This window comes from Oryx dammah, unplaced genomic scaffold, assembly GCF_014754425.2.
Source record: "Oryx dammah isolate SB20612 unplaced genomic scaffold, SCBI_Odam_1.1 HiC_scaffold_2, whole genome shotgun sequence".
Lineage (NCBI taxonomy): Eukaryota > Metazoa > Chordata > Mammalia > Artiodactyla > Bovidae > Oryx > Oryx dammah.
The window spans coordinates 173,273,718-173,345,806 of NW_024070186.1; positions in this window are offsets into that span (position 1 = coordinate 173,273,718).

Below are 72,089 nucleotides of genomic sequence, written 5' to 3' on the forward strand. Positions count from 1 at the left end.
AAGAGCTATCACTTCACCCATCTTTCCCTAAGAGTTGGTTTCAAGATATAACAAAGCCATTCATTTCTGTATTTGGTAACACAAACATAAAAGCTGTAACTCTTACCTTCAGCGTTTCTCACAGACAAGTGGAAATTGAGCATGTTAGAAAATGTACTAAAATAGGAGTGAAAAGACCTAAGGTTCTTACCTATCTGGACCACTTATCTATTTAAACACAAGCATGTCACTCGCCCTTTTTAATTCCCAGTTTTCATATATGAAACGAATCGCCAGTCCAAGTTCGATGCACGATACTGGATTCGTGGGGCTGGTGCACTGGGACGACCCAGAGGGATGGTATGGGGAGGGAGGTGGGAGGGGGGCTCGGGATGGGGAACATGTGTATACCTGTGGCGGATTCATATTGATGTATGGCAAAACCAGTACAATATTGTAAAGTAATTAACCTCCAATTAAAATAAATATATTAATATAAAATAAATAAAAGATGCAGATAACAGTAAATCTACACCTATACCAATGGCCATTAGGAAGTTCAAACTACCTAAAGCACGTAGAATTGTGTATTTCACAGTAATCCATAAATTCAGTATGATTCTCACATTCATGATGATTACCATACATTTCTCGAGCATCGATTATTCACAGGCTCATGCTGAAGACTTAAGATTTGAATTCACTACAGTGTTTTCAACTTCAAATAAAGAGATTCCCATTTGTTTTGCTCTGCCAAGGCCATATAACAAAATACCACAGGCTAGATGGCTTGAACAACAGAAATTTATTTTCTCACCATTCTGGAGCCTGGAAGTTCAAGATTCAGGTTGGTTTCCAGTGAGACCGCTCTGCTTGGCTTGTAGATGACGTCTTCTTGCTGTGTCCTCCCATGGCCTTTTCTCTGTGCGCAAGCAAGCTTGGTGTCTCTTCCTCATTACAAGGACAACAGTCTATTAGGCAAGCCCCCTGACCACCACAACCTTATGATCTTTCAACTTTAATTGCCTCTTCCAAGGCCCCATCTCCAAAAACAGAGAGGGACAATTCAGTGCATAGCACTCTTCAAACTGACTAAATCAATCGGGGTGTTACTTTTCATGACATAAGAGCAAATGAACAAGAGAAGGGACTGTCAAGGTTCGCTGATGCAGGAGGGCAACTCTGACATTAGGAACCCAGACCTTCTCTGAACACTGTATCCCTGTCCCATTCCACCACGTGAGCTCATCCGCAGCGTGGCTTCCCTCACTGAGCGGGTTGCCTGCAGAAACTGGGCGCTGGGCTTCTTATTCAAGTAAGCTGGAGGAGGAAAATGGGCTTTCCTTTCCCAGAAGCCCTCAGAAAGCCCCTCCTAGCATCTCATTGGCCCAGATTGGCATGGACCCGCCCATCCTCAAGTCAAACTCTGGGAAGCGAAATAGACTCACGGTGGTTGGATAAACCACTAAGTGTGGGGTCCACTACAGTGCTCGCTGTGTTTCTTGTCTTTAAGGAGTATGTATTCTAAAGATGAAAAAACAAAGATACCTTTGAAAAGGGGATGCTGGGAGGGTAGGTTTTTCTTTTTTCTTTTTCCCCTTTTCCTCATGTATATATACTCTTTGTAGCCATCTGGTTCAGTTCAGTCACTCAGTCATGTCTGACTCTTTGTAACCCCATGGACTGCAGGGCACCAGGCTTCCCTGTCCATCAACAACTCCCAGAGCTAGCTCAAACTTATGTCCATCGAGTTGGTGATGCCATCCAACTACCTCATCCTCTGTCACCTCCTACTCCTCCTGCCTTCAATCTTTCCCAGCATCAGGGTCTTTTCCAATGAGTCAGCTCTTCGCATCAGGTGGCCAAAGGATTGGAGTTTCAGCTTCAGCATCAATCCTTCCAATGAATATTCAGGACTGATTTCCTTTAGAAGGGACTGGTTTGATCTACTTGCAGTCCAAGCCACTCTCAAGAGTCTTCTCCAACACCACAGCTCAAAAGCATCAATTCTTTGGAGCTCAGCCTTCTTTATAGTCCAACTCTCACATCCATACATGACTTTACTAGAAAAACCATAGCATTCACTAGACAGACTTTTGTTGGCAAAGTAATGTATCTGGTTTTTAACATGCTGTCTAGGTTGGTCATAACTTTTCTTCCAAGGAGCAAGCATCTTCTAATTTCATGGCTGCAGTCACCATCTGCAGTGATTTAGAGCCCCCCAAAATAAAGTCTGTCACTGTTTCCATTGTTTCCCCATTTATTTGCCAAGAAGTGATGGGGCTGGATACATGATCTTCATTTTCTGAATGTTGAGTTTTAAGCCAACTTTTTCACTCTCCTTTTTCACTTTCATCAAGAGGCTCTTTAGTTCTTTTCTCTCTGCCATAAGAGTGGTGTCATCTGTGTATCTGAGGTTATTGATAATTCTCTCAGCAATTTTAATTCCAGCTTGTGCTTCATCAAGGCATTTTGCATGATATACTCTGCATATAAGTTAAATAAGCAGGGTGACAATATACAGCCTTGACATACTCCTTTCTCTATTTGGAACCAGTCTGTTGTTCCATGTCCAATTCTAACTGTTGCTTCCTGACCTGCATAAAGATTTCTCAGGAAGCAGGTCAGGTGGTCTGGTATTTCCATCTCTTGAAGAATTTTCCACAGTTTGTTGTGATCCACACAGTCAAAGGCTTTGGCATAGTCAATAAAGCAAAAGTAGACATTTTTCTGGAACTCTTGCCTTTTTGATGATCCAATGGATGTTGGCAATTTGATTTCTGGTTCCTCTGGCTTTCCTAAATCCAGCTTGAATGTCTGGAAGCTCACAGTTCATGTACTGTTGAAGACTGGCTTGGAGAATTTTGAGAATTACTTGGACAGTGTGTGAGATGAGTGCAACTGTGCAGTTGTTTGAACATTCTTTGGCATTGCCTTTCTTTGGGATTGGAATAAAAACTGACCTTTTCCAGTCCTGTGGCCACTGCTGAGTTTTCCAAATTTACTGACATATTGAGTACAGCACTTTCACAGCATCATCTTTCAGGATTTGAAATAGTTCAATTGGAGTTCTATCACCTCTACTAGCTTTGTTCATAGTAATGCTTCCTAAGGCCCACTTGACTTCACATTCCAGGATGTCTGACTCTAGGTGAGTGATCACACCATCGTGGTTATCTGGGTCATGAAGATCTTTTTCGTATAGTTCTTCTGTGTATTCTTGCCACCTCTTCTTAATATCTTCTGCTTCTGTTAGGTCCATTCCATTTCTGTCCTTTATTGTGCCCATCTTTGCATAAAATATTCCCTTGGTGTCTCTAATTTTCTTGAAGTGATCTTTAGTCTTTCCCATTCTATTGTTTTCTTCTATTTCTTTGCATTGATCACTGAGGAAGGCTTTCTTATCTCTCCTTGCTATTCTTTAGAACTCTGCATTCAGATGGATATGTCTTTCCTTTTCTGCTTTGCCTTTAGCTTCTCTTCTTTTCTCAGCTATTTGTAAGGCCTCCTCAGGCAACTGTTTTGCCTTTTTGCATTTCTTTTTCTTGAGGATGGTCTTGATCAATGCCTCCTGTACAATGTCATGAACCTCTTCCATAGTTCTTCAGGCACTCTATCAGATCTAATCCCTTGAATCTATTTTTCACTTTCACTGTATAATCGCCAGGGATTTTATTTAGGTCATACCTGAATGGTCTAGTGGTTTTCCCTACTTTCTTCAATTTAATTCTGAATCTGGCAATAAGAAGTTCATGATCTGAGCCACAGTCAGCTCCCGGTCTTGTTTTTGCTGACTGTATAGAGCTTCTCCATCTTTGGCTGCGAAGAATATAATTAATCTGATTTTGGTATTGACCATCTGGTGATGTCCATGTGTAGAAGAGGGTGTTTTCTGTGACCAGTATGTCCCCTTGGCAAAACTCTGTTAGCTTTTGCCGTGCTTCATCTTGTAGGTTAGAAAAGACAAAGTCTGGAAGTTGACTTCAGATGAAGAAAAGACATTTTTTGATGGGAAAATGGTACAGCTGTGACAAAGTTTTTATCACTTCCCTAGAGAAGAAAAAGAACCCTTTTCTGGGCTTTCATGTTCCAGTAGCTGTGTCTGTAGTTTGCAATCTCATTTTATCCTCACACTCTCCTGAGGATATTGGTAAGGTGCACGTTATTCCCACTGTAGAAGAAACAGAGACCCAGAGGGTCAAGAAGTGTGTTCAAGGTCACGCAGCCCCAGTATGTCTGACTCCACATCCATATTATTTCCATCACATCTTGATGATTCCTAAAGACAGTTGGAGACCTTCCCTTCTCAACTCCCCACCCGCCCACCCCCCATTTTATAATAGCTACCGCAATAAATACAATTTGTTGAGCACTCACCATGTTCCAGGTAATGTACAGAATATTTGAAACATGATAGCAACCAAAAATATAATTTGTGAATCTTAGTAAACAGAAACCTCATTTTTAAATGGTGTCAGGGGACCTGAAGGGGGAGCTCTCACACCCTGCAACCAACATCAATCGGCCACCCAATAGGAAGAGACAAACCCGACATCTCCAGTATGAAAAGGTTTCCACGTTACTACCTGGCAGAGGGAAGGCAGACTTTCTCCTTGCCCGGTAACAGTCCAGCCAATGAGAGACTGTCACAATGCAGCTAATGAAAAGTCCCTTTATGGGGCTTCCCTGGTGGCTCAGTGATAAAGAATCTGCCTGCCAATACAGGAGACGAGGATTCAGCCCCTGAGGCGGGAAGATCCCACATACCATCGGGAAAACGAAGCCTGAGCGCTACAGCTGCTGAAACCCACAAGCCCTAGAGCCCCTGCTCCGCAGCAAGAGAAGCCACACGATGAGAAGCCCGTGCGCTGCAACGAGAGAAAAACCTGCACAGCCACGAAGATCCAGCACAGCCAAAATAAATAAATAAAATTACATTTAAAAAGAAAGAAAAGCCCCCATAACTCAAACTCCCAGTTTCTTTCGATGGACTCTGTTTCCAACAGCCCCTCCCAGCTACCCCTTCTACTGTATGAAAGAATGGTCTCTCCTTGCTCTCAGGGCTTGCCTGTAGTAGTCATGCTTTGCATGCATTAAATTACAGTTCTTTGCTATTCTTCAACAAACCAGTTTTCCTGATAAAACAGCTGGCTATTTTATTGTTTTAGGTCAACACGTGTATTTAATCCCTCTAGCCCCCCAAAATGAATGCACTTTATTTTGCATTCTAGGGCTTCATAGAAAAAAGTAAAATGCTTATAAAGACCACTAAAAAGAAACCTGAATGATGTAGGATGAATAACATGTTTGTGAATATGATATCAAATAATAATTTAATATTGTAAGGATATTAATTTTTCCCCAACATTAATCCTGGATTTAACGCTGTTCTAATGAAAATTCCAGCAGAAGTTTTTGAGGAATCTGAAAAGCTGATTCTAAAGTATATGTGGAAATGTAAAAGGCATGAATATCTAAGGTAATTTTAGAAAATGAGAGTAAAGATTTATTTTACTAAATATTAAGGCATATTACTAAATCACAGTAATTTTTAAAGTGTGGTAGAGATTCCAGAAACATTCCTATATATATAAGAGATTTGGTCTCATAGCCCAATTAGGAAAGAATGAATGATTTGGTAGATTTTAGTGGGAAAATTGGTTCACTGTATGAAAAAAATAAAATTGGACCTTCACATCTGAAAGTGAAAGATAAATTATAAAAGTTATCAAAGAAAATGGAGGAAATATCTTTGTGACTTTAGAAGTGGGAGGTTGCTAAGCAACTTCTAAAAAGGGTCATCCATAAGGGGAAAACATAAAGTGTTTGCCTACATCAAAATTAAGGTTTCTGCTCAGAAAAGGACATCACCCACAGATCTCACAGCTTGTAGACTGTGAAAAGATATTTAAAACTGGACTGACATTGATATCTAGTGAAACTCTTATTCCAAAAAAAAAGGCAAGAAACTTTTAGGAAACTCAATAGAAAAATGGGCAATGTCTATGAAAAGAATATTAACAGAAGAGGAAACACTAATGGATAATAAGTATATGAAGAGATACTCAACCTTGTTAGTAATCAGAGAGAAGCATATTAAATCAACAATGATATACCACTTTACACCCAATCAGATCAGCAAAAATTACAAAGTTGGAGAACATCAAGTGCCAGGGAGAAGTATAAACTAAGCAACTATTCCAAATAGCAACCTCTCAGTACTCAGTGCAATTAACTATTCATCTGCCCAACAATCCCCTGCCTGGGCAAGTGCCCCAGAGAAATGCCCACAAAACTATAAAAATGCAGGCATAAGGCTGTTCACTGTAGATTTCTTCGTGACAGCAAAGACTTTGATGTCCCTTATCTTCTTCTCTAGATGTATGCACTGTGGGCTGTGCATAAGTTGACTCCCAGGCAACACTCAGAATTTAATGAATTAGCTTTACATCTTTGGAAGGACTGATGCTAAAGCTGAAACTCCAGTACTTTGGCCACCTCATGCGAAGAGTTGACTCATTGGAAAAGACTTTGATGCTGGGAGGGATTGGGGGCAGGAGGAGAAGGGGACGACAGAGGATGAGATAGGTGGATGGCATCACTGACTCGATGGACACGAGTCTGAGTGAACTCCGGGAGTTGGTGATAGATGGGGAGGCCTGGCATGCTGCGATTCATGGGGTCGCAAAGAGTCAGACACGACTGAGCAACTGAAATGAACTGAACTGAACTGAACTGAGAACAAATGAAGAGATATCAAAAATATAGAGTTGAGTGGAAAAGAGTGAAGTTTAGAACCCTAAACCATTTATGTAAACTAACCAAAACATACAAAGACAACTCTATATATTTTATCAGTTATGTACATATATCTATTATACAGTAACATAAAAATGTGGAACTGGGAAAGTAGGTATTCTGGATACCAGAATTAGTGCCTGTGGCTTGGGAGGGGAGTTTAAGGAGACTTGGAGGTTGAGGAGAACATGTAATAGAAGGAAATAAGAACTTGAGGGACTTGCTCTGAACCAGTAAATGTGAATAAATCTACTCCATGCCCCTGCAACACCAGCGCTGCTCACCAAGATGGTGGGGAAACTGCTTGGTGTGCATTACTTCATTTAACCCTCACCAAAAATGCTAGGAGGTAAGTATCACTGTTTGTCCCATTTGTGTTTTGAAAAATAAGCCTCAAAAAAAAAAAAAAAGAAAGAAAGAAAAGAAAGAAAAATAAGTCTCAGTGAGATTAAGGAGTTTGCCCAAAGCCAGGGAGCAAGTAAATGGTAGGAGATGGGTCTGAAATAGGGCTGCGAGCCTCCAGATCCCGCACTCTTAGCATCACATTCTACCACCTGTGTTCAGAAACGCCCTCTGCTAGAGTTCAGCATAGTAGAACATAATAAAATGCAAGTGTGCTGAATTATTTCACTTACATCTGAATCTAAGACATTCCCTGACACAGGCTTATTTTTACTGGACTAGCAACACCCAACCAAGCCAGACAACAACTTGAGCTCAACAACTTCACAGATTCTAATGAAAAAGCCTAAGGAAAAACTGGTTCTTGTGGCCCATCTTTTTGCATGATGCAGAAACTTGTACCAGAGACCATCATTTCCCAAATAAGTTGCATAAGATTTTCAATACCACATGCACAGTTATATAAGAGTCAAAACCTGCATGAACTCAGTACAATATTTTGCTTCACTTTAATGGAAACTCCAAGAGCAAATTTACCTTGCAAAATTATAGCATAGCAGAAAAAGGAAATCTTGAAACTCCCTGAGAACCAAGTATTAATAGCCTTAGATGATACGTGTCACATTGTCTATGCTTGATGAATGTTGAGTAGTGGGTAAAACAAGTGGCTAGATGGGTGGAAGATGGCTGGCTGGCTGGCTGGCTGGCTGGCTGGGTGGGTGGGTGGATGGATGGATGGATGGTTGGGTGGATGATGAATGGATGGAGGGTGAGTGAGTGAGTGAGTGAGTGAGTAAATTATATGCATCTTGACTCCATGGCTGGAAATTTTAACTAATGACAGAACCTAGATGCATTCATGAGTACATCACAGTGATTACAGTATTTCACTCTTCTGAAATTTAAAAAAAAAAATGTCCTTGAAAATCTTAGTGCTATTTTAAGCTGGTATTTTCTCTTAACTTTCAGAAAACTCATTAATCTGCCAATGACTACTCCAAAAATACAAGCAGCCTGGAGGATGACAGCAGTGTGACTTAGTTCAAAAACCATCCTAGGGACCCTGAAGACTTTAGAAATTGCTTCTTGTTTTTTCTTCGCTTGCATTTCTGCCTAGTCTTAGTGTAGGGGGAAAAGATGAAGAGGAAACTCATCATTAGCTTAACAGAATGGCAGAGCTTTCAAACAGAGAGAGCTGCATCAGACCCTGGGCTCAGGTCTTGTGTTCTTAAACGCCCTGGGAGATGTCTTTTCCTTGAGCTGTCCTTCAGAGCTGTTGGTTCCATCTAAAAAGAGTCCCAGCTTCTGCTGCTATATACCAAACTCGTGCTTCCCTCCACACTCTGAGCTTGAGCGCTTTTCTTTACAGTGCTCCTTACACAGCTAAAGTCACCAGAATTCCAGGTCAGATGTGTCCAGGTTGTAGATCAGGGTTACAATAGACTTAGAAGCAAAAAATTACAATTCAGATCCCTGAAACAATCACTTCCATTTCTATAAAAGATTTCCCCACCAGAGTCATTTTTCACTTGAGCTTTATCCAGCACCATTAAACAATGTTTTGCCTGCTCACAAGTTATAAGAGGTTCAAGTACAGATTCAGCAACACAGATGCAGCTTTCTTCTACAAAAACGGCTATGCTGTTTTTTTCATGTTAACTCAGCTGAATAGAGCCTTCATTTACCTATATTGACAAGGACAAAAAGACTGTAGACTCCTCTCTTTAACATATATATCTTTCTCAGTTCTCAACTGAAGGAGGAAATTTCAGAATTATAGGATTATATTTTATGAATGCTTGTTCCTGGCTTCAGAAAATTTCCTTAACCACCCTCAGCTTAAATTTGCTCCTGTGTAAATGGAAATAAAATAGTTTTCTTACATGTTGTAAAGATTCAGGAAACAGTTTTTGAGAATCTATTCCATGAAAGGCTCTGGAGTGGGTAGTGGAGATGAAAGAAAATACAGAGTGATGAGGTCAGGAAGTTCACAGGTGAGAGAGATGCACAGACTCATACTAATAATACAAGTGTCAGTGTAGGAAGGAAGAAAATGAAATTCAGAGTCATTCAGGCTGAGCTGAAATCTTGCTTCCACCAAGTTCTCATTGTAGAACACTGGGGAAACTACTTAACCTTCCTGAGCCCCAGCTTATCCACGGAGATAACAATGCCTCTCTCTTGATTTTCTAAGGATTAAATTTGTACTATTTGATGACACTTGGATCAGTGTCCAGACTATAAAAAGTATTAAGTATACAAATTCATTAAGTACAACTGGAAACACAAATTGAAGTGAATATACATAAGTGAAGCATTTGATATGCAGAACACTCAATATAAATGTTCATCCATACTCCTGTCTATCTCACCTCTTCTCCCACAAATAAGGTCATTGCCTAATTTGAGCAAGGCAAGGGAAGAACTAGAAATGGACTGAAGATCTTAGAGGTGCCAAGCTTGGAGAAGATCCCAATAGCTGGCTGCCTGGGATTCTCAGGTTGAATGCTCCCTGGGGCAGAAAGCAGCACAACTGTATTCAGAAGGAGCCACTGAACTGCTGGGCCAAGGTAGGGAAAGACAGGGCATAGCACAGATTGATACCATATCTCAGAGCATAGATGTAGGACAACCGTCATTCATTCAAGCAATGAGAATTCTTGGGAAGACAGGAGATAGACTAAGCCAAGACACTCTGATGAAGTGGAAGAGTTGCTCCAGCCTGAAGACAGTCCATCATCCAGTGGTAACCACAGACAACAGAAGAAATGAGAGCTGATATGATATTACTATTATGGACATGAGCGATGCTGGTGCCGAACACACTCTCCTGTGCATGAGACTACTGAAAGTTGGAAGACATGAGTGTTTAGAACTCTGTTGGAGGCAAAAGGCAGAAACCCAACTCAAACTGATTTAAGCAAAAAATAAATAAATAAAACACATTCATTTGCCTAATTGATGGATGAGACTTTAAGCATAGTTAGACTCAAGCATTAGAGTGAGAGCATCAACTATCTTCTGCATCAAGAATCTGTCTTCCTTCATTTCTTGGCTGTTTTTCTGTTTTGTCCTTTTTCCAAGAGTGTTCTTCCCATGGAAAGGAAAGATAACCAAAAATGGGCTTGGTTTGTGTCTTGTTCTTTAAAGAATTCCAATCAAAAAAGTTCCCTTTCCCAGTGGTTGTAGTAAAAGTCCCAGGATTTGCTCTGGCTTTTATTAGGCCGACTTGAGTGATGATGTTTTGACTGGCCAGGCCTGGGTCATATGCCCACCTATAGCACTAGAAATAGATAGGCCCATCTGAGCCACCTACCCTCAAAGGGAAATAGAGGTGGTATTGCTCAAAGAGGGGCATGAATCTGTGGACAGGTCAAAAAGCCCAGATATCCACTACACCTTTCCACTGCTCTTTCTCTAGGCATTCATAAAACATCTGAGAATGCATTCAGAAGTTAACCAATCTCAGATGATGGCAGCAGGGTAAAATGCAAGACAGATTCAGGAATGCCATTATGGAGTTAACTATATGAAATGTTTCACCCTGATCATGCAGCATGTAACCTCAAGAACACCAAGACTCCAAGTCTTTTTTGACAAATGGGAGGCAAGGTTTATAAAGACTAGCAGATATGACTGTGACTTACAAAATTAAAAAAAGGAAACAAGAAACACAATTTGATATGATTTCATAAAAGATTTGTTCCTACCACTTCTCATGGGAACCTCTGTACATCTTCCTTCCACTGACAGTTATTATCTCTGCCTTTATTGAGCAAAGGCACTGGAACACAGCTGCCAAGGATCAGTAAAGAAAATCATTCTTTTATTAATAAGACTGTTATTAGCAGGGGGAAAATATCCATGTTTGGGGGTTTGCTCTGATGTTACAGGCCATTTCAAAGAAATATAGCTGACTAGTGCCAACATTATTTCAGGCAATTTCATGATCAAATGTCCTATTATGTTGTTTAAATTTTTTGTAGAGATTGTAAATCAGAACTATTTTCTGTTTGCCCTAAATATTTAGGTGCTACAGGGAAAGCAGATCAAATTAAAGAGTATTGTGCACATTTTTTACCAAGATCTCCCAGGGGTGTTAATCACTCCACTTGCACCACAGAGCTCTTCAGTAAACATATTTGCGAAACCATCATCTGATGTTCCGCCAACGCCCTCATTAATGTGATGGTTTGGGCTACAAGAGTAGTGCTGAGTTCTTCTCATCTTCAAATTAGGGACCACATGCCGAAATTCAAAGCATACTCCTCAAAGTTTTCCCAGAGAGCCTGTAGGAATGTTTTGAGTTACTTTATTCCATTGCTCCAGCCCCAAATAATACCATGGGACAAGAACCAGAAGAAGAAGGGAGAAGCAAAGACATGTAGCCATGCTGGAAGGAATCCTTTCTTTTTAGAAACAAAGGGTCTATATCCACCAAACTTTTAGATGAATATCCCTTGATCTAGCAAATATTCTGTTTAGAGATTTAACCTACTGATACACTCACACATGTGCATAAACCTAGATGTTCCAAGATATTTAATGCAGTCTTGGTTTTAGTAGCAAAAGATTGGAAACAATCCAAATGTCTTTCAATATGGCTCTGATTAAATAAATTATGTCACAGCCTCACAGTAGACAACAATGCAACCATTTAACAGAATGAAATGGATTTAGTTAAACCGCAATGGAACTACCTCTAAGATACGCTGTTAAACAGGAAGAAAAAAGGAAAGCACAGAAGAACATGTAGAGTAGAATGCCATTTTGTATTTTTTTTAATGTATGCAAATATTTGGTTATACACACAGAAAGAATACCTCGGGCGTGGGGAGTGGGTAGTATTTGCCTCTATAGAGGGAAATAGGGAACCAGCCTTGTTTTCACTGTTACATCTTCTGGCACTACTCTTTAGCACTACTTTTCTTTTACATTCTGAGTTCTTTTTTCTCTGTTTGCAGAGAGCAAGGGCCACTCTTCATTGCAGTGTGCATGCTTCTCATTGCATCGGCTTCTCTTGCAGAACACAGTCTCTAGGGCATGTGGGCTTAAGTAGTTGCAGCGTGTGGGCTCAATAGTTGCAGTTCCTGGGCTCTAAAGCCCAGGCTCAATAGTTGTGGTCCATGCATGGGGCTTTGTTTCTTTGCAGCATAGGGGATCATCCCACATCAAGGATCAAACCCATGTCTCCTGCATTAGCCGGTGGATTCTTTACCACTGAGCCACCAGGGAAGTCTTGTGATTTTTTTTTTTTTAAGTAAAATTTTAAACAAAAAGAAGTATGGTGACTTGCAAGAAATCTAATAAGAAATATAAAAGATTTCTTGGAAAAAAGTAGTAAAACTATCAGACATTTATGAAGACGTACACTGCTTCTTTGGGCAGTATGATAGATTGCATTATCGTCCCCAACTCTTTGCTCCCTCTGTTAATAGAATGAAACATCCTTGTGTCTTTATAATCTTCCCGCTGTGGGTGGAGTGTTCTTCCTGAGGCACTGATGTTAGTCCTGGCCATGTGACTTGCTCTGACTAGTAGCATTGGTGGATGTGACATAAGCAAAGGCTTTAACTGTGCCTCTAGGATTTAGCTTGATCTCCTGCACAACTGCCATCCACCAAGAAAAGATTAAATCCTAACTAGCCACTGGCCCTAAAACAAGGAGATATATAAAGCATACCTGAACCAACCCATAGCCTGGAATCAAGCCCAGCTAATCTAACAGAGCCCAGCTGAACCAGATCCTCCAAGCAAACTGGTGAGTGAGAAGTGAGAAAAACCATTCTTGTCTGAAAAAGATTTGGAGGGATGCATGTTACACAGTTTTATTGCAGCTGTATCTGCCTGATACATATGGGAAAACTAAATTACTTCCTTTGGCTCTCTCTCACCTCTTCTAGGAAATTGTTCCTGATTAACTTCACCCCACTGTAGACTGTGATCTCTTCAATGGCAGGATCTGTGTGTTATCCATTCCTGTGTCCTTAGACTTCGGCACCATGCCTGGAACAGAATTCCAGAGCTCAAAAACTCCTTTTCTGAAGTAGCCACTTTTACCCAACAGTTAATCTCTACCACGTCATAGTTTGTTTACTTCAGACCATTAGTCACAACGTAGTTGTTCCACGAGGTTGTTATCTTGTCTCCCTCACCAGAATATAAACTTCCCAGAGGAAATTACTCAAGGGATTAAAAAAGGAGAGAAAGAATATATGATTTTCTTACTCTGATTTGCACGACATTCAGATATCTGTTTTACCACACTCTCCAAATTCTATTAGCTTTCCCTTCAAGGTCTTTCAAAAGCTGGCCCCAGACCATTCTTGGTCCCATCAGTCATTGCTACGCTTCAGCAGTACCATGGAATTCATTACCCATCCCCAACCCACTCTTTTAGCTCTTCTGTGACATTATCCATGATGTTCCCTCTGACATAAGTGTTCTTCTCTGCCATCTCTGCTCAGCTAAATTCTGACCATCTGTATTATTTTTAATTAGGTTCAGCTATGTAAAACTCAAAACAACAAGGGCCTGAACAAGATAAAAGATTATTAGCTCTTTCATTTAATACATTTAGAGGTAGTCAGAATAAGATTGCAAAGGTAATCTATGAGACCTTCCTAGTTTATTGTTCTGCCTTGGGTTTCTTCCATTCCCAACTTTACTTCATCGTCCAGGGTGGCTGCTGAAGCTCCAGGTATTACTTTCTCATTCTAGTCATTAGGAAGGAAGGAACCTGGAAGACGAACCTGTCTCCTCCTTGTAAAGGGACTCTCCTTGTAAGGGGACTCTCCGAAAATCACACACACACAGACACACACACACACACAGACACACACACACACACACCATTTCATTTATGTATGTGTCTGTCATTCGATGAAGCTTAGTTACATGCAAAAGGATTTGCCTATAGAAGAGGGATAGTTGTGACCATTTTTGCAAGCAATTTTCCAAAGAACTGTAGTCTTTATTCTGTGTGTGTGGCAAGGGGTGAGCACCCAGCTAAACACTAAGGGATTCTATTACCATAGAGGTAGATGGGAATAAATACTGGGAGACAGCCTGCATTTTCTATGACACTAATTTTTTGAGTTTAGTTCCAAATGTACTTTCTCCTCCTAGAAGCCCTTCCTTGAATCATCAAACTAGCATTCTGACCACAAAAGGGTTTTACTTGTATGTTTTAGGCTTTTAACTACCTAGAGGGATGCTGGTCCATCCCTTTCTGTACAGGATGATAGAAAGCGAGCCCTTAGCCATCCTCTGAAGCCTCCATGAGCCTTGGGTCCATCTTTACTAAGATAATGACATTTCTGTTGAAACAAGTGACTTTGCTATTTGAAAGTAGCAAATCTCGGGTTTAAACAGCAGGAGAATGGAACTTTTACTCTAGTTTCCAGCAAACCCACAAGAATCTACATGATCCAAGGATAACAGGTCAAATACTAAAATCTGGAAGGAATCCCTGAGCACCCAGGGCATAAATAGAAATATACACTCTTCATCAGGGTGGGTGTTGGAACTAGTCCATGGATCTGTTGGCATTTTCTTTCTCCCTTTGTAATTTTTTTTCCTCTCAATATGACTGGAATATAAATCAGTAGCCTAGAGTCCTTCTGGTTAACAAGGTTCTCATTTGGGAGGTTGCAGCCTAGGAGGCTATTAAAAAGAGAAAGAAAAGCTCCTTCTATAAACATTTCCTACCAGCTGCTGAGGGCTGAAGTGGAGGGAGGGTGTCTGGATGACAGCACAGAACAGGATCGTTAAGGGAAGGAAATCTGTTAAGAGTAAGAATTCTTGGTCCGTGTCTCTGGCAGATGATCCATGAGTAGAAGTCCAACGAGTGGAAAAGAAAACCCCCAGAGTAGGAAGAACAAGGGGAAGGGGGCTTTCCACTGATTCAAATGGGCCACAGCTGTCCACGGTATAGCGTGAGATAGAAATCCGGACAGGTGCTTCCAAAATGCTTAAGACTAAATACCCAGACTTTGAAATCTGGAGGAGGGCTGACCTCTTGCCTCAGCATGCTCCATCAATGCCTAGAAGAAGAAGAAGAGCTTGCATTTGCTGGGTTATCACTGTGTACCAGCAGCACCATGTTAAGCACCTTACATGCACTAATTGTCTCTACTAACCTTCACTGGGTCTTCCCTGTATCTCAGTTGGTAAAAATCTGCCTGTAATGCAGGAGACCCTGGTTTGATTCCTGGGTCAGGAAGACCCCCTAGAAAAGGAATAGGCTACCCACTCCAGTATTCTTGGGCTTCCCTGGTGTCTCAGATGGTAAAGAATCCACCTGCAATGCAGGAAACCTAGGTTCAATCCTTGGGTTGGGAAGATTCCCTGGAGAAGGGAACAGCTACCCACTCCAATATTCTTGCCTGGAGAATTCCATGAAAAGAGGAGCCTGGCAGCCTACAGTCCACGGGATTGCAAAGTCAGACACAACTGAACAACTTCCACAAAGAGTCAGACATGACTTAACAACTGAACAGCAATAACGTGACTGAACCACTTTCACCAGAGTGCCATCAGGCTGGAGCTAATATTATCCCCATTTTACCAATTTTATCAATGGGCCTGGTGATCCTCCTAACTTGCCCAAGGTCATTAGGTGAACAAGCAGAAGAACTAGAGTTGGAAAACAAGTTTTTCTCACTGCATAGGCCATACTCTTAGACCTGTGTACCATCCCAAAGAAAGAGTATGCCAGATCTTATCAGAGAATCTTTTATCTTCAAGAGTACCCAGAGGAGGAGACTGCTGGTGGAGACCATCTTTTTCACTGAAGAGCTCCTGAACTTTGGGGAAAGACATTAGAGAATCTGCAAATAAGAATTAAGCAACAACAGCAATAAGAAATGGAGTAATTACATTGTGCCAGGCACTGGGTTGTTACATACATTATCTCAGTTAATCCTCGGACTTCCCTGGTGGCTCAGACAGGAAAGTGTCTGCCTACAATGCAGGAGACCTGGGTTTGATCCCTTGGTCAGGAAGATCCCCTGGAGAATGAAATGGCAATCCACTTCAGTACCCTTGCCTGGAAAATTCCATGGATGGAGGAGCCTGGTAGGCTACAGTCCATGGGGTCACGAAGAGTCAGACATGATTGAGCAGCTTCCCTTTCTTCCCTTTCTTTTTCAATCTTCTGAAAAAAGAATTATCATCCCCGTTTTAAAGATGAGAAACCAGTGGTACAGAGAAGTGAAGTCACATGGCCAGGATATCACAGTCAAGGAGCAGCAGTGCTAAAATTCTCATGCGGGTTTGAAGCCAAAGAACAAGCTCATTTCTGGCCCCTGGGCGCCTCTCTTTACAAGTGGGTGATTCAGTCAGTCACTATTTTATTTACTCTTCAAATACAAATTCACATTCACTGTATTTGGGGTTTTTTAGAAAGAAAATCTTTCTATTTCCGTGTGACTAAAGGAGAATAATAGTTGCTGGGATAGAGAGGAAATCAGGAAGGGAGGGGATCGGTGAGACAAGAGGAGAAGTATATAACATCTCAACCTAGGCAGTGGGTCTAACATCTTTGATAGGAAGTCAACTGGGGCATGGCTGAACCGGGCACAGGCTGGATGTGACATAGGGTCAGAAGTGGGGGATACAGCAAAGAAGAGGCAGGAATGGAACCGAGGAGAAGGGTGGTGCCTTGACCGTGGCTGAGGATTGGGGGTGGGCCGGGACAGGTCACTGAGGTATCACGATGGTAAGACCTGGGAAACTGGGCTCAGAGTGCCTGATGCAAACCCCAGCCCCTTCCATATGATTCTATCTCAAGCCCTTTTCCTCTCTGAGGTTTACTTTCCTGGTCAAGAAAGGAGGGACAAGTACTATTCCCTCTCAGAGTTGTGAGGATCAAATGAGAAAATGAAAGTAAGTGCTTGGCAGAGTGCCTGACTCCCTGCTCAGCTACACAGAGATTATTCCTGTATCATAATCTGGGCTCTGATAGATCTGGAATAGAAACAGGAAGAGTAAGCACCATGGTAGTAACAGTAATAATAATAACAGTAATAACTTATTATAGTATGTATTAGTTATCTATTGGAGTGAAAGTGTTAGTCACTCAGTTGTGTCCAACTCTTTGTGACCCCATGGACTGTAGCCCACCAGGCTCCTCTGTCCATGGAATTCTTCAAGCAAGAATATTGCAGTGAGTAGCCATTCTCTTCTCCAAGGGATCTTCCTGACCCAGGGATTGAACCCAGGTCTTCTGCATTGCTAGAGAAGGCAATGGCACGCCACTCCATTACTCTTGCCTGGAAAATCCCATGGACGGAGGAGCCTGGTAGGCTGCAGTCCATGGGGTCTCGAAGAGTCGGACACGACTGAGTGACTTCACTTTCACTTTTCACTTTCATGCATTGGAGAAGGAAATGGCCACCCACTCCAGTGTTCTTGCCTGGAGAATCCCAGGGACAGGGGAGCCGGGTGGGCTGCCGTCTATGGGGTCACACAGAGTCAGACATGACTGAAGTGACTTAGCAGCAGCAGCAGCTTCTGCATTGCAGGCAGATTCTTTTCCATCTGAGCCACCAGGGAAGCCCCAGGTATCTCTTGCTGAGTAACAAATGACCCCAAAATTTACCAACTTATAACAATAAACAGTTATCATCTCACAGCTTACGTGGATCAGGAATCTGGGTTTAGTTTATCTGGATGCTCCTGGCACAAGACCTCTCATGAAATTACAATTAGTCATCAGATACTGTGATTCCATTTGAAGGCTCACCTGAGGATCTCCTTCCAAGCACATTTATGTGGTAGTTGGTGGGCACTGACCCCTCGCCGCGTGGATCTCTCCACAGGATTGATTCATGATATAATAGCTGACTTCCTGAGACCAGCAACCCAAGAAAGAGCACCCAACACAGAAGTAATCGTTTTTTTTTATAACCTAATCTCAGAAGTGACTGTCTTCCCCGGTGGTGCAGTGGTAAAAAATCTGCCTGCAATGCAGCAGATACAGGAGACACTGGTTCAATCCCTGGGTTGGGAAGATCCCCTGGAAGAGGGCATGGCAACTCACTGTAGTATTCTTTCCTGGAAAACACCACGGAGAGAGGAGCCTGGCAGGCATGGTCCACAGGGTCACAAAGAGTCGACATGACTGAAGTGACTAAGCACGCACACTCAGAGGTGATAGCCCATCACTTTGGCCATATTCAGTTCATTAGCAGAAAGTAAGTCCAGCCCATCCTAAAGCGGAGGATATTATACAAGGACGTGAATACCGTAATATAAGGATAGCTAGGTGCCTGCCACGTGGTGTGTTCAGTAAGATCATGAAACCTTCAGTCATCCTGTCACCTAATCTCTTAACATATGACCTGCTTTCTCACTGAAAATGATGTTGAAAATTGAGTTCTCAATCATTCTCAAGAATATGGAATCAAGGTGAAAATGTAGTTTTCAAACTTTTGGTGACCTAAACATATCCCTGGTTAAAATCTTCTTCAGTGGAAGAATGGATAAACATACTGTTTTATACTTATAAAATCAAATACTACTCAGCCAAAGTTTAAAACCAGAAAAGCAGTACAGATACACCTAACCACACAGATGAAAAGCCAGAGCATCATTTTGAATGAAAGACTCCTAACACAACTGTACATTCTGTATGGTCGCATTTACAGGAGACACCAGGCAAGAAAATGTCATATATCATGATAGAAACCCATCAGTGGTTGCCTGAGACAAAGAGTGGGGTTTATATGTGAAACAGATCGCCAGTCCAAGTTCGATGCATGAGACAAGGTGCTCAGGGCCGGTGCACTGGGATGATCCTGAGGGATGGGATGGGGAGGAAGGTGGGAGGGGGGTTCAGGATGGGGGACACGTGTACACCCATGGCTGGTTCATGTCAGTGTATGGCAAAAAAACACTACAATATTGTAAGGTAATTAGCCTCCAACTAAAATAAATTAATTAATTTTTTTTAAAAAGAGTGGGAGTTTAAGGATTAGCTGGAAAGAAGTACAAGGGAATCTTTGGGATGATAAAAATGTTCTATATCCTCACTGTTGAATCTCATTAAACTATACACTTTAAATGGTACCTTTTAGGGACTTCCCTGATGGTCCAGTGGTTAAGACTCCATGTTCCCAATGCAGGGAGCATGGGTTTGATCCGTGGTCGGGGAACCAAGATCCTGAATGCCACATTGTGCAGCCACCAAAAAAAAAAAAAAGGGTACATTTTAGTGATTGTAAACCTGAAAAATACCGAACTGTTCTGACCACAATAAGGATGTGTGCCCATCCTATCATAAGTAAACAAATAAGAGGGCTGTGGATAGTTCAGGGCTGATGGTGTACATCGAAGCGCAGAGCATAATCCAAGGCTGGGTGCCAGCTCTCCAAATAAAGCATAGGGAACGATTGAGAGTAGTCCTTCCACTTGTTTCTGTGTAAAATCACTGTACACACACCCATTTTACACCTTCAATAAAAGCCTACCTTAGTTCTCACAGTTTCTGAAGTAAACTGGGCCTTGCAAAGGAAAGAAATACTTTTCTTCTTTCCCTTTCTCTTTCCTTCTCTCTCTCCTTCTCTCCCTCCATCTTCTTTCTCACTTCCTTTACCTCTTTATTCAACTCTCCCCATCTCCTTCCTTTCCTTCCTTTCTATTTCCACACATCAGATCAGATCCTAGTTACTATTCTATAGCTTTTCTCCCACTTTATAACTTTATAACTCTTGGACAACAGTTTATATAGATCTGCGTAACACTTTTTTGTCACTCTGCTTTTTTAACTTATATGCAGAGTACATCATGAGAAATGCTGGGCTGGAAGAAGCACAAGCTGGAATCAAGATTGCCGAGAGAAATATCAATAACCTCAGACATGCAGATGACACCACCCTTCTGGCAGAAAGTGAAGAGGAACTAAAAAGCCTCTTGATGAAAGTGAAAGAGGAGAGTGAAAAAGTTGGCTTAAAGCTCAACATTCAGAAAACGAAGATCATGGCATCTGGTCCCATCACTTCATGGGAAATAGATGGGGAAACAGTGGAAACAGTGTCAGACTTCATTTTGGGGGGCTCCAAAATCACTGCAGATGGTGCTTGCAGCCATGAAATTAAAAGACGCTTACTCCTTGGAAGAAAAGTTATGACCAACCTAGATAGCATATTCAAAAGCAGAGACGTTACTTTGCCAACAAAGGTCCTTCTAGTCAAGGCTATGGTTTTTCCTGTGGTCATGTATGGATGTGAGAGTTGGACTGTGAAGAAAGCTGAACTGTGGTGTTGGAGAAGACTCTTGAGAGTCCCCTGGACTGCAAGGAGATCCAACCAGTCCATTCTAAAGGAGATCAGCCCTGGGATTTCTTTGGAAGGAATGATGCTAAAGCTGAAATTCCAGTACTTTGGCCACCTCATGAGAAGAATTGACTCATTGGAAAAGATTCTGATGCTGGGGGGGAATTGGGGGCAGGAGGAGAGGGGACGACAGAGGATGAGATGGCTGGATGGCATCACGGACTCGATGGACGTGAGTCTGAGTGAACTCTGGGAGTTGGCGATGGACAGGGAGGCCTGGCGGGCTGCGATTAATGGGGTCGCAAAGAGTCCGCACGACTGAGCCACTGAATTGAACTGAACTGAACACTTTTTCATGGCTACATTGTATTCTGTTGTATGAATATCCTAATGAGCATTTAGCAAGTGCTCTAGTGGTAAAAATGTGCATTGTTTCCACCTTGGGTTGTTTTTTTTTTTTTTTCTAAACTGTTTAATTGTCAGGATTATTTCAGACAAGAAGAAATGTTTCCCACTAAAGAGATGCCATTTCCCATTAAGAAAGGCCAATGTCTGTCCCAATCAACATCATATCGGTATTACTTATTCGGGGCATGGTCATCCTGTAGCCACCATGAAAGCTTCTTTCCCTGGGATTCATGGAGACGGAGGCATCCTATCTGGTCCTCCTCGGATGAACTTCTAACATCCACATCAAACCCTGCAATGTGAGAACCCAGCAAACAGCTTGAGCATCCTCTGAAGGCTGTGAAAAGACATTGCACTTGAGCTGTTATTAACACCTGATAACTCATTAAAACCAGACTGATTATCAACAAGCAGCGGGTTCCTTTCACACTCAAAATGAGCTAGCTCTATTTCAAAATTATGGCTAAATTAAACCCAAAGAATTGGCAAATGGCCTCTTCTTATAACCCTGCTAATTCCTTGGGCTAATTAGTTCTTCTTTCTTCGTCAACTGCTTAGGAAAATAAGTGACCAGGTTATGCATCTCCTTTACTCGATGGGTAAGACTTTCTGTAGAATATGACAATAACAATGCTGATAATAGCAATGACCACTGCATAGTGAACCACTTACTATAGACCATGTATCTTACACAGATGATCCTATTGAATTTTATTAGCATAATATGGAAATAGGCACAAAAAATGTGTAGTTGTCCAATATCATGCACCTAGCAGGACTGCCCAAGATCCACCTACTCCAAAGCCTCAGTTTTAGGGTGAGATGAATTGGACCTGATCACCAGGAGATTTTTCCAAAGGACTTCACCATTGACATGCCCCCAGCTTGTTTATATATGTTTCCACAGTCTAGCACACTGCTTAGCACATAGTATGTGCTCAATAAAACTTTTTCCCTTGAATGAAGAAAAATGGGTCCTTTATGGATTGTTTTGAGAGTTACAGAAAATGACCTATGGACAAAGCATTGTGATTTGGTTGGAGTAAGCTGCCTCGCTTTCCACTCCGCAGGTGGGCGGATGGGATGAGTCAGCATCAGGATGTGTGGGTGAGCAGACTGGCCTTTCTTCACAGGCCAAGCCTTTCAGAGAAGGTTGAATGCGGGCTTAAATGCATAGAGAAGACCTTAGGAAAGAGCATGTTCCAGGGAAAAGAATCTGAAAAAAAGAAAAATAGATGTAGGGACTTCCCTAGTGGCCCAGTGGTTAAGAATCCACCTGTCAGTGCAGGGAAGACAGGTTCCATCCCTGGTCCAGGCAGATCCCACATGCCGAGGGGTAACTTAGCCCATGTGCCTAGAGCAACAGGGAAGCCGCTGCAATGAGAAGTCCAAGCACCACAATGAAGAGCAGCCCTGCTCACCTCAACTAGAGGAAGCCCGTGAACAGCAACGAAGACCCAGTGCAACCAAATATAAATGAATTATCTTTAACAGATATGTATGTATAACTGAATCACTTTGCTGGCCATCTGACACAACATTGTAAATAAACTACACTTCCGTTTTGTTTTGTTTTGTTTTTTAATGACCCTGCCAAAAGAGAGCATATTCCTTCCCCAACACTACAGAGGGATATCATAACAAATCTTCCAGACAAAACATACCAGAAAAAAATTCCAAAATGAAATAAACAGAAACATGACAATTCATGAAATTATGAGACCTAAGTCATGGTTTGACTTACTCTGCAGCCGTGTCAACACTGCAAACTTTCCAGCAAGATAGAAACACGAATATTCTCCCCAGGAGGGATAAAGGATCATTTAAGTCAATCCTGGCCTAACCATGAGATGGAATACTTTGAAACTATTAAATAGTGTAATCAACATGTATTTAAAGTCACTGAAAAATATTTTGATAATTAAATTAATAAAGCCAGGAATAAAACAGATTATGTAATACAATCCTACTTTTCAAATATTCTGAAGCTATTAAAAAGTATAATCAACATATATTTAAAGTCATTAAAAGATGTTTTGATAATTAAATGAATCAAGTCAGTAAGAAAACAGATGCGGTATAATCCCAGTTTTTTATAAAGTATAAAGTTTAAGAAAAAGAATCTGGAAGGACATATAGTAAAATGTGAACAAGTTTTTATGTATCTTGAGCTTGTGAGTGATTTTTGATATTTATTTGGCATATGTTTTTAATTTTTATATAATAAATATGCACTGATTGTGGGACTAAAACGAAATTAAACCTGTTGATTTGATCATGTTTATTTCAATAGATCCCTAAAGAGAAGAATTCAGTCATAACCCAAAGCAGACCCCAGAAAAGATACCTGAAACTGAATATTCAACTAGGCTGTGTCAACTGCCCAAGGATCCAGGAGAACTTGGGTGGGATCAAGAATTGTTAAAAATGGTGGAGGAATTTTTTAAATTCCAGTCTACCCTGAGTCATAATAATTCCCCCCAAAAAGCTATTATAACAAATTTCAAACACAGCAATGAAACATATGTCACTTGTAGAGATCTAAAAACATCTAGATGACTGATGCCCAGTAGAAAAACAGCCAGTGTTTGCCCACATCTTCCAGTTAGATGTCATTTCAGCAGCCTTGCAAAGAACTTTCCTTAGTGGAGGAGCTCTTGTCTAGCTCTCTTTGGACAATTTCATCTCCCAAAGACTCTCGCGGTGAGTCACGGAAAATGAACAGGTCCAGAAGTCAGGAGGGGTGGCCCAGCTCTGCTGTTAGGGCTGTGTGACCTTGGGTGAGTCCATCCCCAGGTCTCAGCTGTCTGATCTACTGGACCCAAGCCCTAAGATTTTCTTCCCCCAGGAATTTGAAACTTGGAAACCGAGACGCATTAATGGCGGAACTCAAGTCGACCATGAATTTCTTATGTGAGTGAGTTATCCAGAACTTGGCTGGTATTTCCCTTTCCTAACAAACCCTTCCTTCAGTCTTCAGCCCTACCATCCTAACAATCAATGATTGATTTTCCTTGTAGTAACTAGAGTCCGTTTCTGTTGCTTAGAACCAGCTAAGACTTCACTACTGTGGCTCAGATGGAAAGAAGCCTTTCCTGCCCAGCATGAAGGGAATTGGTCAGTCAGGCAAAGGAGTCTGACCCACAGGGAAAGACTGCCACAGAGAGCAGCTGTCATCCTTGTGCTAAGAGGCAGGGACCCAGCAGGGCAAGCTGTCACATTCAATAAAGATTCTCAGTGAGCCCAGCCACGCTCTCTGAGTACCCAGGCGTGAACCCCCAGGGGGAGGGAGCAGGAAGAAGTGACAATGAATATGATGTGTAGTCTACATCTTCCAACCCCCCACACCTGGCTGGCTGTGTGCCAGTCACACCAGGGCACTGACTTCTTTCCTCTGTGACTTTGTACAACTACTGTTGGACTCTTCCTTACACGGTGGTTCTCAATTGGAGCAGTTTTGCTCCCCAGGGGACATTTGACAATCATGTCTGCAGACATTTTTGGTTATCACAGCCACAAATGAAGGGGTGGGATGTTCCTGGCATCTAGTGGGGAGATACCAGAACTATCTGTCTTCTACCGCTGCTTTAACAAGTTCCTACAAACTCATTTGTTTAGTCACTAAGTTGTGTTCAAGTTTTTCTGTGACCCCACAGACTGAAGCCTGCCAGGCTCTACTGTCCATGGGAATTCCCAGGCAAGAATACTGGAGCGGATTGCCATTTCCTACCCCAGGGGATCTTCTCAACCCAGAGATTGAACTCACATCTCCTGCATGGGCAGGGGGATTCCCTGGAGAAGGAAATGACAACCCACTCCAGTATTCTTGCCTGGGAAACTTCATGGACAGAGGAACCTGGGAAGCTATAGTCCATGGGGTTGCAAAAGAGTCAGATACAACTTAGCAACTAAACAACAATAACAAAATTAGTGGCTTAAAGCAACAAATTCATTTATGGGTTTAAAACAACAAATTTATTATCCTACAGTTCCAGAGGTCAGAAAACTAACCAGAGTCCAGGGGCCTGCTTTGCTTCTCAACTCTAGGGAACAATTTGTTTCCTTGTGTATTTCAGCTTCTAGAGATTGCCTCCATTCCTAGGTTCATGACCTCTTCGTCCATCTTCAAGGACAGCAGTTGTATCATCATCTCTTCCTTCTCTGCTTCCACCTCCTCTCTTACAAGGACCCTTATGATTATATCAGGCCCACCTGGATCAACTATGATAATCTCCCCCACCTCAAGATTCTCAGTTTAAATCATATCTGCAAGGGTGTGGTTTGTTGTTGTTGTTTTACCATGTAAAGGTAACATAGACACAGAATCTGGGAAGTAAGACATGACTATCTTTGTGGGGGAGGGTATTATTCCATCTCCTACACCACAGATCCTGCTAGACTTCCTACAGCCCCCACAACAGTCATCTGGTTTTAAACGTAAATAGCACATGAGAAACCTGCCTGTTCTTATATCTCTGGAGGTAAGTCTCCCACATGCCTTAACCTAGTATTGCTTTTTAATATGAATTACAGCCACAGACTATTCCTTGATCTCATCATCTCATAACACTGCCTAAATTTTGCAATAGTTGTGAAGACTGCTCAGTCCAAGTAAGTAGGAAATTTTGTTTTCCTAAAAAGTTTAAAGGGCTTCCCTGGTCGCTCAGATGGCAAAGAATCCACCTGCATGGGAGACCTGGGTTCGAACCCTGGGATGGGAAGATCCCCTGGTTAAGGGAAAGGCTACCCACTCCAGTATTCTTGCCTGGAGAAAGCAAAAGAAGATAGTTATTCCTTAGCCTTAACATAATTCCTATAACTTAGAGGTTTGGGGCTTCAAATGTTTGGAAGTTACTCATGGCAAAGGGATTGAACTCCCCCAAACTTTGGGACAGAAAACGGGAAGCTATAATATTACCAAACCCAGTCCCGCTTCCCCACAAAACATCTTGTTTGGGCTTCCTAGAAGCAGAAATTCTGGGGAAGCAGAAAGTGACCTAATGTCAGTTTTATAAGCACCAGAAGCCAAGCACTGGGCTGTGAGCCTTGCATGTGTAACCCTGCTAGGTTGGTGTCATCATTCTCATCTTAACATGAGCAGACTGAGTGTCTGGGAATTAAAATTTTGGCCAGGGTTACAAAGTCATTAAACGATGGATTGAAATTCGGATCTGTATCACTTCAAAGCCTGTAGGCTTTGGGGCAAGATGTTTGATGTTCTTTCCACATTCCACATCAAAAGCATCTTTTACAGCCTTAGTGAAGTGAATGAGGACACCCAAAAAAGTTAAATAACTTCTGTAATGAAATAAAGCAGGGGTCAGAAAACTTTTTTCAAAAAGAGTCAGTTAGTAAATATTTCAGGCTTTGCAGGCCATATGGTCCCTGTTGCAACTGCTCAACTCTGCTTTAGTAGGGCGAAAGCAGCCACACTGATACATAATTTATGGGTGTGGCAGTGTTCCAATAAAACTTTATTTACAATAACAAGCAGTGATGAGAGTTGCCCCCTGGAGCCATAGCTTGCTGCCCCTTGAAATAAAGCTTTAAAATTCCCACAATAGCCTTCATCTTGGGCTTCACTGGTGGCTTAGCAGTAAAGAATCCACCTGCAATGCAGGAGACCCAGCTTCAATCCCTGGGTTGGGAAGATTCCCCTGGAGGAGAACATGGCAACCCACTCCAATGTTCCTGCCCAGATAATCTGTTGGACAGGGGAGCCTGGCAGGCTACAGTCCATGGGGTCACAAAGAGTTGGACACGACTGAAGCAGCTAAGCAGCAGCAGCCTTCATCTTTCCCCTTAGTGACTGCTCTCTCTCACACTCTCACTCACTCGTACCCTTACACAGCTGATGAAAGGATAAATCAGCATAATCATTCTGAAAATCATGTCTGTAATATAACCCAGCAATTCTGTGTTTAGGACAAGAGGGCAAAGATAAAGATATCAAGGTGTTCTTTGCAGCATTGTTTACAATGGTGAAACAGGGAAAATAGTGTGTCAATAAGGAGTTGTTCCACAAACCCCACTAAACATGAATCATTGCCACAGACTTTAAATATTACAATGTAGATTTATAGCTAATGACATGGAAAGAAATCTAAGATATATTTGAAAATCAAGTCATAAAATATTATGCATATAATAATCTTATTTTTGTTTTAAAAATATATGTACATAAATGGGATGGTTAATTTTCTGTGCCAACTTGAATGGGCTAAAGGATTTCCCAGATTGCTGATAAAATATTATTTCTGGGTGTGTCTGTGAAGGTGTTGCCAGAAGAGATTAGCATTTGAATCAGTAGGCTGAATAAAGAAGATCACTCTCACCAACTCAGGTGGGCATCATCCAATATTTGAAAGCCTGAACAGAGCAAAAAAGTAGAGGAAGAGAGAATTCATTCTCCCTGCTTGAGTTAGATCAAACATCTTCTCCTGCCTTTGGACATTGGCACCCCTGACTCTTGGGCATCTGAACTTACACCATCGGCCCTCTGATTCGCAGACCTTCTGGTTCATTACTCAGTCATAATTCCTGCTTCTCTGCCTGGCTGACTGCAGATTATGGGACTTCTCAGACTCCATACCCATGTGAGCCAGTAACTATAAGAAATTTCCTCTGGTGTAATCTTAATGGTTCTATTTCTTTAGCAAGCCTTAACTAATACAATAGACTTTTTTTTTTTAATCTTTAATGATAAATACCAAGTATTTATGGTGGTTATTTCTGGGTAGTGGAATTTTAACTGTTTTTAATTGGCTTCTTTATTAATCTCTGTAGTTCCAATGCCACTCAGTTCTACACTAATGCATACAAGATGCTCAGAAAATATTTTGTTGAGGAGGTGAAAAAATATTTCTAGTATGTGTTTAAGCTACAGCATGAGGGGCTTCATTTGGATATAAGGAAAGTGTTTCTACCATAATGGGCAGTAAACACAGGAAAGTATAATTAGAAGAGCATCTGGAATCACCTTTCCTGAAGATATTTTTTTAAAGAGCGGAGTCATCTTATGATCAAGATTTTCTTTAATATGTCACAAATCCAGGAGCTGTCAAAAAAATACATACATACATTTGATTACATTAAAGTTTTTCTTTTTTCTTTTTTTAAATATAAATTTATTTATTTTAATAGGAGGCTAATTACTTCACAATATTGTATTGGTTTTGCCATACATTGACATGAATCCACCACAGGTATACACGCGTTCCCCATCCTGAACCCCCCTCCCACCTCCCTCCCCATACCATCCCTCTGGGTCATCCCAGTGCACCAGCCCCAAGCACCTGGTCTCATGCATCGAACCTGGACTGGTGATTCGTTTCACATACGATAATATGCATGTTTCACTGCCATTCTCCCAAATCATCCCACCCTCGCCCTCTCCCACAGAGTCCAAAAGACTGTTCTATACATCTGTGTCTCTTTTGCTGTCTCGCATACAGGGTTATTATTGCCATCTTTCTAAATTCCATATATATGTGTTAGTATACTGTATTGGTGTTTTTCTTTCTGGCTTACTTCACTCTGTATAATCGGCTCCAGTTTCATCCACCTCATTAGAACTGATTCAAATGTATTCTTTTTAATGGCTGAGTAATACTCCATTGTGTATATGCACCACAGCTTTCTTATCCATTCGTCTGCTGATGGACATCTAGGTTGCTTCCATGTCCTGGCTATTGTAAACAGAGCTGCGATGAACACTGGGGTACACGTCTCTCAATTCTGGTTTCCTTGGTGTGTATGCCCAGCAGTGGGATTGCTGCGTAGTATGGCAGTTCTATTTCCAGTTTAAAGTTTTTCTGAGAAGTCAGTCTGTGGCTTCCCCAGTGGCTCAGTTGGTAAAGAATCTGCCTGCAATGCAGGGGACCCAGGTTCAATCCCTGGGTAGGGAAGATCTCCTGGAGGAGGAAATGGCAACCCACTCCAGTATTCTTGCCTGGAGAATTCCATGGACAGAGAAGCAGGGCATGTACTGTCTGTGGGATTGCAAAGAGTCAGACACGATTGAGTGATTAACTTTCGCTTTCATGAAGTCTACAGGCTGCAGATCACCATGAAAAATCAAAATACACATAACGAATCAGGAAATAATGTTTGTGAAGCTTAGCATAGAAAAATGTATGTATAATGTATAAAATCAGTAAGAAAAAAAGCAGACCAACAGAAAAATGGGCAAAAGATAAGGATAATTTGTAAGAATAGAAATACAAATGATTCTCATATACAAATGAAAAAACGCTCTATGTTTTCATAATAAAAGAAACTCAAATTAAAACTGTGTTGAGATGTCAATTTTCACCTATCAGATTCCCCAAATTAAAAAGAACCTGATAATCAACATTGGTTGATGCAACTGTAGGGAAATAGACACTCTCAGTCATCACTGGGGATGGGGTGTAAATTGGTACAGCCTCTGTGGAGGACAATTTGACAAATTCTATTTTTAAAAAGTATATCATTTGCCCACCTATTCCACTTTCATAAATTTATTCCACAGTGTAGTCACCCATGACCAAATTACACGAGTATCAGATTACTGACTGCAGCTTGTTTATAATAGCAAAAGAGTGGAAACAACCTGAGCTATAGCCTCCTGTGCAGTGTACTCTGCAGCTGCAAGAAAAGAAATCAGAAAATTCTCCATATACTGAGGATGGAAACAGCTCTAAGATATATATTTAAAAGAAAGTAGGAAGGAAGCCAATAGCAGAAAAGTGGGCATCTTTTATGGTAAGAAAAAAAAAAAGGAGAGAACATATGTACACACATACACGTTTGGTAATGTATACATATTCCTAGAATGGTTCGTCTGTTGCCCTGAGGGCAGGGGGCACAGTAAATGGAAGAGTGGGAGACTTTTCACTGTTTATCCCTTTGTGTGTTTTGAAGTTTCAACCGTGAGAAAACATTCAGTTCAGTTCAGTCGCTCAGTCGTGTCCGACTTTGCGACCCCATGAATCGCAGCACACCAGGCCTCCCTGTCCATCACCAACCCACTCAAAAACCTAATGGAGCCTCTTTTCTGCTTCAGAACTTTGTATATAGTGTTCTTTCTGTTTTAAGAAAGAGATGCTTTACCTTTAACTTACATGCACCTTCACATACACCTGCAAAATCTTCCTCCTGGAAATACCTTGTTTTTCTTCAAGAACTCTGTTCAGATGTGACCTCTTCCAGGAAGTTGTTCCTGACCAGCCCCACCTCCACCACAGAATGTGAGCTCTCTTCGTTATACCCATTCCCAGTACCTTGTGGCATCTATCACAATTAATGTCCCTTTGTCACTGTTTCATACCTGTCTCCCTCACCAGAGGTGCTACAAGGGGCTGGTTTACTAGTGGGTCCCCAGCACCAAGCTATGCCACATAAGATATGAGTGTATCAGAGGGCTTTTTCCTTTGAGGGGGGAATTGTTATGAATGGAATGTCTGTGTCCCCTCAAAATTTGTATGTTGAACTCCTAACACTCCTGTGGTACAAAGAGGTGGGGCCTTGGAAGATGATCAGGTCATGAGGGTGCAGCCCTCATGAATGGGATTAGTGCCCTTATGTAAATGAGGCCCCAGAGAGCTAGCTTGCTCTCTCTCCACCATGTGAGGACACAGGAGAAAATGGCCATCTGCAGCCTGGAAGAGGCCCCCCAGGACCCAACCATGCTGGCACCCTGAGGACAGACCTCCAGGCACCAGAACTGTGAGAAATAAATGTGCATTGCTCACTGTACTTATTCTGTAGTATTTTTTATAGCATTCTGACTAAGACAGGAGGGAAGAAAGGAAAGGAAATACTAAACAAAAAATATCATAGCAGACAGTAGTCTAAGTGCTTCAAACATACTAACACATCTAATCCTCACAACAAATGGGTACTGTTATTACCAACATTTTACGGATGAGGAAAGAGAGGCTGGGGAGAGACAAAGTGACCTGCCCATGGTCACCAGGAAGAGCCAAGATTCAAACACAGGCAGTCTGGTTCCAGAGCCCATGAGCTCAACCCCTGGAGGGAAGGATGGATAGAGAGAGTGAGAGAAGGAAGAGGGAAGAAGGTTCCCACACAGCAGTGGGGTGGAGCATCTGACCATCCCTCCAGCATGGGGCCTTGCTGGGCCAGCAAGTTGCCTGGTCTTTGGGAAGTTACAAGATCACCGTTAATGAAGATTCTATACTATTTATAAAACACCTGCAAACTGAAAATATTGGACCTTAGCAAAGAGACAGCAGGCCTGAAATATGACAGCTGTCTTGTCTAGAGGAGAAGGTAACACACATTGTAGATAAATATACTATTTGATGTGGGTTAATAGGCTTCATTGAATTAAGGATGACAGAATAATTACAGCAACAAGCAAAGCAGCAGGGAGACTGAAGGTTCTAATTGAGGATAATTCCAGGGCTGGGCAAGATTGGAAGTTTTGACTTTAGGACCATAGACACTTCCCTGAAATTGGAGCTTTATTATTTTTATTAAGTCAATAGCAGCCACTATGATTTGTATGAGTTCTCTGCAAGTCAACAGGAAATCATTTGCAGGACAGGAAATATTAATAAAAGAAACAGAATGAAATGGGAAATAAAAGCAAAGGAGTTCCAATTTCTCAAATAGGATTTGTCCCTAATCCTTAAGGTTCAGACTGGATCCTGGAAAGCATAAGTAAATGAGGATTACATTTGGGTAATCACAACAGCAATAAAAATAGCTATCACATAGTGATAGTCTCCAGCCAGGCTCTTAAGACCTCTTTGATGTCTTAGCCCACTGATTTCCCAACATAATTTTGTGGAGTGGGAATAAATTGTTCCCTTGTTTTATAAGTAAGACAATTGAGTCTCAGAGACGTAGAGTAACTTGTGCAAGACTACACAGCCAGAAATTACCAAAAGGGGGATTTTAAATTAGAGTTAAGAAAGCAAAGCTTTAGAATAATCCCCCAAAAAGAGTTACTTCTGAGGGAAGAGGCAGATTAAAGAATACATCAGAGGAACAGACCTAGGTATAATTCATTGATATACATGAATTCCATTCAGTTTAATAAAGATCTCTGGATATCCACCATGGATCCAACACAGTGCAAATCTCCGGTTGTAGACTGTTTTTTCCAAAGATGGTCAAGACAATAGTTCCCATGCCACATGATCTTAGAAGATGAACTTGATAGTCTTTGTGCTGAATGATGGAGTCCATGATCCCTCTCCTTTGGATCTTGAACCTCAACTACCTCAGTCAATAGGATATAGCAGAAAAGATATCATCTGACTTCTAGAGATAGAGCATAAAAACTCTATGCACGTCCTCTTTCCTCTCTTAGGATGCTCACTCTAGGATCTCAATCACCATGTTGTAAGGATGTCAACCAGCCCACAAGGGAACAGCAGATGGAGAGGCCACATGTAGATGTTTTTAATAACTGGCTAGCTGAAGTCCCAGCTAATAGTCAGCATGAAACACAGACGTGTGACAAAAGGTGCCCCCAGATGGCTCCAACTCCTGGCCATCAAGTCACCCTCATCTTTTGACCTATCCCAGTCGAGTTCCTAGACATCATGAAGTAGAATTCTAGACCCAGGGGATCCAGGAGAATAAAAAAATTGTTGGCATTGTCCCTAAACATCAGTGTTGTTTGTTACATAGAAATGGTAACTGGAAGAGCCTCGACATGAGTAATTTTTTAAGTATATGAAACAGCATCTGCCCTTCTGTCTACTTTGAAAAACAAGACTCTTAAGACACAAGTTTAATCAACAGACAGTGAACCCTTACACTAAGTGAGATAAGTCAAACAGAGACAAACAAACACTGTATGATATCACTTATAGGTGGAATCCAGGAAATACAACTAACTAGTGCTGTGAAAGTGCTGCACTCAATACGCCAGCAAATTTGGAAAACTCAGCAGTGGCCACGGGACTGGAAAAGGTCAGTTTTCATTCCAATTCCAAAGAAAGGCAATGCAAAAGAATGCTCAAACTACCACACAGTTGCACTCATCTCACATGCTAGTAAAGTAATGCTCAAAATTCTCCAAGCCAGGCTTCAGCAATACATGAACCGTGATCTCCCTGATGTTCAAGCTGGTTTTAGAAAAGGCAAAGGAACCAGAGATCAAATTGCCAACATCCGCTGGATCATCAAAAAAGCAAGAGAGTTCAAGAAAAACATCTATTTCTGCTTTATTGACTATGCCAAAGCCTTTGACTGTGTGGATCACAATAAGCTGTGGAAAATTCTGAAAGAGATAGGAATACCAGACCACCTGACCTGCCTCTTGAGAAATCCGTATGCAGGTCAGGAAGCAACAGTTCGAACTGGACATGGAACAACAGACTGGTTCCAAATAGGAAAAGGAGTACGTCAAGGCTGTATATTGTCACCCTGCTTATTTAACTTATATGCAGGGTACATCATGAGAAACACTGGGCTGGAAGAAACACAAGCTGGAATCAAGATTAATTGCCGGGAGAAATATGAATAACCTCAGATATGTAGATGACACCACCCTTGTGGCAGAAAGTGAAGAGGAGCTAAAAAGCCTCTTGATGAAAGTGAAAGAGGAGAGCGAAAAAGTTGGCTTAAAGCTCAACATTCAGAAAACGAAGATCATGGCATCTGGTCCCATCACTTCATGGGAAATAGATGGGGAAACAGTGTCAGACTTTATTTGGGGGGGCTCCAAAATCACTGCAGATGGTGACTGCAGCCATGAAATTAAAAGACACTTACTCCTTGGAAAAAAAAGTTATGACCAACCTAGATAGCATATTCAAAAGCAGAGACATTACTTTGCCGACTAAGGTCCGTCTAGTCAAGGCTATGGTTTTTCCAGTGGTCATGTATGGATGTGAGAGTTGGACTGTGAAGAAGGCTGAGTGCCGAAGAATTGATGCTTTTGAACTGTGGTGTTGGAGAAGACTCTTGAGAGTCCCTTGGACTGCAAGGAGATCCAACCAGTCCATTCTGAAGGAGATCAGCCCTGGGATTTCTTTGGAAGGAATGATGCTAAAGCTGAAGCTCCAGTACTTTGGCCACCTCATGGGAAGAGTTGACTCATTGGAAAAGACTCTGATGCTGGGAGGGATTGGGGGCAGGAGGAGAAGGGGACAACAGAGGATGAGATGGCTGGATGGCATCACGGACTCGATGGACGTGAGTCTGAGTGAACTCCGGGAGATGGTGATGGACAGGGAGGCCTGGTGTGCTGCGATCCATGGGGTCGCAAAGAGTCGGACATGACTGAGCGACTGAACTGAACTGAGTGAGTACAACCGGAGAAGGCAAGACTCTTGCCTGGAAAATCCCATGGGCGGAGGAGCCTGGCAGGCTGTAGTCCATGGGGTCGCTAAGAGTCAGAAACGACTTGAGCGACTTCACTTTCACTTGTCACTTTCATGCATTGGAGAAGGAAATGGCAACCCACTCCGGTGTCCTTGCCTAGAGAATCCCAGGGACAGCAGAGCCTGGTGGACTGCCGTCTATGGGGTCGCACAGTGTCTGACAGGACTGAAGCGACTTAGCAGCAGCAGCAGCAGTGAATACAATAACAACAACAAAAAGCTAACTCAAAGGTATAGAGAACAAGTTAGTGATTACCAGTAGGGAGAGGGGGAAGAAACAATATAGATGTCAGGGAGTAAGAAGTACAAGTTATTGGGTGCAAGATATGCTACAGGGATGTATTGTACAATATGGGGAAAGTGAAAGTGAAGTCACTCAGTCGTGTCCAACTCTTTGCGACCCCATAGACTACCTCCGTCCATGGGATTTTCCAGGCAAGAGTACTGCTGTGGGTACAATATGGGGAGTATAGGCAATATTTTGTAATAACTAAATATGTTGTAACCTTTGAAAATTGTGTTAAAAGTGAAACTTAATAAAAGACATTGTGCCTCATAATAGCCAAAATGTGAAAATAATCCAGATATCCATCAGCCGATGCACAGTGGAAAACCAAAATGGGGTGGAGCCATACAATGAAATATCACTCAGCAATAAAAAGGAACAACATTCTGATACCTGCTACAACATGAATGAACCTGGAAAACATTGTGTTAAAGAGAGAAGCTAGGGACTTTCCTGGTGGTCTAGTAGCTAAGACTTCACGCTCCCAAGGCAGGGCCCTTGAGTTCCAGCCCTGGTCAAGGAACTAGATCCCATATGCTGCAACTATAGATCCTGGGTGTCACCATGACGATCCCTCCTGTTGCAACTAAGACCCGGTGCAGTCAAATAAACAGGTATTTTTTCAAAAAAGAGAGAGAGAGAAGCAAGACACGAAAGGTCACACATTGTATAATTCCATTTACATTCAGAGTGGGCAAATCCATAGAGATAGCAAGTAGATCAGTGATTACCAGAGGATGGGGGAGGGGCAAATGAGGAGTGACTTTAATGGGTAAAGCCCTTCTTTGTGGAGTGATTAAATATGTTAGAATTAGACAGTGGTGAGAGTAGAAAAATCTTGTAAGTACACTAAAGCCACTGAATTTCATGTTCTTTAATGGTGAATTTTATGGGCTATGAATTATATTTAATTTTTTTTTAAAGCGATGCACTAGGGACGAAGGAGCCCGGTGGGCTGCAGTCCATGGGGTCGCTAAGAGTCTGACACAACTGCGCGACTTCACTTTCACTTTTCACTTTCATCCATCAGAGAAGGAAGTGGCACCCCACTCCAGTGTTCTTGCCTGGAGAATCCCAGGGACGAGGGAACCTGGTGGGCTGCCATCTATGGGGTCGCACAGAGTCGGACACGACTGAAGTGACTTAACAGCAGCAGCAGCAGGGACCTCTGCAAGAGTATGGGCTTATAAGCCTTGTGAGTGAGTGAAAGTCGCTCAGTCATGTCTGACTCTTTGCGACCCCATGAGCTATACAGTCCATGGAATTCTATAAGCCTTGGGGTCAAGTAAACCTGTGTTGCCATCCAGGGATTTCCAGTTTCTAATTTTGTGACTTGGACAGGTTTCTTGATCCTTCAGGGGCTAGGATTATGCATCTGTAAAATGGGAAAAAGAAGACTCACTTTGCAGGACTGTTGTCAAGATTAACAATGCCTGGTCAAAGACTCTAACAGAAAGAGAAACCCGCTCAAGCAGCATCAACTGAACTAAGAATTTTATTAAAGGAATCAAGGACATCTCATAGGAGCCCAGGTCACGAAGGAGAACTTGGCCTCATAAGAAGCTTGAACCAGAAATTTTAAAACTATCAAACATCAACACTGAGATTCTTTCTGGCATATATGTAATGAGTAGGGGAATTTCATTAAAATTGTTGATTTGTAGAAAATTGAGATTTTACATTATATTTTAAAGGTAATCCATTAAAGTCACTTAGTTATTGCAAAATAACATTTTTGTAAAGGAGACAATTCGAATACCAAATAAGAAAGGGCTCAGTATCTTAACTGGAAGAGTTGAAAGGTAGTTAAGGATCACAAGCTTGGAGCAACAAAATCACCCTCCTGGGACAAATTTAGTTTATGACCTTGGAGGACAAATGGACTCTTCTACAATGAGCGATACAGCTTCTTATAACACATTATTTTAAATCTCAATGTTGTCAGTTAACAAACCTAAGAACTCTTAGAACAAATTTTTACTCATTATGGAGAAGTACTTTCCTGTTTTATAAACAAAATTAAAAAGAAAATGAATGTATGTAAGTGTGTATAACTGAGTCACTTTGCTGTACAGCAGAAATTGACACAACACTGTAAGTCAACTAACTTCAATTTTTTAAAAATTAGAAAGGAACTTAACTTTATGTTGACAAGAGACAAAATTATATAGATTTACTAAATTCTTTATGGTAGCTACCTTAATATTTAATGGTCTTTATTAAATTGAAAGGGTGGTTCTCAGCCCAGGTTGAAACTTAAAGTCACTGAGTACCTTTTTAAAAATATCAGAACCCAATCAAAAGGTCTAATTAATCAGGGACTGGCATGTTTGAGGGAAAGCAAGGAGACCAATGTGGTGGGAGCATAGTGAGTGATGGTGGGAAGGACAGGAGGGGAGGTCATTGATGTAAAGGGGCTAGGATGTGTAGGCTCTTATACACCAATGTGAGGACAGTAGACTTTAGGAAAAATGGGGAGGCACTGCAGGGGGTTGGGGGGTGGTGTACTTGGCTACACATAAATCCGATTGAGTCAGCTGAAAGAAAACAGGAAAATTATTGGTTTTAAATCTGTGGATGGTGCCCATCTAAGTTTCAACATTATTCTCTCTGTCTCTCCACCACCACCACCACCACCCCTACTCATGAGCTTAGTTTAATGAAACAGCTGCCATATTGTCTGCTGCAAGGAGACCCAGCAAGGAGCTGAGAGCAGCCTCTGACAAACAGCCAGCTAGGGACTGAAGCCTTCAGCCCAACAACTCTCAAGGAGCTGAATCCTGCCAACAATCACGGGATCTCGAAGCCCCACCCCAAGTCCTTCCTGGTGACAGCTGTAGCCTAGCAGACTCCTGACTGCGGCCTGTGGGAGACTCTGAGTCCAAGCATCTCTCACAGGCTCAGTTGCACCCAGAAACTTGACCCACAGAATCTATGTCATTCGAAGCTGCTAAGTGTGGGGGTGATTTGCTATGCAGTGATAATAAACTAATACAGTGACTTAGACCAAAATAAGGATGATAAAGTTGAAGATAAATGAGTAAGTCTCAAGTATACTGTGGAGGCTGAAATGATGGATTTTAGAGATGAATTAAATGGGGAGGAATCAGTGTGAAAACTAGAATTCTATCCAGAAACTGTAAATGGTGGTGCCATTTGCTGAGATGGAGAGGAATAAAACATGAACAGGTTTGAAAGAGAGAAATAATTCTCTTCTCGGCACCTTAGTTTGCCTGTAAGACAAGAGCAGTCAGCTATGCAAGCCTAGAGTTCAGAGAAAACGGGGTGCCTCTCTGTTCACTAAGCCTCAGTTCTCTTTTCTCTCAGTTAGAAAAGGCCTTCCAATCTCCCATCCCCTCTGTTCTCAGGAACGCTTTCCAGAACCGAGGTGAGCCTAATCCCTAGCCAGGTTGTTACTGTTAGTCACTCAGTCATGTCCAACTCTTTGTGACCCCATGGACTGCAGCACACCAGGCTTCCCTGTCCTTCACTATCTCCTGGAGCTTGTTCAAACTCATTTCCATTGAATTGGTGATGCCATCCAACCATCTCATCCTCTGATGTCCCTTTCTCCTCCTGCCTTCAATCTTTCCCAGAATCAGGGCCTTTTCTAATGAGTCAGCTCTTTGAATCAGGTGGCCAGAGTATCAGATCTTCAGCTTTAGCATCAGTCCTTAAAATGAATATTCAGGACTGATTTCCTTTAGGATTGACTGGTTTGATCTCCTTGCTGTTCAAAGGACTCTCAAGAGTTTTCTCCAGCACCACAGTTCAAAAGCATCAATTCTTTGGCACTCAGCCTTCTTTATGGTCCAACTCTTACACCCATACATAACTACTGAAAAACCCATAGCTTTGACTGGATGGACCTTTGTCAGTAAAGTAATGTCTCTGCTTTTTAATATGCTGTGTAGCCAGGTAGACCAGACAATCTGGAATCACCACGCAGTTCAGCATCTTTAACCACATGCATCTAAAAAGTTGCCAAGAGAGAATGGAGTAGATGTGCAAAACAGAATCAGAGATGGCACCTAGAGAAAGAGAAATGAGCGGCTGCCTTGGCTCCTGCTTGCCAATCTGAGCTCTAGCGCCTGTGAGTTCCATGAGATGGCCACGTTTTCATAGAAATTTCCCTTGGTTCTTAAGCTACTTTGACACTATCAGAGCCTTGAAAACATAGCAATAAAAATAGTTACATATCTGTACCTGCAGAATAGGATTGCCATAATGCCTCACAAATAAGATCAGCTATTTGGAAGTCCCCGGTACAAAATACTGTGCAAAATTACTTCTGTTACGCCTAATCCTATTCTTTTAAAAATATCTTTAGATTCACTGAGTAGCTGTAGTGTCCAAACTTCAAGCATCAGAAAAGCTACAGGAGAGTAGACCAGAAATTCGGAACTGTGCTGTTCAGTACAATAGCCACTGGCCATATGCAGCTATTTAAGTTGAAATAAAATAAAACTTTAACTGCCAGTTGCACTAGACACATTCAAAGTGCTCAGTAGGCACATGTGTCTGTGTGGTTATCAATCTGAAAGTGAGTATATATATTAATAGAACATGTCCATTGTTACAGGAAGGGTGGTTTTTATTGGGTGAGAACACTCTTACCGAGGAATTAAGAACACATTGTCAAAAAGCAATTCCGGAAGATGACATCAATAGACTGGGAATTTGTCCCCAATCAAATCTCAAATTTGCACATAACTCTTTCTAAAAACTTAACATTTTTTAGCTTACCTGGTTTCATTTATATGTACATATTCAGCCTGCGGGGCTTCCCAGGTGGCACTCAGTTCAGTTCAGTTGCTCAGTTGTGTCCGACTCTTTGCGACCCCATGGACTGCAGCATACCAAGCTTCCCTGTCAATCCCCAACTCTGAGCTTGTGCAAACTCATGTCCATCAAGAAGGTGATGGACTCAACCATCTCATCGTCTGTCTTCTCCTCCTCCTGCCTTCAGTCTTTCCTAACATCAGGGTCTTTTCCAGTGAGTCAGTTCTTCGAACCAAGTGGCCAAAGTATTGGAGCTTCAGCGTCACTCTTTCCAATGAATATTCAGGACTAATTTCCTTTAAGATTGCCTGGTTTGATCTTCTTACTGTACAAGGGACTCTCAAGAGTTCAAATGCATCAATTCTTCAGAGCTCAGCTTTCTTTATGGTCCAGCTCTCACATCCATATATGACTACTGGGAAAACAATAGCTTTAACTAGATGGGCTTTTGTTGGTAAAGTAATGTCTATGCTTTTTAATATGTTGTCTAGGTTGGTCACAGCTCTCTTCCAAGGAGCAAGTGTCTTCTAATTTCACGGCTGCAGTCACCATCTGCAGTGATTTTGGAGCCCAAAAGAATAAAGTCTGTCACTGTTTCCTTTGTTTCCCCATCTATTTGCCATTAAGTGATGGAACCAGATGCCATGATCTTAGTTTTTCCTCTTTCACTTTCATCAAGAGGCTTTTTAGTTCCTTTTGCTTTCTGCCATAAGGGTGATGTCACCTGCATATCTGAGGTTATTGATATTTCTCCTGGCAATCTTGATTCCAGCTTTTGCTTCAGCCAACCTAGCGCTTCTCATGATGTACTCTGCATGTAATTTAAATAAGCAAGGTGACAATATACAGCCTTGATGTACTCCTTTCCCAATTTGAAACCAGTCTGCTGTTCCATGTCCAGTTCGAACTGTTGCTTCTTGACCTGCATACAGTTTTCTCAGGAGGCAGGTAAGATGGTCTGGTATTCCCTTCTCTTTAAGAATTTTCCACAGTTTGTTGTGATCCACACAGTCAAAGGCTTTAGCATAGTTAATAAAGCAGAGTAGGTGGAATTAGTAATAAAGAATCCACCTGTCAATGCAGAAGACACAAGAGGCACAGGTTCAATCCCTGGGTCGGAAAGATCCCCTGGAATAGGAAATGGCAACCCACTGCAGTGTTCTTGCCTGGAAAAGTCCATGGACAGAGGAGCCTGGTGGGTTACAGTCCCTGGGGCTGCAAAGAATTGGACATAACTGAGCGACTGAGCACATTCAGCGCGTACCACTGGTTTGAGTAAAAATCCCAGGTAAGTCCTGCCCACCACGTGAAATCACTTTCAGTTTGACCTCATTCTATTTCGTTTTCCCAACTTAAACCAACATCATTTCATTCCAGGTTTCCAGCTACACAAGACCTAATGGCCTCTGCCTGGTGGTATCTCAGACTGGGAATACAGCTAAACTGGACCTCTTTCAGAAATGTCATTCACATGTTTACAAAAAGTCTGCCTTCTTCTTTACCCTTTCAAAGTGGGGTGGGGTGGAATTAAGGCTCACAGTGAGAAACTCCACCACTATACAAAGACCAAGCAACAGAAAACACAACTTAAGAGACAGGTAGCCAGCCACACAGAGGTGTTGGGGGAATCACCATACAGCCCCATCCCAGGGAAGAATATTCAGTTTTGACAATCATCAAGCCCTTTTCTGGAGAAGATGGTGTGAACGTTAGAGTCTGCCTTTTATTGCGCACTTAATCCATCGGAGCAGTTGTGGCGTGTTTAAGTGCATTATCTCAATCTTCACAGCAACTGTGGATGGTAGTGATTATTTCCATTTTGGAGATGAAGAAACTAATCTTGAAAAGGTTTGTAACTTGTTCAATTTCACACAGTAAACGGTAGAGCCAAGAATCCCACCAAGGGTCTTTGACTCCAGAAACAGCATGAAAAATCACTAAACCAAACTAACACATTCCTCTCCTATAACAGTGGTAAATAAACCATAAACTCAGACACTCTGGTGTATGTAAATTTATATAATTCTTTATACTGAAGTTCTTTCAAAGTTTAATGACCGAGCAAATTATCAACCAGGGGCAGTATTTTCCCTTCACTAAGGCCTGAACACTGGTTTCTATGATAAAAAGAAACTACCGTTAAGACTCCTTTTATAATAGTAGGTGGTCGTGATTTTCTTTTTTCTTTCCTGTTTTCTTTTTTCCATTCTGAGGGGAATTGTCTGTTAGTGTTTGGTTTAAAAGTTCAAAAACAACATCCATGACTTTGAACAATGGGTTAAAAGAATTGCCCACAGATGAAATGAACAAAGGAACAAATTATAGAAAAACATTCAAACAAAAATTCCTTCCAGAAATTTTCTTGGGAAAAGTCAGTGCTGTGACTTAATCTGTCCACCCAAAGCCTTCTCTTTTAACATTTTACTTCTGTTTATGTGTTTTACATCATTTCCCAATTGCTTTCATCTTCAATATTTCTTGGTATTTCAATTCCTCCATTTCCTTCTTTATAAAAAAGGAGGCAACAAACTGTGTATCCCAGTATCTGGTACATAATAAGGGTCAGCTATGCAGCACTTCAATGATAGAACTGTCGCCATTGATACTAATATTAGCATTCATTCATTCAACAAGCACCTAAGTAGAACACAGCAAAATCAACTTCAATATTCCATCCAACTATAGTTCTAAAGACGCAGTGGAGGATCCAGAATTTCGATGGATGTGAGCAGTGGAGCTGGAAGAAGAAGGTGGGACTCTTGTCTGCAAACAGTTATGGAAGGGGCAGCTGGTAGACTCTGGAGGGATCTAAAGCCACCCTTCTGCCGCTGTTACTCAGTTCTTTCAGACAAGGCAAGTGCTGTTACCATCATTTGACAGAAGAGAAATTTGAAGTTGGCAGAGCCTAAGTGACTTCTCACAATTACAAGACTTACATATGGAAAATCAGACTCACTACAAGGTACTGAGCTGCATTAGGGCAGAGACTTTTGCCCATCTCGTTTAATGCCTATCTCTAGGGCATAGAGCCAGCGCTTGAGCTAAATCAGTTTCCCAAGAAGCCAAGCCTCAAACAGAGATTCTCATACCATGCATTATTAATGGAGTGCTCTCAAGGAAAAGGGAGTGAAGGAGATGAGAGAAGAGAGTGAAAGAGGGTGGGTATGGAGTTCACTTTTCACTTTCATGCATTGGAGAAGGAAATGGCAACCCACTCCAGTGTTCTTGCCTGGAGAATCCCAGGGACGGGGGAGCCTAGTGGGCTGCCATCTATGGGGTCGCACAGAGTCGGACACAACTGAAGTGACTTAGCAGCAGCAGCAACAGCATGGACAGCGAAAGAGGAAGATATGGATTCATTGGAAACCTAGCCTCATTCTGATCCCTTGGGGAGCTCTAGAGCATGAATGACATCATGGTTTTCCAACTTGCCTCTGGAGACAGCCTTTTGTACGCCCTCTCCTTTGGCAGTGGGCCACCCTCTGGTGGGAGGGGTTCAAGGCATAACGTTCTGGGCATTTCTGAGCATCATCAGCTGAGCACTCACAGCCGCTGGAGGATGAGTGACTTGGCCTCTTCAGTGGGAGCTGGGTAGGAAGCCAGTAGTGTCTGGGGAAAATGCTCAATAAATATTTATTGGATGAATGACTCATAACTAGAACACAATTCTACTCTCTCTCTGTGCTTTCTCTATACATAAGGCAGAACTTTTGCCGTACAAAATTTCACAATCATTGTCTCTAATTTAAGAACCTTCCCCAGCACAACTCAATAGTATCAAGCACAACTCAGCTGGCAAAGGTCACATTGGACCAGGTTGTCTTGCCATTTTGGAGGAGGAAGAACATAGCTGTTGAGGCTTTAAGCTATGAAATAAGACCTTCACTCATCAGCCAAGGCCACTACAAATTAACGGTTGCATTGGGATTTTGTTTGACAGCTGGATAAAGCCAATTCACGTCAAGGGAACAGAGACATAACACAGAAAGTCCTATGAAACTCCCATAGAAACTAGAATTTTATTTCCCAAAGAGGGTATTTACTTCTTACATTCTCTACTGCTCCTGAGCTGAGAACTCAAACTGGGGACCAATATACCTTTCATACCAGGTCAGTAGTAAAGCAGAAAAGTGTGGTATAATCATTTCTGGCAGGAGGAACCAAGCCAACTCTTTCTAACTTTTTTCTTTTAATTACACCCATTTTCCACTAGGCTCTCAAATGCCCTGGCATTCCAGTTAGAGCTGCTCCCTGCCTCCTCCCACAACCAGGCTGTTCTTTCTCTTCTCCATCCCACAAACAAAAATGGCCCTCAGTGGGATGGAAGAATTGCAGAGGGATGGGTTATGATGGAGTTCTTTCCAAAAGGAGAGATCCAATCCATTTTCTCTCACTGCAGCCAGAGTAAGCTTCTGTAAAACTTAAAGCCCTTCAACCCAAGGACAAAATGAACAGTCTTTAATAGGGCTTATTGAGGTGGCCACTCACTATCTTCCAGCAACACTGGCTTTCTATCAGTTCCTCAAACACACAGCTCTCCACTCTGCCACAGGGCCTTTGCACATGGAGAGCCCACTGCTGGAATGTTTTTATGTCTAATTACTCATCCAGATCAAAGCACAAATGTTCTTTCCCCGGCTTCCCTGTCTCATCCATATTTTGCTCCAGGTTGTCACAGTGCTTTTTCTTCATAGCACATCATGGTTTGTTGCTCTAATTTCGTATTCTCCAAAGGCAGACATCAAAAGAAAGTTCTTGTTTTGATGACTAGCAAATGTCTATATCTCTTTTTCAATTTCATTCTTGGCTCAGAGGGGAAAGGGATCCACCTTCTTATTTTGGAGATTGGGAGACTGAGGCTCAGAAGGAAACATTATCTGAGGTCCCACGGTTGTTTGGTTGGTTGGATGGTTTTTCAAAGTGGTGTTGGCTGTTTTCTCCTGAAATATTCAAGCCTTTTGCACACATCTTGTGTTACCCTCACCTTAGCTCTAGAGATTGCTGTCTTTCAGGTTGATTGCAGACCAGGGAAGAGTAGAACTGAATAAAGAACCATATGGAAACCTCGTCAAGGATATACAGATCTGGCTGTCATCACCACCTCTCCTGGGAATTCCTTTTTGAACTCCCCAAATCATCAAATTTCCCATCCTTCCTCATGATACCACCTCAAAACATATCCTTTAAATAATAAAATAAAATGACTGATAGATGTAACAGTGATAGCCAGTCCATGTTCAGCACTTACTGTAATGCGCCAAGCCTCATGCTAAGCACATTAGGCATCTTAATCCTCTTGCTTCTTTGCAACAACTCTACAAGGCAGGCTGGGCAGAAGCTGTCATTCTCTTGCCAGTGCCACACAGCTGCAGAGTGCAGAAGTCCAATTTTATACCTGGTTTGATCTTCCTCAAAAGTCCATGTGTTCCTGGCCAGAGACTGAACCAAACTCATTTTCTGCTGCTTATTGCTCAAAAGTCAATGTTCAAGAGGCAAATGTTGGTGGAAAAAGAAAGATGCTTTTTCAGGAAGATGCTTATTCAGGAAACCAGCAACCTGAGAAGATGGTGGACTAGCATCCCTAAAATCATCTCTGAGTTGTTGGTTAGAGAGAAAAGGGTTTTATAGGGGAAACTGGGAAGTCTCAGGAACATGCAGGTGGGGCTTTGTGTAGAACAGCACGTTTGGCTCCAATAATCATCTTGAAATTGGTCGGGCCTTGGTCTGGTTAGCATTATCTTCTTGTGCATAGAAAGTAGGGTTTATCTTTAACTGCAGCGTAGAGATTTCTGAAGTCCTTCAGGCCAATTTCTGGAATTTCCTTTTTTTTTAATTAATTTATTTATTTTAATTGTTAATTATTGCTAATTATTTCACAATAATAATAATTGCTAATTATTTCACAATATTGTGGTGGTTTGGGCCATACATCGACATGGGTCAGCCACGGCGTACTTGTGTCCCCCCATCCTGAACCCCCCTCCCACCTCCTTCCCAACTTCATCCCTCTGGGTTGTCCCAGAGCACCAGCTTTGAGTGACCTGCTTCGTGCATCGACTTGAGCAAGAGGGTATTCTTAAGCAACTAACACATCATAGCTTCCTCAGGCGTAGGTCACAAGTTTTTTAAAATGAAATTGGGGCTTCTAATACCACCCTTATTAGGGTGGGATCCAGGCTCCCTGCCTGATTCTTATTTCGGAACCTGGATTCAAATGGACTCTCCATAACATCACATCACTCTGATGGGACCAGTCCAGGTCTGGGACAGAAAGATCCCTTCAGTCAAGGGAGTGATCTAGAAGGTCACCACCGTCCACAACACTCTGTCTTCATGAGCCAAGAGGCCCTGACAGAATAAGCTTCAAACTATGAATTAAAAGGCAGCAATACATTGGCAGCAATATGGATGCAGCTAGAGATTACTGTACTCAGTACATCAAAAAGAGAAGGACAAATATCCTATGATATCCCTTATATGTGGAAATTAAAATATGACACAAATGAAGCAGAAACTGAATGAAACAGAATCAGGGACATTCGAGAATAGACTAGTGATTGCCAAGGCGGGGGGGGAGGGTTGGATTGAGAATTTGGGATTAGCAAACAGTATATGCAAAATGGATAAACAGCAAGGTCCTACTGTATAGCAAAGGGATATATATATATATATATATAAACTGAGTCACTTTGCTATGCAGCAGTTAACACAGTTTTGTAATTCAGCCAACTTCCATAAAAAATACATTTTTAAAAAGTGAGGGACAATACAAAGTCGAATGGAACTTCCAGATTTTGGTTGAAAATCACCAAACATACACAAATTCATGTAAAGAAGCTCCCTCTATAACCAGCACTCATTGGTATTTTCACTGCATGGCATCCATTCCAGCATCTTCTTTTGATAGCAGCACCCATGTCTTTTTTGAGGTCTTTTGTAAATGTTTTAGTTTGCATCCAGAAAATTCACTCTTGGGAGTGGCCAGTTAGTTCTCCAGGTGTTCACCTGCATGATCAAGACGGAATAGGTCCCCCACCCTCGTACTGCCCTTTTGGAGATCCCATTTCCGCTTCTCCCCATTGGAGCCCACTTGTTGGATCTGTCATCAATAAAAGGAAAGCAAAAGGAGGGACCTGTGTCCCCCTAGATCTGAAGTTCAGGCAGATGTGGAAACTGGAAACCATGGGCTTCTCTCTTTTCAGCACTGAGATGAGGAAAGTGCTCAGCTCTCCTACCTAGAACCCCTGACTAGCCCTGCTATGTCCTGTTCACCCTTCACACAGTTGCATAAAAAAACATCTATTTGATCTTTGTCCCTGCTTCCTGGCTCACAGCTCCTAAAACCCATGAGTGACAGGAGTGTTTTCTGTTATTTGTAAGTATCTCCTTTGACCACAACTGAACTTATGCTATGGAGTGCTTCTGGGTGGGGTCCCTGATAGCTTCAGGATGAGGGCTGGTCTCCAGGAAGACCAAGGACCTGATTAAAGAGTTGTAACTTTCACACCCACCTCTGACCCTGGGAGGGAAGAGAAGCCAGAAGCTGAATTCAACCCCCAATGGCTGGTGATTTATCAGTGATGCCTCTGCAACAGAATCTTAATTAAAACCCCGAAATAATGGAGTTCGAGGGCTTCCAAGTTGGTGAACACATCCACAGGTGGGGAGGGTGGTGAACTTGTTCCACAGAAACTGAGTTCCTGACACTGGGCATCCCCTGCCCCAGACCTTGCTCTGTATACTTCATCTGTAGCCTCTATAATAAACTGTAAGAGTAAGGATAGTGCTTTCCTGAGTTCTGCTGAGTCTTTCTAGCAAACTATTGAACCCAAAAGGGGGGATCTTGGGAACCCCCAAATCTGTGATCACTCCAGCAGAAGTGTGGGTAGCCTGGACTGATGCCTGAAGTATGGGCATTAACCTTTGGGGTCCATGCTAACCTTGGGTAGACCGTGTCCTATGCATACCAGTCCAGGCATGTTCCTGGGCTCTGGAGGAAGTACTGTTACAGCAGGGCCTCCAGCCCTGCTGGAGTCACCTGAGCCGCTGCAGAGATCCACGTGCCCGAATCCAGCCCCAGAGCCTGACTTCACTGACTGGAGCTCCTTGGGAGATTCGACAGTGCTGCCAGGGTTGAGAACCTCCATCTTGGAGGAGAGAGCCAAAAAGCCACCCCTCCAATACTCACCGCATCTTTAGAGCAAGGCGCTTGAACTTCAACGTGCCTCTGTGAATCGTCACGTCAAATGCAGAGTGTGATTCAGTAGGTCTGGGGTAGGATCTGAGACTCTGCTTTTCTCACAAGCTCCCTATGGCACAGATGCTGCTGGTCCAAGAACCAGGCTTTAGGGGAGCACAGTGAAAACAGTGGGAGCCTCAAGGTGCCCCCTGAAGAAACTCCTCATATGAGGGACACTTGCCCATCACCCTCACAGGGGTTGGGCCCAAATACATGATGCCCACTGCTTCGGGTTCATTTGTTCAGCATCTGGGCCGGCCCACAACTGCAGGTCATCACTTCTGCCCAGCTGGATGGCAGAAGGTATTACGAGGGGCATATAAAGAAGCAGCCTCTCACTCTGGGCCACCCACAAACTCCCCCAGCCACAAATCCAGTGAGTCTGAGGCCCTCCCAAGCCCAGTGATTCCCATTCACCCCTTTCTGTCAAGAGCCCAACCCTTGTGCATGGAACATCCTCGCAAAATAAACTCGCTGAGCCTGCCCCCCTTTTCTTTGCACCTGAAGCAATTATTACTTGTCATAAACAAGAACTGCCAGCTGTGAGTAGCATTCAGCTCGCTTTTCTTAAAATGCCTCATAATCGTTTCTCTCTGAGAAGAATTCTCCAGCCCCAGCCCCGCGATGTTCCTGCCTAGCCAATCACGGTATAGTCCTGGGCCCCTGTTTTGATAAGATAATCTGTCACTGTCAGTCAGAGAGACCTGAGGCTCTTGCTGCTTGGAGGGGGTGGGGGACAGAAGTGCAGCTGAGGCCGAATCTCCCAGAAGCAGCCCCAGAGAGGCCTAGACAAATGTCAACAGACAGAATGAAACCTGCTCCTTCTCAAACACCTGTAGGCCCCGCCCCGGCCCTGCTTCACACACACACCCATTTCTTGTTTGTCTCTCTCAAGCGCCATTCAGAGAAAGTGGAGATATGTCTTCCTTTTTTTAATTTTTTGTACAGTGTACAATTCATGGTTTTATTATATTCAAAATTAGGCAATCATAAGCACCAATTTAGTATTTTGGTCATCTGATGTGAACAGAGGACTCACTGGAAAAGTCCCTGATGCTGGGAAAGATTGAGGGCAGAAGGAGAAGAGGGTGTCAGAGGAACAGATGGCTGGATGGCATCAGCGATGCAACAGATATCAACTTGGGCCAACTTTGGTAGACGGTGAGGGACAAAGAGGCCTGATGTGCTGCAGTCCATGGGGTCGCAAAGAGTCGGACATGACTGGGCAACTGAACAACAACAAGCACCATCTAATTTCAGAACTTTTTCATCACTCCGGAAGAGAACAAAAACAGCCCTATCCATGAGCAGTCATTCTCTAATCTCCCTTTCCCTATCCCTTAGCAACTACAAATCTACTTTCTGAAAGCGTCTCTGTTTTATTTTGTATTGGAGTTAAGTCGATTAACATTGTGATAGTTTAGGTGGACAGTGAAGGGATTCATATCCGTTCTCCCCCAAACTCCCCTCCCAACCAGGCTGCTACGTAACACCGAGTCAAGTGCCCTGTGCTATATGGTAGGCCCTTGTTGGTTATCCATTTGAAATACAGCAGTGTGTACAAGCCCATCCCATCCCTTCCCCCCATCCCACCTCCAACAACCATAAGCTCATTCTCTAAGTCTGTGAGTGGAGACATTTTCTTGAACTGAATTAAGTTGAAGCCATGAGGGAAAAGTTGGAGGACATTCGGAGAAAAAATGAGGCATCAGTGGTAGCCAACCTTGAAGATGGTCCCCAAGGATTCCCACCCCCAGGTGGTCACACCCCTGTGAAATGTCTCCCCAGCATTGGTCCATGTGATAAACAGAATATGGGTGCATTCCCACACTCCCTCTTGAATCACTCACTGCAGAGCATCCAGTTGCCACATTGGGAGAGGCCCATGTGGGGAAGAACTGAGGCCTCCAGCAGCCATGGGAATGAAATTGGAAGCAGATTCTGCCCCAGTGAAGCCTTGACAGGGCTTCAGCCTGGTCAACAGCTTGACTGGCATCTTCTGAGAAGCTCTGAGGCAGAGTCACCCAGCTAAGTTGCTCCCAGATTCCTGACACACAGAAGCTATAAGATAATCAATACTTGTTGCTGTAACCTGCTTAATTCGGGATGATTTGTTACAGAGCAATAGATGACTAATACAGCATCCATCTCCAATCAAAGTACAAACAATAGCCTGGGTTCCTTCTATGGCAAGATGTGGTGCCAATCAAAATATTATTCTTCACAGCATCTGACTTTATTTTCACAGCCAGGCACATCCACAACTGAGCATCATTTCCACTTTGGCTCAGCTGTTTCATTCTTTCTGGAGCTATTCATAATTGACCTCTGGTCTCCCCTAGTAGCACACTGGACACCTTCCAACCTGACGGGCTCATATTCCAGTGTTAAAAAATTTTGCCTTTTCATTCTGTCCATGGAATTCTCCAAGCAAGAATACTGGAGTGAGTTGCCATTTCCTTCTCCAGTGAACCAAGTTTGGTCAGAACTCTCCACGATGACACATCCACCTAGGATGGCCCTGCATGGCACAGCTCAAGGTGTCATTGAGCTATGCAACTGGACGTGGTCAAGCAGGAGGTGACAAGAGTAGACATTGACATTTTAGGATTCAGTGAATTAAAATGGGTGGAATGGGTGAATTTAATTCAGATGACCATTATATCTACTACTGTGGACAAGACTCCTTTAGAAGAAATGGAGTAGACTTCATAGCCAACAAAAGACTTCGAAATGCAGTACTTGGGTGTGATATCAAAAGCAACAGGGTGATCTTGATTGCTTTCTAAGGCAAACCATTCAACATCATGGTAATCGAAGTGTATGCCCCAACCACTGATGTCATAGAAGCTGAAGTTTATTGGCTCTATGAAGACCTACAACACCTTTTAGAACTAACACACACACACACACACAAAAAAAAGATGTCCTTTTCATCATAGGGGATTGGGATGCAAAAGTTAGAAGTCAAGAGATACCCAGAATAACAGACAAATTTGAACTTGGAATTCAAAATTATACAGGGCAAAGGCTAACAGAGTTTTGTCAAGAGAACACACTGGTCATAGCAAACACCCTCTTCCAACAACCTGAGAGATGACTACACATGGACATCACCAGATGGTTAATATGAAAATCAGATTGATTATGTTCTTTGTAGCCACAGATTGGGCTTCCCTGGTGGCTCTGATGGTAAAGAATCTGCCTGCAATGCAAGAGACCTGGGTTTGATCCCTGGGTTGGGAAGATGCCCTGGAGGAGGCCATGGCAACCCACTTCAGTATTCTTGCCTGGAGAATCCCCATGGGCAGAGGAGCCTGGTGAGCTACAGCCCATGGGGTTGCAAAGAGTTGGACTTGATTGAGTGACTAAGCATAGCACAGCACAACAGCACAGCCGAAGATGAAGAAGCACTGTACAGTCGGCAAAAACAAGGCCTGGAGCTGACTGTGGCTGAGATCATGAGCTCCTTATTGCAAAATTCAGGCTCAAATTGAAGAAAGTAGGGAAAATCACTAAGTCTTCAGGTATGATCTAAGTCATATCCCTCGTGATTATACAGTGGAGGTACCAAGCAGATTCAAGGAACTAGATCTGATAGACAGAGTACAAGACGAACTATGAACGGAAGTTCATAACATTGTACATCCCAAAGAAAAAGAAATACAAGAAGGCAAAGCAGTTGTCTGAGGAGGTTTTACAAATAGCTAAAGAAAGAAGAGAAGTGAAAAGCAAGGGAGAAAGGGAAAGGTATAGCCAACTGAATGCAGACTTCTAAAGAATAACAGGGAGAGATAAAAAGGCCTTCTTAAATGAACAATGTGAGGAAAAAGAGCGGAAAATAGGATGGGAAAGACTAGAGATCGCTTTAAGAAAATTGGAGATATCAAGGGAATATTTCATGCAAGGATAGGCACAATAAAGGACAGAAACGGTATGGACCTAACAGAAGTAGAAGAGATTAATAAGAGCTGACAAGAATAAACAAAAGAACTATACAAGAAAGGCCTTAATGACCTGGATAACCAGGATGGTGTGTCATTCACCTAGAGCCGGACATCCTGGAGGGTGAAGTCAAGTGGGCCTTAGGAAGCATTACTATGAACAAAGTTAGTGGAAGTGATAGAATTCCAGCTGAGCTATTTAAAAGCTTAAAAGATATGCTGTTAATAATCTGTACTCAATATGTCAGAAAATCTAGAAAACTCAGCAGTGGCCATAGGACTGGAAAAGGGAAGTTTTTATTTCAGTTCCAGAGAAGAGCAATGCCAAAGAATGTTTCGACTACCTTATGATTATGTTCATTTCACATGCTAGTAAGGTTATGTTCAAAATCCTTAAAACTAGGCTTCAGAAGTACGTAAACCAAGAACTTCCAGATGTACAAGCTGGGTTTAGAAAAGGCAGAGGAACCAAAGCAAATTGCCAACATTTACTGTATCATGGAGAAAGCAAGAAAACTCCAGAAAAACATCTACTTCTGCTTCATTGACTATGGGAAAGCCTCTGACTGTACAGATTACAACAAACTGGAAAATTCTTAAAGAAAATGGAATCCCAGACCACCTTACCTGTATGTGGGTCAAGAAGTAACAGTTAGAACCAGATGTAGAACAGTCAGACTCAAAAATGGTTCAAAATTGGGAAGAGTATGACAAGGCTGTATATTGTCACCCTCTTTATTTAACTTCTATGCTGAGTACAAGTGAGCTAGGCTGGATGAATCCCAAGCTGGAATCAAGATAGCTGGCAGAAATATCAACAAGCTCAGATATATAGATACTAGTCTAATGGCAGAAAGTGAAGAGGAACTAAAGAGTTTCTTGATGAGCATGAAAGAGGAGAGTGAAAAAGCTGGCTTGAAACTTAACATTCAAAAAACTTCTGGTCCCATCACTTCATGGCAAATAGAAGAGGAAAAAGTGGTCGTAGTTACAGATTTTATTTTCCTGGGCTCCAAAATCACTGTGGACAGTGACTGCAGTGATGGAATTAAAAGATGCTTGCTTCTTGGAAGGAAAGCTATGACAAACCTAGAGAGCATTTTCAAAAGCAGAGACAACACTTTTCCAACAAAAGTCCATATAGTCAAAGCTATGGTTTTTCCAATAGTCGTGTACAGATGTGAGAATTGGATCATAAAGAAGGCTGACCACTGAAGAATTGATGCTTTCGAATTGTGGAGTTGGAGAAGACTCCTGAGAGTCCTTTGGACTGCAAGGAGATCAAACCAGTCAATCCTAAAGGAAATCAGTCCTGAATATTCATTGGAAGGACTGATCCTGAAGCTGAAGCTGCAATACTTTGGCCACCTGATGGAAAGATCTGACTCATTTGGAAAAAAATGCTGATGCTGGAAAAGACTGAAGGCAAAACGAGAAGGGGGCAGCAGAAAATGAGATGGTTAGATAGCATCACTGACTCAATGGACACAAACCTGGGCAAACCCTGGGAGGTGGTAAGGGACAGGAAGGCCTGCTGTGCTGCAGTCCATGGTGTCACAAAGAGTCAGACACAACTTTGTGACTGAACAACAATAAAAACAACTGGATTGAATGTCTTAACCATTTTAATCCAGGAAGCAGGAGAAACAGAGTGGGACCAAATCTGTTGATGGTAAAAAAAAAAAAAAAAAGCAGCAGCAGCTCATGTTAGTTGGAAGGACAGAATGTTTGGTCATGTCTGTGGTTTGCATGGCATTCTTACTTTTGCACTCAGACATATTTATCTAGTGCCCTTATTTCTGTCTCATTTCATCACAGTCAGTGTGAAGTCTTCCCACGTGGCTGTCCTGTGAAATCACTTCAGTAGGAAAGACCACGGCCAACCTGCTAACACCAGGCCAGCTACAACTGATGTGGTCGGCCCTGCCTTCTCCCTTTCCCATGCCCATTTTACAGTGGAAAATCTGAGCCAAAATAAGTCAAAAAGTTAAAATGTCAAGGCTGAAAGGGACTTTTTAGAGCTTCTCAATCTGAGCCATTTTCTTTCTTTTTCCAACCCACTGTGGGCCAGCAGTTTCATTATCATACAATATTGATGAATGACTAGAATAATGGGTGTGCCCTTGATAGTGCATCGACATTAAATTGCTAGTAAGTTTTCTAAACATTTCCTCTCAACGTCTGCAATCTGCCTACTGATGAGTAGCAAGTGGTTCTCAGGTCAACACTGTCTGCATCATACACTTGAAACAGCTTTAGAGATAATCTGATTGAGAATGTCTCAAATTTCATGCATCAGTGCATCTTTATTTTTGCCATAACTGTGTTGCACCTCTCCTATAAGTCACTTAACGTTAGCTTTAAATATCCTCGCCCTCTATCACCTCATACCCATTAGGATGGCCACCATTAAAAGAACAGAAAATAACAAGTGTTGGTGAAAATGAAGGAAGAAAATGGAAATCCTGTACACTGTTTGTGGGAGTGTAAAATGGTGCAAACATTATGGAAAACAATATAAAGTTTCCTCAAAAAGCTAAAAGTAGAATTACAGTAGGATCCAGCAATCCCACTTCTGGGTATACGCTCTTGTTGTTTAGTCACTAAGTCATGTTTGACTCTTTTGCAACCTCATGGACTCTGAAGAATAGAAAAAGGATCTCAAAGAGATATTTGCACACCCATGTTCACGGTAGCTATTCATGATAGCTAAGAGATGGAAACAACCCAAATGTCCATCAACAGATGAATAGATAAATAGAATGTGGTCTGTACATACAATGGAATATCATGTGCCCCTAAAAAAGAAACGAATCTTGTCACATGCTACAACATAGATTAACCTCAAGGACGTTATGCCAAATGAAGAGTTAGTCCCAAAAGGACAAATACTGTATGATTCCATTTATATGAAATAGTCAAAATCACAGCAACAGGAGGGAAAAAAGTGGTTTCCACGAGCCGAGGAAAGGCAAAGGGGGAACTTGGTGTCTAGTGGGTATCAGTTCAGTTCAGTTTAGTTGCTCTGTTGTGTCTGACTCTTTGCAGCCCCATGGACTGCAGCATGCCAGGCCTCCCTGTCCACCGCCAACTTCTGGAGTTCACTCAAACTCATGTCCATTGAGTCGGTGATGCCATCCAGCCATCTCATCCTCTGTTGTCCCCTTCCCTTTCTGTCATCAATCTTTCCCATCATCAGGGTCTTTTCAAACGCATCAGTTCTTTGCATCGGGTGGCCGAAGTATTGGAGTTTCAGCTTCAGCATCAGTCCTTCCAATAAATATTCAGGACTGATCTCCTTGCAGTCCAAGGGACTCTCAAGAGTCTTCTCCAACACCACAGTTCAAAAGCATCAATTCTTCAGCACTCAGCTTTCTTTATAGTCCAACTCTCACATCCATACATGACTACTGGAAAAGCCATAGCTTTGACTAGACGGACCTTTGTCAGCAAAGTAATGTCTCTGTGTTTTAATATGCTGTCTAGGTTGGTCATAGCTTTTCTTCCAAGGAGCAAGTGGCTTTTCATTTCATGACTGCAGTCACCATCTGCAGTGATTTTGGAGCCCCCCACAATAAAGTCTCTCACTGTTTCCACTGTTTCCCCATCTATTTGCCATGGAGTGATGGGAACCAGATGCCATGATCTTCGTTTTTTGAATGTTGAGTTTTAAGCCAACTTTCTCACTCTCCTCTTTCACTTTCATCAAGAGGCTCTTTAGTTCTTCTTCACTTTCTGCTCTCAGTGTGGTGTCATCTGAAAATCTGAGGTTTTTGATATTTCTCCTGGCATAGTGTTTCAGTTTTGCAAGATTTAAAAGTTCTAGAGATCTGCTGCACAACAATGTGAATATACTTAATATATTGAACAGTTGGCTTTAAGATAGTGACAATGAGGACTTCCCTGGAATTCCAGTGGTTAAGATTCCACATTTCCACTGCAGGGGCATAGATCTGATCCCCAGTCAAGGAACTAAGATCTCACATGACACAGAGCACATCCAAAAATTTTTTTTTATTTTAAAAACATGGTGAAGATGGTGAATTTCAATTTTGTGTGCTTTTTTTACCATAACATTTTTAAGAAGAAAAAAAATCCCTCATCCCAAGCAATAATAACCCATATTATGTGTTGAGGTGGCTAGTGGCACAAATGGTTTCCTTATACACATTAAAATAAATTCACAATTGATGGAATAAGAAAATGTTTTCCCCATATACCACAGGAAATCATTTTGTGTCCTACCAGTTAAGCGCTCGCCACACTTTGGGAGATACTGATCCTCCTGCTTCTTCCATGCACAGCATCTGAGGATGACCAAAAGGAATGGCTTGCTATGTCAGAGTGAACTGACACATCACGGGAAGGTTTTACAAAAAGCTGAAAAGAAATCTGTCTGTTTTGTCAAGACTGCGTTGCCTAAAGTCATCTATAGGTCCAGTGCAAGGCTAGGTGGGTTTTGTTCCGTGCTCGACACCAAGAGTCTAGCTTGTGCTTGTCCATCATGGAGTCTCAACTGATACTTGCTGGATTCCAGCCAATTAAACAGCAACTTACCAGCACAGGTTAATGAGGTACTAAGCCAAGGTTCCTAACATGGACTTTGTGGACAGACTTCAGATGGTCTGAGAACTTGAATGAGAAAATAGTACATCCCCATTTTTTCTTAACTTCTAACTGAACTTGAACATTTGCTTCCACTATAAATGGGAGGAACCAACAACCGTAGGACTCACAGTATCTGTAACTTTGTCACCAATATAAACCGCAGGTATTTTCACGTCTCATGACACTTGCTGAGACATCTCAGTATTAGTGACATGCATCACTAATCAAAATTACGTATAGTTACAGTCAGTCAGTTCATTCGCTCAGTCGTGTCCAACTCTTTGCGACCCCATGAATCACAGCACGCCAGGCCTCCCTGTCCATCACCAACTTCCAGAGTCCACTCAGACTCACATCCATCAAGTCAGTGATGCCATCCAGCCATCTCATCCTCTGTCGTCCCCTTCTCCTCCTGCCCCCAATCCCTCCCAGCATCAGAGTCTTTTCCAGTGAGTCAACTCTTCACATGAGGTGGCCAAAGTACTGGAGTTTCAGGCCCACCACTAAATCTTGTTAATAAAGAAGCACATATTACTATGACACAAGTATGGTGGGATTTTTCTATTTTGATCATTATATTTTAGTATAATTTGTTCCCTTTGTAATTCTATACACCTTGGGCATGCCTGCTCAGTCATTTTAGTTGTGTCCAACTCTTTGCAACCCTGTGGGCTGTAGTCTGCCAGATTCCTCTGTCCATGGGGATTCTCCAGGCAAGCACACAGGAGTGGGAATCTTCCTCCACTCCAGGGGCTCTTCCTGACCTAGGGAACGAACCTGCATCTCTTATGTCTCCTGGATTGCAGGTGGGTTCTTTACCTCTAGGGCCACCCGGGAAACCCACACACACCTTACTTTCTGCATTTATTACTTTCTGCATTGCTGTAGGAAGAAATCCATAGATGTCACCAGAAGCCATAGGTGTCTGTGGGACACACAGACAGAAACATTAGCAACCACTGTTGGATTGACTCAGTTTCCCCAGTGTAACTGACAACCAACTGGGTCTAAAGAGTAACAGACTGAACAAAGAGCAAGACCATTTTTGCCAGTCTGGGGAGACGAACACCAACTCATCATCCCAGGGGGCGGTGAATTCACCAGCTACCAGTTGTGTACAGGAATCCTCTGATAACCATTGGATTTAAAGTTCTTAAAATGTAGGCTGGTGGGCAAGATCAAGGTCTTAGGAAATTTGGTATTGAACAAGAACAAGTAAAGAGATCTTACATCTGTAGGGTTCAAAATGGAGACTTAAGAGCTGGACTCCCTGTATTTTTATCCAAGCTCAAATAGTTAGGATCTGTGCGATGTTGGGTAAGTTATTTCACCTGGGTGTATCTCGGTTTCCTCATCTGTAAATCACCAAACCTGGTTGTGGTTGGCAGGAAAATGGCCCTTTAATGATGTACAGGTCCTAATTCCTGGACCTGTGTATATGTTAGGGTCTATGGCAAAGGAGAATTAAGGTGACAGATGGAATTAAGCTTCAAGTCAGCTGACCTTAAAATAGGGAGATTGTTCTGAAGTACCTGGATGGACTCAATGTAACCATGCTGCTGCTGCTAAGTCGCTTCAGTCGTGTCCGACTCTGTGCGACCCCATAGACAGCATTCCACCAGGCTCCCCCATCCCTGGGATTCTCCAGGCAAGAACACTGGAGTAGGTTGCCATATCCTTCTCCAAATGTAACCATAAAGGTATTTAAATGTGGAAGAGGGAAGAAGAAGAACATCAGAGGGAGGAAGTTAAAGATGTGATGATGCTAACTTTGAAGATGGAAGAAGAGGCCGCAAGTCAAGGAATACACGTGGTCTCTAAAGTTTGGAAAAGGCAAGATTCTCCTCTAGAAGCTCCAGAAAGAAAAATCTTCATGACTACCTCAATGTTAGCCAAGTGAGACCCATTTTGGATTTCTGGCCTCCAGAACTGTACCATCATACATGTGTGTTGCTTTAAGTCATGAAATTTGTAGAAGATTGTTACAGCAGCAATAGGAAATTAAACACTACTTCAGAGGGTTTTGTGAAAATTAACAAATGAGCTAATTTGTATAAAGTCCTTAGAACTGTGCCTAACACGATCAGTGTTATATATTATTAGTGGTATAGAAATCACCAAAAAAGAGAAAGAGAGAGAAATTAACCTCTTCCAAAACAAACCAAGTCTGTTTAAGTTGAAATCCTTCCCTGTTTTGTAACTCCCTAATGAATTCACGGACTTCCCTGGTGGCTAAGTAGTAAAGAATCCACCTGCTATACAGGAGAGGCGGGTTCAATCCCTGGGTCAGGAAGATCTCCTAGAGGAGGAAATGGCAACCCACTCCAGTGTTCTTGCCTGGGAAATCCCATGGACAAAGGAACCTGGCAAGGGCTACAGTCCATGGGGTTGCAAAAGAGTCAGATATAACTTAGCAACTAAACAACAACAAAAAATGAAGTCATAGATGCAGGCATTATTCATACAGCAGCCAACATCACAAAACAAGAGAAAACCAGACATTAGGTGCCTCCTGGTGGACAAGCACACGATCACTTACAAAGCAGTCATGCCAAAAAAAATTAAAAATCAGACCTAAACCTGATGTAGAAACTTACAGAGCCAGCTACCAATGTAGAGGAAATGTGGAAGATAGAGGACCTTGTCAAATGAACATTGGGCTTCCCTGGTGGCTCAGATGGTAAAGAATCTGCCTGCAAGGCAGAAGATCGGATTCAATCCCTGGACTGGGAACATTACAGAGATATAATCAGCAGTATCTAGACTGTAGAGAACTACAGCAATGTTTCTCAAACTTTAATGTGTCCATAAAATACCAGGAGATCATGTTAAAAGGCAGATTCTAAGCCAGTAGGTTTAGCTACTTTTCTAACAAGGTCCTAGGTAATTCTGATGCTCTTGACCTGTAACCATATTTTTGAGAATCAAGGCTCTACAAGATAAATAACTCATTTTCCAGTAATGGAAGAACTGAAGGAGAAACCTAGAGATGAAAAGATACATCAACTATTACATGGGTTCACGTTCAGACAAATTGGTGGAGGGATGGAGTCATTATCAGAAATAGGAAATGCAATAGAGGAACATGTTAATTATTTTTAGCTTTGAACAGATTTCATTTAAAATGTCTGTGGTATCGAGGAAGAAGACAAAATTCTAGAGTTATATAAAGCTTCCTTTATTTGAAAACTGAAATTAAATTTATGACTTCAGAAATCTGTGTTCTTTGTAAGTAAGGGATCATTGTGCTGTAATATATTTCCATTGAACATGAGCTACCTTTAAAAAAGAAAAGATATACCAAGCAATCTCAATGTGTAGGACTTTAGCTGGATCCTGATTCTAAGAAACTAAAATAATTTTATTAGATGGTAGGAAATTTGAATAGTGACTGATATTTGATGCACTAACCCTGGAAAAGGGAATGGCAATCCACTCCAGTATTCTTGTCTGGAGAATTCTATGGACAGAGGAGCCTGGTGGGCTATAGTCCATGGGGCCACAAAGAGTTGAACACAACTGAGCGACTAACAGACACACACTCACACATACACACAAGGAATTATTATTAATGTTCTAGTTGTACTGTAGGTATTGTGTTTATGTTTCTATGATTCTTTATCTTTTAGAGATGCGTCTTGTCATATTTACACAAGAAATGTTAGTGGCTGGAACTGGCTTCAAGATAATGTGGATGGGGGGAGGGTATAACTAGAACAATGAGTTAATCATTGATGAAGCTAGCTGAAGGGTACCCGGGGATTCATTACTCTTTTCTCTCTTTGTTCATATATGTTTGGAATTTCCTTTAATAAAATTATACTTAATGTATCTAAATTTTTTAACTTTTAAGTATTTTCTAAATGTTTTAAACCTTTAAAATGTTTAAAAATCTTCTCTGTTAACTAACTCTTCACTTGGACCATACTTCTCAAATGTTCTAGAAAAGATTGTCAAGGCAGGCTCCAGGACAGTGCCTGGCATGCAGTAAACCCTCAACAAAAATAGGTTGTTGCTGTTATCATTATTGTTATTATTATAATATTGACATTAATTTCTAAGTGTTAGAAGTGTTATAGGGCCAACTACTTTTAAGTACTTACATACATGAAATTTATGGGGTTTTTTTTTCATGCCTGCATTCTCTCTTGTTTCATTTTTGCAAATCTCAACAAAATATTCATGTAAGCACCTAAGTATCACTATTTGTAAGGTCGTGCAGTCTTCTGTTCATTACTAAGATGTTCCCTCCACCTGAAATGCTTTTCTACAGACTTCCCATGTATCCTCACCCTCATTCTGTTCTCCTGGGTCCTGCTCTGCGGGGCTCAACTCACCACCCAGTATAAAGAGACAGCCAGCCTCTCCATCACAGTTCCCTGTGGCCACCCTCAAAGCACCCTCACTGTCTGAGATTGTCTTGTTCCTCCACCTGTTTGCTTCATTTGTCATTCTTCACATCACCCTATCATCCCCTCTGGAACGTATTCTCCATGGAGACAGGAACCTTGTCTGCCTCTCCATTACCAGCACAGGAATGAATGAATGAATCACCAAAATGCAGTAATTCCTTACAGCAACCAGCCAACCCCGAGTTCCTACCCAATAGATGTTAGTTTCCTTTCCAGTGCATCTCTCCTCCTAGTTCTGAAATATTCACAGAAGCAAGAAATCCCTGGGGCTCATTGCTTGTAGAAACGAATTTGCACAGAGTTTAGACAGTTGCTCCACCACCATCACCCGTGACCCCAGTAAACGGTGTCTTGCCAACCTAATATGGGGCCTCTGAGGGTTAGAGTTGGGCTGTTTGGGGGGTCTCAGAAGTAAAAAATCAATACTTGTGATATATGGCCCCATTTACAGCACCTGAAACTGAGAATCTGTTAGCAGGTTGACTGTTGTCAAATTCGCCTTCATATAACGATGTAAACCATTGCTGAGTCTTGAAAACCACTTTATAAAACCAGTGGTCAACTACCAGAGCCATCCTTTCCCATAACGACCACCTGAGATGACCTTGTCACTCTTCTACTGAAAACCCTCCACTAGCTTCCCATCACACCGGAAATAAAGTCCAAATTCCTTTCCCAGAACAGCACCAGCAACAACATGGTCTGGCTGTGCTGATCTCTCCAACATTATCTCAGACCATCCTCCTCCTCACTCATTCCACTCCAGCCAGGCTCACTTCTCTGTGTTCCTTTTGTTAGTGTTGTTTTGCTGCTACGACTTGCCTGACTCTTTTGCGACTCCGTGGACTATAGTCCTCCAGGCTCCTCTGTCCATGGGATTTCTCAGGCAAGAATACTGAAGTGGATTGCCATTTCCTTCTCCAGGGGACCTTCCCAACCCAGGGACTGAACCCGCCTCACCTACATTACAGGCGGATTCTTTACCACTGAGCCACCAGGGAAGGCCCTCAGTGTCCCTTTAAGAGGACAAATGTCCACAGGGTCTTCACACTTTGCATCCTTGCTGCTTGTCTATTTTATGTATAGTAGTTTGGGCAGCGTCCCTTGTATTAGTGGATGGTAAGATTCTGGGATAATGGAAACTGGGATAAGAAGGATGGTTGGCCTGGAGAGTCTTAAGCAATATTTTGAAATTCTCCCATTCCATGGAGTTTAGACAATGTCCCATAAACTCTCTCTCAAAAGCTTTTCCCAAATATTTTAAAACTTCTAAAATTATAATAACACACAAAGTATCCTTCCCCTTTCCCCTCTCATAACCCAGAACTCTAACTATATGTGCCAAGAAATAATGTAGGGTATTTTATCCTAAAGCATAAGATAAGCCAGATGGATGATCCATCACATCACTTTTCCTAAGAGTTTCTGAGACTAACATCATAGATTTACACCAGGACCATTTTAAGTACTGCAAGGGTATTTTCTTCTTTAATCCTCACTATATCTCACAAGAAGAAGAATGTTATAATCTCTACTTAATAGATGAGGAAACAGAAGCCCAGAGAGGTTAAGTGACCTGTCCCATGAAAATGTGACTATAGCGTCTGCTGCTACTACCCTGTATACTTTAAGTCTTTTTAAATATCTTTTTTTCAGCTTTATTGAGATATGATTGACCTATAGCATTGTATGTATTTAAAGTGTACAACATAATGATTTGAAACACTTATATATTGAAAATGATCACCACCACAGCACTAGCTAATACATCTGTTATATCACATAATTATCATTTCTTTTCTGTGATGAGACCATTTAAGATCTACTCTCTAAGCAACTTCAAGTATGGAATAAAGTATTGCTAACATGGTCACCACACTGTACGTGAAATCCCCAGAACTCATTCACCTTGTAACTGGAGGTGTGTATCTTCTGACCACCTTCACCTAATTTTGCCACCACCCAGCCCCTGGTATCCACCATTCTACTCTCTCTTTCTATGAGTTTGGCTTTTTTAGATTCTACGACATTACAGATAATTGTCTTTCTCTGACTTATTTCATTTGGCATAATGCCATCAAGGTTTATCCATGTTGCTGCAAATAGAGATGGGGAAAAATGGAAACAGTGAGAGACTTTATTCTCTTGGGCTCCAAAATTACTGCAGTCAGTGACTGCAGCCTTGAAATTAAAAGACGCTCACTCCTTGGAAGAAAAGCTATGACAAACCTAAACCGCATATTAAAAAGCAAAGACATCACTTTGTGGACAAGGGTACGTATAGTCAAACCTATGGTTTTTCCAGTAGTCATGTACAGATGTGAGAGATTGACCATAAAGAAGGCTGAGCACCAAAGAATTGATGCTTTTGAACTGTGGTGTTGGAGAAAATTCTTGAGAGTCCACTGGACTACAAGGAGATGAAACCAGTCAATCCTAAAGGAAATGAGTCCTGAATATTCATTCGAAGGACTGATGCTGAAGCTGAAGCTCCAATACTTTATCCACCTGATGTGAAGAACTGACTCATTTGAAAAGACCCTGATGCTGGGAAAGATTGAGGTCATGAGGAGAAGGGGGTGGCAGAGGATGAGATGGTTGGATGACATCATCAACTCAATGGACATGAGTGTGAGCAACTCCAGGAGATAGTGAACAACAGAAAAGCCTGTCATTCTGGAGTCCACGGGGTCGCAAAGAGTCAGACATGACTGAGCAACTGAACAACAACAACAATCCTCTTTTTATGGCTGAATAATATTCTATTACATATATATGCCACATTTTTTTATCCATTCATCTGTAGATTAGATTGTTCCCATATCTTGGCTATTGTGAATAAAGCTGCAAAGAATAAGGAAGTGCACGTGTCTCATCAAGACTCTGATTTCATTTGCTTTCGATACATACCCAGAAGTGAGACGGCTGGTCATATGGTGGTTCTGCTTTCTGTTTTTTCAGGAACCTCTATACTGTTTTCCAGTGGAGAAGGCAATGGCACCCCACTCCAGGACTCTTGCCTGGAAAATCCCATGGACAGAGGAGCCTGGTAGGCTGCAGTCCACGGGGTCGCGAAGAGTCGGACACGACTGAGCGACTTCACTTTCACTTTTCACTCTCATGCATTGGAGAAGGACATGGCAACCCGCTCCAGTGCTCTTGCCTGGAGAACCCCAGGGACGGCGGAGCCTGGTGGGCTGCTGTCTATGGGGTCACACAGAGTCAGACACGACTGAAGCGACTTAGCAGAGAGCAGAGCGGCATACTGTTTTCCATAGCGGCTCCACCATTTTACATCCCTACCAACAAAGCACGGGGGTTCCACACCTTTTCTCCACATCTTCACCAACACTAGATTTCTCTTGTGTTTTTAGTAACAGACATTCTAAGAGTTGTGAGATGATCTCCCACTATGGTTTTGATTCACTTTCACTTGATAATTATTCACGTTAGCAACTTTTCCTGTGCTTTTTGGGACATTTATATGTCTTCTACATTTTTCCACGTCTTCTGTCCATTTTTGAACAGATTTTTGTATTTTGCTTTAGTTGTATGAGTTCTGCATATATTTTTAAATATAAACCCTTGTCAAATAGATGGTTTGCAAAAATTTTCTCCAATTTTATAGATTGCCTTTTCATTTTGTATTCAGAGTATTCTAAATCTAACTATATACTTACTTTTACCATTGTGTTGTATATTTTCATGTTTCCATGCTACTAATTATGTCCTCTCATTTCAGCTTGAACTTCTTTCAGACTCTTTTTTTTTTTGATCTTTTAAAAATATTTAATTATATTTAATTCAATCTTAACAATTACACCAAATTCTACTGCATATAAATAATTTAAATATTTTCTCAGTTACAATTGCTATATTGCCTATTAAATTTAATACAAATCTTTGAATAAGATTAGAAAAAAATTAAACATTAAGAATCATTTTTATTTTTAATTAACTATGCTACTCTTTTTGATTAAGATAAATTCACATTTGACAAGTGCAATTGCACTTGTAGCTCAATAAGCTATAAGAAAACACAGAAAGACAATTTTTAAAAATCAGGAATACCATAAACAACATGAGATGTTTAACACAGAGATAGAAATCATAAAAAAGAGCCAACAAAAACTCTGGGGCTGAAGAATACAATAAATGAATGAAAAATGCCACACAGAACATGAGCAGCAGAACAAATGAAGCATAAGAAAGTAAATGGCAACCCACTCCAGTACTCTTGCCTGGAAAACCGCATGGACAGAGGAGCATGGTAGGCTCCTACAGCCCATGGGGTTGCAAAGAGTTGGCCACGCCTGAGCGACTTCACTCAAGAAAGTATCAGTAAATTGGAAGACAGGAACTTTGAAATTATTTGGTCAAGGAAAACAAATGAAAAAGAGTGAAGAAAGCCTACTGACCTATGCGTGCACGTGTGTGTGCTCAGTTGCTCAGCTGTATCCAACTCTTTCTGACCCTATAGACTGGAGCCTCCTAGGAGCCTCTGTCCATGGGATTCTCCAGACAAGAGTACTGGAGTGGGTTTCCATTTCTTCTTCGAGGGGATCTTCCTGACACAGAGATCAAACCAGTATCTCCCGTGACTTCTGCACTGGCAGGCAGATTCTTAACCACTGAGCCGCCTATGGATACCATCAAAAGAACTAATATGTGAATTACCAGAGTCCCAGAAGGAGAAGAGAAGAAGAATGGAGCAGAAAGTTCATCTGAAGAATTAATAGCTGAGAAACTCCCAAATCTGGGGAGACATTTTGATATCCAAGCTTGTAGAGCACAGAGGCCACCAAACAGACGGAAAAACGGAATTCTTTACTGGGTGAGTTACATATCTCCACGTCTTTGTGGTCAGTTACTGGAAGATTGCTGCGATCCTTCAATGTTGTCATTCTTCCTCTGATTTTTCATGTTCTTTGAAGACTTATATTGCTATCTTCCCATCTGCAGTAGCAGTTACCTCCTCCAGTCTTCACTAACTGACTTCAAGGGAGAAATACCTTCCATCACCCCTGCTAGGGATTCCGAGACTTTGTTAGATTTTCTCTGGATTCACCTGCTCCATGCTTCTTGCTCCCTCTTGTGGCAGAATTCTTACCTCAATTCTACAAAGCACCAGGCTGGGTGCTAACAACCTCTCTTTTGCTTTCCCAAGTGTGCAATGGAAGCTCAAGTTTTTGGTCTCTCTGGTCTACAGATTCTGGCTTCCTTTCTGTGCGTGTTCAATCATCAGGAAGGAGCACACACAGAGAGCCTGCCACAGGATGTGGGGGGTGTGCGGGTGAGGCAAGCAGAGGCCTAATGGTACCTGTATGCCAGCTCGGGGAAAGTATGGGCAAGACATTCCCAGCAGCTCATCGATGGGCTTCCTGATAGAGTCCACAACACAGCAAGATCTGCATTCCTTTAATGCCCCCCAGAGTCCTGTTTGCTACTCTTCCAGCCTCTTTCCACTCCAAGTCATACAGCCCACAACTCAGTACTTTGGATGGGGAAGAGAGAATTGGGTCTCTTTGACAATGTCTCAAAAAGCTGATGCTCACTCACACACTCATTTTACCCCGCAGGAGAAATCACAAGCCAGGAAGGTTTCACTTGAACCTGGGCTGTGTTGCCTTAGAAGAGGGGTGATGCAGCTAAAATCAAGCTCTTCCTCTTACCCTTTCCAATGTGTCTAAACTCATATTTTTTTTGCTCCAGTTATGCACTGGAACTTCTTCACTGGAAAACTGGACTTCCACAAAGACCCTCCCATCCATGAATGAATGTCTATGTCATTATTCTCCAGGAGTACCTGGATTCTGGCTGAGAGAGGCTGCAGCCAGTTCACAAGCCACTATAGCGTCCACAGTTAACTGTCTTCCCATTTCTCCTTACATATGGTCCTGGGTCTCTCAGCTCTTGGGAAAGAAATTGTGTCCGTGGAGGATGTCAAATTGTTGATGCTGAGAAAGATGCAGTGAAGGCCTCTTATTCAGCCATGTTGATGATGTCACTCTTGTTACCCAATTTTCTGGACCACATTTTATACAAGACCTTGTGTTTTACATATACACCATTTGGTATTCAAAATAGATTCCTCAGAACTGCAGGTCAACCCCAAACATCCTAAATGTCCAAGAGTTTCTGTGCCAATTTAAGAAAAATAATTTGTCTTTGTATACTCATCCCATTCGGAGAAGGCAGTGGCACCGTACTCCAGTACTCTTGCCTGGAAAATCCCATGGACGGAGGAGCCTGGTAGGCTGCAGTCCATTGGGTTGCAAAGAGTCAGACACGACTGAGCAACTTCACTTTCACTTTTCATGTTCATGCATTGGAGAAGGAAATGGCAACCCACTCCAGTATTCTTGCCTGGAGAATCCCAGGGACAGAGGAGCCTGGTGGGCTGTCGTCTATGGGGTCACACAGAGTCGGACTCAACTGAAGCGACTTAACAGCAGCAGCAACACTCATCCCATTCTTCTTTAAAGAAGGGCTATGACTAGCCTCAAGGCCTGCAGGCTGTATTGCTCAAAACAGATGTTCCAAGTCAGGGTTCATCAAACTTCTGCAAAGTTCTGGATGGCTAATATTTGAGGCTTGATGGGTAACACAGACTCTGCCATTGTGGCACAGAAGCAGTCATATATGGTATGTAAATGAATGATTGTGGCTGTGCTCCAATAAATATTTACAAAATAAGTGGTGGGTTTGGCAGTTCCTCAAAAATTACACACCTATGAACTTCTACCCCTACAGAATTGCCCAGAAGAATAAAAGCAAGTGTTCAAATAAAAAATTACACACAAATATTCATAGCAGTCCTATTCATAATGGCAGCATAATATTAGTCAGCTAAGGAATGGATAAACAAAATGTAGTATATCCCTACGATGGAATAGTATTCAGCCATAAAAAGGAATAAATTACTGAATCATGCTACAATGTGGATGAAGCTAAAAGCATTATTCTAAGACCACTAAGTGACAAAAGTGAATAAGTGACAAAAGGTTTCATATTGTATTATCCCATCAATGTGAAATGTCCAGGATAGAAAAATTCACAGAGAAAGAAAATAGATTTTCTTTTGACAGGGGCTAAGGATAATGGAATGGGGAATGTCTGATTCACTCTTGTGGGGTTTTCTTTCGGATTAATCAAATGTTTTGGAGCTAGATAGAAGTAGTAGTTGCTACTGAGAATGTACTAAATGGCATGGTACACTTTAAAACAATTAACTTTGCGTGAATTTCCCCTCAATTAAAAAATATAAATATATAAACACATACATAGAGGCCATAGTTTTTGGTGCCTTTTTGCTTTTGTTTTTGTTCTTGTTTTTTTTTTAATTGAAATATGGTTTATTTACAATGTTGTGTTAGTTTCAGGTGTATAGCAAAGCAGTTCAGTTATATATACACGGATATCTATTTTTCAGAATCTTTTCCCTTATGGGTTATTCCAAAATATTGAGTATAGTTCCCTGTGCTATACAGTAGGTCCTTGGTTATCTATTTTATATATGGCAATGGTTTCACATTAATCTTAAGCTCCTAATTTATCCCTTCCTTTCCTTTCCCCTTTAGTAACCCTAAGTTTGTTTTCTATGTCTGTAGGTCTGTTTCTGTTTGGTAAATGAGTTTATTTGTATCATATTTTTAGATATCACATACAAACAATACCATGTGACATTTGTCTTTCTATGTCTGCCTTACTTCACTTAGTATGATAATCTCTACGTCCATCCACATTGTTGCAAATGGAAATATTTCATTATTTTATCAGTGAATAATATTGCACTGTGTATACACACCACCTCCTCTTTACCCATTCATCTGTCAATGGACATTCAGGTTGTTTCCACGTCTCGGCCTCTGTAAATAGTGCTGCTATGACTATTTAGGTGCATGTACCTTTTTGAATTATGGTCTTCTCCACATACATGACTAGAAATGGGATTGCAGGATCGTATGGTAGCTCTTTTTTAGTTTCTGAGGAACTTCTATATTATTCTCCATAGTGGCTGCACCAATTTCCCACCAACAGTGTAGGAAGTTTCCTTTTTCTCCACAACCTCTCCAGCATCTATTATTTGCAGACTTTTGATGATGATAGCTACTCTGACTGGTGTGAGGTGACACCTCACTGTAGTTTTGATTTGCATATCTCTAGTAATAAGGAATGCTGAGCATCTTTTCATGTGCTTTTTGGTCATCTGTATGTCTTCTTTGGAGAAATGTCTAATTAGATAGTCTGCTCATTTTTTGATTGGGTTGGGTTTTTTTTATTGGGCTGCACCTCATGCAAAGAGTTGACTCATTGGAAAAGATTCTGATGCTGGGAGGGATTGGGAGCAGGAGGAGAAGGGGACGACAGAGGATGAGATGGCTGGATGGCATCACAGACTCGATAGGCGTGAGTCTGAGTGAACTCCGGGAGTTGGTGATGGACAGGGAGGCCTGGCATGCTGCGATTCATGGGGTCACAAAGAGTCGGACGCGACTGAGCAATGAAACTGAACTGAACTGATGAGTTGTTTGTATATTTTGGAGACTAATCCTTGTCAGTCACATTATTTGCAAATATTTTCTCCCAAGCTGTGGGTTGTCTCTTCATTTTGTTTATGGTTTCCTTTGCTGTGCAAAAGTTTTTAAGTTTAACTAGGTCCTATTTTTTAATTTTTGTTTTTGTTTCCATTACTCTTGAAGACAGATCCAAAAAGATATTGCTGCAATGTATGTCAAAGAGTGTTCTGCCTACATTTTTCCCTAGGAGTTTTATCGTGTCTGATGTTACATTTAGGTCTTTATTACATTTTGAGTTTATATTTGTGTATGATGTTAGGGAATTTTTAAAATTCATTCTTTTACATGAGGCTGTCCAGTTTTCCTAGCACCACTTATTGAAGAGACTTTTCTCCGTTGTCTAGTCTTCCCTTTTTGTCACAAATTAGCTGACCATAAGTGCATGTGTTTGTCTTTGGGCTTTCTTTTTTATTTTTAATTGGAGGACAATTGCTTAATCTCTGGCTTTTATAATCCTATTCCTTTGATCTATATTTCTGTTTTTGTGCCAGTACCATACTGTTTTGATGACTATAGCTTTGTCATATGGTCTGAAGTCAGGGATTCCTGAAGTCAATTGATTCCTCCAGCTCTGTTTTTCTTTCTCAAGATTTCTTTGGTGATTCAGGTTCTTTTGCATTTCCACACAAATTAAAAAAAAAATTTTGTTCTAGTTCTGTAAAAGGTGCCATTGGCAAGTTGATAGGGATTGCATTGGATCTGTACATTGCCTTGGATACTATAGTTGTTTTGACATAGTCGTTGACCCTAGTTCTAAGCCAATAAGACAAAAGTTGAGAAATTGAAGAACACCATTTGCCCATGTGAAGCACTTTCAAAGCCATCCTGCAGTCCTGGAGAAGGGAAGGATTATGCAGTCTTCAGTTCAGTTCAGTCACTCAGTTGTGTCCAACTCTTTGCGACCCCATGAACCGAAGCACGCCAGGCCTCCCTGTCCCTCACCAACTTCCGAAGTCCACCCAAACCCATGTCCATTGTGTCAGTGATGCCATCCAACCATCTCATCCTCTGTCGTCCCCTTCTCCTCCTGCCCTCAATCTTTCCCAGCATCAGGGTCTTTTCAAGTGAGTCAGTTCTTCACATCAGGTGGCCAAAGGATTGGAGTTTCAGCTTCAACATTAGTCCTTCCAATGAACACTCAGGACTGATCTCCTTTAGGATGGACTGGTTGGATCTCCTTGCAGTCCAAGGGACTCTCAAGAGTCTTCTCCAACACCACAGTTCAAAAGCATCAATTCTTCCGTGCTCAGCTTTCTTTATAGTCCAACTCTCACATCCATACATGACCACCAGAAAACCCATAGCCTTCACTAGACAGACTTTTGTTGGCAAAGTAATGTCTCTGCTTTTTAATATGCGGTCTAGGTTGGTCATAACTTTCACAGTTTCCTAAAATTGACATCAGGCACTACACATGATTTATGAGGGCAGGAAAGAGTCTAAGAAGATTTGTTGTCTGTTGAGGCTTAAATTACAGAAGAAAGGCTATTCCATTTATAGCACATGGTTAGTCCAGAGGTGGGATGGCTTAGTCTCTCCACAAAACCAAGACATTTAATACTGGACTCAAGAGGAGGATGGGGTGGGGAGGGATGTGACTAGGCACAGAAATAAGAGTCACAACATTAGGGGATGATAAGAAACTTGGATTTTATCGTGAGGGCAGTAGGGATTTTATCCAGGTTTTTAAGCAAAGGAGGTAGAAATCAGATTTTCTTTTTTTTTGGAAGCAGTACTCTCAGTGTGTGTAGATGATGGGTTCTGAGAGGGAGATACTAGAATAGAAACCAGGAGAGGCTTTGCAAAAAAAATGACTTTGAATGACTTACAGCACACAAATAGAGCTTCAAGGCAAATTCTCATGAAAAATAAAAGTTGGCCTATTAGAGGTTTTCCACATCAGACTCCCTTTTCAAATAGGAACAAGAAACATTTTTATTTTTCCAAAAGGTCCAATAAAGACCATCATAAGGATTTAGTGGTCAGGCCTAGAATGAGTTGAGCAAGCAAAAATAATAGAGAAATAAAATATAAAATGAGAATCTATTTTTCACTTTTACTGAGGCCAATATAGATGGAAAGGAGCTTGCAGTTTTCCATGAATAACAACTCAAGCAGGAAACAATGCTAATTATTATTATTATCATTATTATTATTTATGTTCAATGGGACTATTTAAGGAGAGGATGCCTTGAGAGGCAAAGATGGCCTAAGGAATTTCATTTCAAAATTTCATTTGCAGCTCTTATTCTCCTTAGCATCATTAATTAATATTCTCTCCCTAAAGAAATAAGCACTGAAGAGGTTGGTGAACCAGTGAAATAGTCCTTATCACAGGAAATGATGGGGAATAAACAGAATGAAAGTACTGGGGTCACCCTTGTGATTATTATCATAACAAAATGCTTCTGAGGAACAGCTTGGCAAAATGCACCTGCACCATAAAGCCTGGCAGATTAACGGCTTCAAGACAATTGAAAATTAAACAAATCTCAGGTTCAGTCACTGAATTTAAACATTGGGAAAATGTGCATTTTGCTCCAGCCATCAGTTCTTTGGATTTGGTTTGGTTTTGTTTTCTCCTGCCAACGTTGGACTCTATAATGGGTTTCCTCAGAGTCTATTTCAAATAGACACCTAAAGGCACTGAATTCTTGGTGCTGCCAAGGCAGTGACTCGTTAGAACATGGGCTTTGGAGTCTGAGAGATGTGAGTTCAAGTCTTCATTCTGGCATTAACTACATGTGATTAACAGCCACTCTGTCTCAGTTTCTTTATCTGTAAAATGGGGATGATGTGGTTATCTGACCTTACAGAATTTTAAAGGGTTATGGTTCTAAGGTGATGTCAAGCACTGGACATACATTTGAACAAGTGACAGTTTTTGTGGGATGATTATTATGCTGCATCCCTTCTCCTGCTCCTGGGAGATAAAAGAAACAGCCCATGCTGGTCAGATCCTGCACTGAGCTCACTGACTTTCAAAAAATATGTGTTGTTTGAATGTGATTGAGTGCAAGATCCCATCT